The 72,089-nt window shown below is 38.2% G+C and overlaps 2 protein-coding genes across 4 annotated transcripts in view; both read left to right on the top strand.

Annotated features, from left to right (window-relative positions):
* Positions 1-41,479: 41,479 nt before the first annotated feature.
* SLC45A3 (solute carrier family 45 member 3) lies at positions 41,480-46,731 on the top strand. The gene is made up of 4 exons (XM_070939789.1): positions 41,480-41,672; positions 42,443-43,267; positions 44,335-44,600; positions 46,288-46,731. Exons 1-4 carry the CDS (start codon positions 41,480-41,482, stop codon positions 46,714-46,716), a joined length of 1,713 nt encoding a protein of 570 aa, XP_070795890.1. The 3' UTR covers positions 46,717-46,731.
* A 13,618-nt stretch (positions 46,732-60,349) lies between these two features.
* LOC139314218 (Krueppel-like factor 15) overlaps positions 60,350-72,089 on the top strand; it is an 18,073-nt gene continuing 6,333 nt past the window's right edge. Inside the window, exons 1-3 of one of the 3 annotated variants that reach the window (XM_070939787.1) lie at positions 64,422-64,511; positions 66,449-66,594; positions 70,348-71,367. In XM_070939787.1, coding sequence (XP_070795888.1) covers positions 70,439-71,367 — 929 coding nt within the window. In that variant the 5' untranslated portion in view covers positions 64,422-64,511; positions 66,449-66,594; positions 70,348-70,438. Of the gene's footprint in view, positions 60,402-64,421; positions 64,512-66,448; positions 66,595-70,347; positions 71,368-72,089 lie in introns of those variants that run through there. The other 2 variants (XM_070939786.1, XM_070939788.1) reach the window with 2 other exon arrangements.

Here is a 72,089-nt window from a genome sequence, read left to right as displayed (position 1 = left end):
GAATAGAAACAAACAAACAAATAAATAAATAAATAATTCTTCCATGTCTTCTGACTCTACAACCAGTGTTTTATTTTGTTTCTCTTTGGAAGGAATCTAGTTGGTTGCACTTCTCTGGATGATCTGATATCAGTTGCTCCTAGACCTCTCAAAATATTATTTGTTTAAAATATCTGTGTATGACCTTTGATGCAACATGTTGCAAAGCTCATCCAGATAATAAGCTTTCCAAAACACTGATGCTTTGATATGTCAATATGTTGCAAAGAGCAGGTGTTCTTTGAATGTTGTTATTTTTTGCAAGTAGATGTTAGCTTGATTCTCTCATTGAATACTGTCAGCTGTGACAGATGGGTTTGTACATGGGTCATAGCATGTGATGCTCTGTTGAAAACAAAATCCTGGAGGTTAAGAATTCAGCCCACAAAAGCACAAAAGGACAAAATGCAAAAGGTTTGCTCTCCCACAAGGCAAAAGTAAATCTTCCAAGTGGTCTTTCATTCTTCAAAAGTCTTTGCAAAAATGCTAGACATCTTTTCACAATCAATAAAAATGCTAGCCAGAGGAGCAGGTTTATTTGGTTAGTTAATAAATCTCATGCATTTCTATAGTGTTGTGCAATAATATTCTGTTCTTTGGTTTGTGAGTTGCTACACATTCAGGAACAAAAATATGTTTGTCCTGAGAAAGCTGGGCCTATAACTGATCTTTTGGGACCCCACAGAGAGGCATAGGACCAATAGACTAGAGGTGTTCCTTATTGAGGTAAGTGTTCCTTGACCATACTTAATAAGAAAAATGCCCTTTAAACAACTCCACTTAGCAGTCTTTGTCTTTGATTAAATGATTGTGTAAAAGCTCCCTATTTTATTAGTACAAAGTTCTGTTGATTTCTGATATGGTCAGATTCAGAGATCACACATCCCTCCAGTGGTGGGTTTCAACATTTTTTACTACCTGTTCTGTGGGTGTGGCTTGGTCGGCATGGCATGGCTTGGTGGGCGTGGCTTGGTATGCGTGGCAGGGGAAAGATACTGTAAAATCTCCATTCCCACCCCACTCCAGGGAAAAGATACTGCAAAATCCCCATTTCCTCCTGATCAGCTGGGACCTGGGAGGCAGAGAATAGATGGGGGCAGGGCCAGTCAGAATTTTTACTACCGGTTCTCTGAACTACTCAAATTTCCACTATCAGTTCTCCAGAACTGGTCAGAACCTGCTGAAACCCACCTCTGATCCCCTCTCCCCTAACGATATGTGGAACATGATGCATCAAGGACAGACAGTAAGCATGAGATAAAACAAAGTTTATAAACATTTTAGTATTAAATTTAATGTTAAAGGCTAGTGTGTCAAGATGATGGGTGCAACCAACCCCACCTTTTTTAACTTGGCTTGTGGCTGCCATCTTGACTTTTTGGTCCCTCCACAAACATTCGTGACTAGAGGAAACCACTTAGGGCTTGATTACATGTTGTAGTTCACAAATTGGTATTCAGTGGTTAATATGCTGAGCTTGTCAGCTGGAAAGCCAACAGCCAAATTTTAAGATCCAAGCATTGCGCAATGGGATGAGCGCTTGTTACTTGCCAATGTAGCAGTTCAAAAGCATGCAAATGTAAGTAGATAAATAGGTACTGCTTTGTCAGTAATGTTACTGCGTTCCACATTTTCATGTTGGTTGCATGATGACAGAAACGTTCCTCAAACAACCTTGACTGAGAACCAGAGATAAACATTGCTCCCTTGAGTCAATCACAACTGAACAGAGTAAACTTTTAAACCTTTTTAAAATGCCCCATTGATCTTGATGAGTAAGGAATTTATTTAAGAAAATTCAATTCTTGTTAGCTAAGATGTATTATTGCATTTTTCTCAATAGAACTGGATGGAAAACCAATTAAATATGGAGTTTGGTTATCACAACCCAAAATAAACATAATTTTATTTTTTGGATTGTTCTCCCGTAGCATATTGCAAACAATATTGCTAACTTATCTTAGAGAACTCTGATGCCCTTAAAAGTGTATTGTATTTCTGTTTAATGTAGTGCTTATATATTTTATATGTAAAAGGTCTCTGGTTAATGACTCTTCTTTTTCAATATAAATGACTAATTCATAAGGATATTGTATTACAACTTTCTTAGAATAAGAGCTAACAGCCAATCCTATGCACTTGTCTCTTTTCTATTTTAGTCTATTTCTGTGGTTTTGCGCACCTAAAGAAAGTAATCCTCCATTTTAAAGATTTTTTTTAATTGTTCTTTCAAAATTTCTATCATAATTGCTTTTGTTTTATAGAGTCCCATCAGGTATCCGTTGTTCAGGATAAAACTGTCATACAAATTTATCATCCTTTAAAAACCAATGATGATAGCAGAAGCTTTTCTTTAATCATAGTGGCTTATACTGTAACAATACCCACCCGTTGTTTTTGCTGCAACCAAGAAAATGACCCCTCTGGCAGATGACAGATGCTAAGATTCTATATGATTTCGAATAAATTCTGAGGCCTTGTGCCAATTTAGCATAAGAAGATGCACTCAAGCAATTAAGAAGATTCCTGAAGGGAACAGACTACAAAGAAAATAAAAACACCTCTGATATTAGAAAAAAAGGACATGAAATCTGAGCCCTCTCTCTTTAGGTGAGAATTGGAATCCCATTAACAAAAATCTGTTTGTTGAACATTCCAGTAAAGAATTTCCAATCTCACTTAGGTTTTGTCTCTTTTTCACAAATATAGACTTGGAGAACAAAAATCTTGGCTAATTTAAGTCCATACATTTCACATTGTATAATTGAAACAATAAATAGTAATCTTAATTCTTAAAAGAATTGTATTAGCCAAAACCTGTCAAATGTCGTTTATTCAGTTTAAAACAGAAAAGCAAGAACTTAGTGGAAGGAGATTCCTATACAGCAAGTAACAAATCAAAAGGCAACATCGTGGAAGCAGTAGATCTTTTGTGAATCTTTTACACCTGTGTTCAAAGTGAGAGACGACAAGTTTCTCACTTTAAAAACAATTAGTCTGCAAAGACAACTTTCCTGAGCTTATCATCATCTGACCCAAGGAAGAATATTTCCTATTGAAGATTACCAGGGTGGTAATGAAGAGTGACAAATATAGAAACCATGCAATACAACATTATAATTTGCTTAATGCCCACAAAAAATAAATAATAGATCCTGTTGCATTCTTCTCAACCATCCCTGCCAGGCATTTTTCAGCCTGGCTGTGGTCCAGTAGCACTTAATTTACCGCCCAGGGAAAACCCAGCTCTAGCTTTTAACTTGACAGAAAGTGCCAACATTTGCATTTCCCTGGAGTCTCAACAGTTCTGCTGGCAAAGGGCCATTCTAGGTTTGAAGGACCGGTGAATGCAGACTGAGAAATGATTTTTACTATCCCAGGAAACACCCCAGTATGAATGAAGATGTTACAGTAAAGGTGATTCTCAATTATCAAGTTAGTTGCTTGTTATGGGTCCCATCCCCTGAACCTGAGAATATACACGTTTAGAATAAGAGACTGTCTAATCATTGGCTGAAAAGAAAGAATTGCATATATAATGTGGAGCAAACTGAAATCTGTTCTTAAATCAATTGTGTTTAATGTGATCTCTCCAGTTTAAGACTCTTGGCACATTGAAAAAAGCAGTCTTCAGTCATCAAAAGATTGCCTTGTTTAAAAAAATGCTTTGTTTAGTTATAGTTTGATTAAGCCACAATATGTAGCCATAAAGTACAGTTTTGTATGATGGGTAGGATCACATAATACACTAAATTATTAAGCCATACAATCCACATTATGTCTTAGTGTGATGTATTCATGTAGTATTGCTTAGAGTTACAAATAGCTCTACCATACTTTGAATGGACTCAAACATTTTGCTGTATCAAAAAACATCAGCCTTGCAGTACAAATTAGTCTGAAGTTGTGAGCTGGCCAAAAATAATAATGCTTGTTTAATAATAATGAACGTTTAAAATGTTAAGACATGCTTTTGAACTGAAACAGCCCAAATCACACCATGTCCTGTGCTAACAGTTGTAGCAGTCTGAGATGAAAAGAGAAATGGTTAGTGTATTGAGGTTCACATGTGCATTGTTCAAGCCCTGCTAGACAACCAATTTAAATCTTGGGATCAAAAAGGTTTAAAGGGTTGTATTTTCTTTTTTTAATACAAAGTTATTCAAACTCTCTATGACCAGTCAAAGAAGTATCTGTAAGACCCTATTTTGACAGTGCAACTAAATGAGAAAGAAAGGTGCACTATTCACAGTATCTGTAGTATTTGAAGGTTCAAGACTGAACAGTTGAGGTGCTAGTACATATTTCCTTTTTTCTGAATAGTAGAGCCAGTCTTTCCTCTCTGAAATGTTACATTTCAAAGAGACTATTTGAAAGAAAATGAATCTTGATTCTTCCTTCAGAAATAGTTTTAATTGATTTCTGGAACAAGTGTGGCAGAAATGGGCATTATCTGTATCCATTACTTACAAGCAAGATTAAATCCCTTTTTCTCCTGTTCAGCTTGTTGAATCCATTCCAAGAAACATCTTTCATTTCCTGAAGCAGAGCTGTTTTTAAACTACTTAAAATGTTGTATTATTCTTTACTTTTTGTGTAATGTACTGTATAATGGCTTTGAAACGCTGTATGTCTTGGTCACTTTAAGACTTGTTTGTTAAGACAAAGCTGGCTGAGGAATTCTGGGAGTTGAAGTCCACAAGTCTTAAAGTGACCAAGGTTGGAAATCCCTGCTGTATGTTGTGCCAGTCAAAAACTTCCTGTAAGAAGGGAATCATTTATTCCCTCCCCCACCCGTGATTATTCTCTCCTTTGCCAGCATTATATGTGTGTGTGTGCATTTCTTTGCTCCATTTTGTCACCTGTAAAAATGAGTGTACATATTCCAACAATGCTCTCTCAGATTTCGCCATGTTTGTAATCATGCCAACTTGCTCAGAGGTAAATTCCACTTAAATCAATGGGATTTCTGAGTAAGCTTCTGGATTTAGCTTTTGGAAATAACTGGCTCTTTTGGATGTTCGGGAGTTTAATAAGAAAATCTCTTCTTGGTTATAACTTTTTAAAAAGAACTGCTAAAATAGATTTCTAAACAGATACTCAGGTAACAATGACCTCAGGTATTCGATGCTACTGTAGAACAAGTACCCAGCCATGTTACTGAGCTTGTGTATATTGCTACAATAGACAAGAGGAAAAAAACCAATTGGAAACACTTGGCCCAAATTGTTCTGCAATGAAGAGAAATTCTTGCACTGTATCTACATTTCCTGTTTAGAGAACGAGAGCAGATAAGCTTAAGAGTTCAGATGTTTACTCTGACTGTGTCAAGGCCCCTGCTGTCTGTATCCTGGGTGTGTGTGTGTGTGTTAAAAATAGCTTATAAAATATATGTGACTGTTGAAGGAAATCACAATAAAGAGCAGTTCTGAACATCTGTAATAAATATGCTTCACAATAGATACTGGAAACAAACTGGAGATTCAGGATGAATCTCCAGTGATATGCAATGTTTTGTCTCTTACACAAAGGCTGCTAATAGAGACATCAGCAAATGGATATCTGTTCCTGACCAGAGAAGGGAAGAAATTTTTCTGAACCAGCTCAGCTCCTCATCTAGGATAGTCATCCGTAGCAGCCCTGCCTAGAACATCCTCTCAGGAGGTAATGAGCAGTGTGTCCAAAACTCTATTTGCTTTTCTAAAGTATTTCCTGGTTTCATTAACCCTTTTTTCCCCATAGCAGGAATTACAAAAATACTTTGGATGGAAATCCAGCTATCTAAATATGGTTCTTATGCCGTTTAATCATAATAAAAATGATTTATTTTAAATTTAAAACACAAGGGAATCAATAATATTGAGGTTAAAGATGAACTCTTATGATGAAATAATTTTGAAGACATGAAGAGACAAAATGTTGAGAGTTCAGTATTCTTTTTTAAGAACATGATCAGGGTTATAGTTACTTTTCTCCCTCCTATTTTTGCAATGAAATCATCCTTCCTCTTGTCCCTACCCTATTGCTCTTTGTTTAGGTAGCTACTGTATAATGCTTTCCATAGCAGCAACCACTGGCCGAGGGATGGAGTATAATTTTAAAAAGTAGTGTAGAGAATAAAGTAAATCTCTTTCGCCCATCACAGTGCTTCAGATTTGAACTGAGTCTGCAAATGTTTGAAATAGAAATGCAGTCATGGAACATCCCCTAAATAATTTCGATCTTCTTGTTAACTCTGAGCCTGAATTGACCCTAATTGGCATTTTGCAAAGAATCAGGATTTATCCTTTTATCATGTTTTCTGACATGAAAATGAAACTTGTTCGCCTTTTCATGTTATGCTGGGAAATTAAGACTGTTGTAATTTTTATTATCAATATTTTTTTTTAATTTAATTTATATGCTGCCCTTCTCCGGAGACTCAGGGCGGCTTACAATGCGTTAAGCAATAGCCTTCATACTTTTGTATATTTATACAAAGTCAGCTTATTGCCCCCACAATCCGGGTCCTCATTTTACCTACCTTAGAAAGGATGGAAGGCTGAGTCAACCTTGAGCCTGGTGAGATTCGAACCTGCAGTAATTGCAGGCAGCTGGTGTTAATCACAATGCTTTTAGTCTGCTGACCCACCAGGCCCTGTTATTAATATTAATATTGAAGCAATATATTAAATAAATAATAGCATAGCTGGCATTATCAAAAGGAAATAACTAAAGAGAGAATTCTTGCCTAGAAATTGCTAAAGATGCAGATAAGGATTGAGAAAATTTCTGAATGAGACTCAGTTCAGAAAAACATATATTACAATATTGCTGGTAGAATAGAGCATGGCTGGAATTATGAGGAAAATATAGTACTTTTTAATTTTTGTCTGTGTACCTTCTAGTCAGTGTTTGCTGGCAACATTGCTTCCTTCCTAGGGCTGAGAGGGAGTAACTGGTTCAAGGAGATTCAGCTATCTTTGTCACTGAGGTGGGACTAGAGCTCACTGTCTCCAGTTTCTAGCCTGGTACCTTAACCACTGCACCAGACTGGCTCTATTTAATACTTTACTAAATACATTCTGGATGCAGTACTTTTAATTTAGCTTCTGCCTGATTTGTGGAAGAGCAGTATCTTATCAGCATTCAAGAATCATCCTGTAGAAGCAACCTGATTGTTTGAGAAGATTACTACATTCTGTTTGGGTTTCAATACCTTTTTTGGCAGCTTTTTTAAAAAAAGCATTAATGCTTATGCAATCCAATATTAATATGATTTGATTCTGGTTTCACAGGATTGTAACTGCATACATATTAACTTTATACAGGAAAGACATCTGTATAGTTGGCTGGGATCCATGATACACTAGTAGAGATAAATCAGCTGATTTGTTGCATAAGTAAAGCAATAATAATCTGCTTTGTGATAACTGTTTTTGATACTAGGTTCTGATCTGTGCTCTTCAATGTTTTTAATAATGATTTCAATGAAGAGGTAGAATAAATGCCTATTTTATCTGGAGATAGCACTAATATGAGTGGGATAGGGAATAACCAAAAATTGTCTTCAAAGGGTAGAAGAAATAAGTAGATAATAAGAGAATGAAATTTAATGGGGACAACTTCATGAAAAGTTGACATTAGAAAACAGACATTAAATCAGATGTTAATTTGTTGGGAGCTGCTTGACTTGATAATAATGTATATTTAAAAATCTTAAAAGAATTGTTGATTACAGACTGAATATGAAAAAGGAAGATATGAAAAGGAAGATATTTCCAAGCTTTGAGACAGATAATACCTTTTGCTATCTGTTGGCCAGGCCACATTCAGAATATTGTATTGCCAGAGTTTAAGAAAGATTCAGGCAAACAATCACACATTCTGACTGACGAATGATTAAGAAACTAGAAACTGGTAAGATTTGAAGGAGCTGGGACTATAATCATTAGAAGAGGAGAATATGACAGTAATCTTCAAATACTGGAAAGGATGTCATACAAAAGAGGTCAGCACCAGGGGTGAAATCCAACAGGTTCTGACAGAGTCTGAAGAATCGGTAGCAGAAATTTTGAGTAGTTCGGAGAACTGGCAAATACCACCTCTGGCTGGTCCCAGACTGGGGTGGGAATGGAGATTTTGCAATATCCTTCCTCTGGAGTTGGATGGGAATGAAGATTTTGCAGTATCTGTCCCTGCCACGCCCACCAAGCCACGCCCACAGAACCGGCAGAGTATAGAACATAAATCAATCAGTTTAAATTAAAGAATGGAAGATTCTGACTGACCATTAGAAAAAAACTTCCAAATATACAGCATGGTTGTTGAGATAAATACAAAGAGGTGATATGCTCCCCTTCATTGGATGTTTTCAAATGAAGGCCAGACAGCTCTCTGTCCTGAATATATTAATTTCCATTCTTATAGTGAGCAAGAACATAGACCTGATGGTCTAGCTGTGCTCTTTCAGTGTTAAGCTTCTGTGACATCATAACAACTGTCCTTAACCTGATGTTCTCCTGATCTGTTGGACTTAAACTCCAGACTCTTCAGCCGGAGTGCCCAAATGGCCAAGAGCTGGAAGGCTGGCAGAGCATATAGCTTGGACAACATTGCTTGGAGCAAGAAAACTGCTTGGAGAATATTCTGAAGGGCAGCTCAACTGCACCAGCTTTTGAACTTTTGCAGCCATAGATGGACGTTCCTCTTGCAGAACACTTTCAAAGCTAGATTATTCAGTGACTGAGACATTATCAATTTTTATCACATCCTTGCAGACGTTGTCATACCCTGATAGTTAAGTGATCTCAATCTCAGTTCAGTTTTAGATCATAGAAGGAAAATCTGTAAAAGAATCTAATCAGGCAGATGCAGCTGATGTGGCAGTTGACTTTCCTCTTCCTTGATTCCAACTGTATCATTTTTGACACGCATTCTTGTCAAAATAATTTATATGCAAGAATAAGAAAAAACAGTTCTCTTTTTCACATATCTGTTGTTAAGGTAAACAGGAAACAGAAACAGATTACCCCCGATTGGGATTCCTAATGTATTATCCCAACCGAACAGTTTCTGCAGCTTGAACTTGGAAACCTGTGGTCATAATTTAGGGTATACATGAAGAAAGATGTCAAAAGCAGATGTGCATAAATAATAGTCAATTGGACTATGACTAATAGAGGTGGCTAAAATATCTGCTGGAATTCTACAACATGTGATATTCTACAACATTCTAATAATATGTGATGTTATTATTAATTATTCAGACTTGAAACATATATTTCAGTATTATCTCACCTCTTAAGAGTTATGTTTCTTAATGCTTAGGGATGATCAGCCAACTATGGCAACCTCTAAATTAAAACATTCCAGCTAACTTCACCTCCTCAGTCATTTTCTTTTCCAGTTGATGCACAGCATTACATAATTTATACTCATATTGTATGTGCAGGGAAGAGGATATGTTTTACTTCATGGATTTATTCATTTGCATTAGGGTTATTTTGGTACTCTTGCAAACCTCAAGTTTTCAAGCACGTTGATACCTGCTCTTGTTTGGCATTGCTTTGGTTCCATTCTTGCCAACATAAACTTCTTGAACTCATGATTAGAAGGAGTCATGGACTCTCTTTGGATTTTTTTCCTCTTCCTGATGTGGCAATCATTTAAAAGCAGTAGCTAATTAACAATAGCCCTTTAGTTTTTAAATCATTACACACATTCTGATTTCTACTAGGCTGTTCTCTACATTATACTTATGAAAATAAACCTCATGTTAGTAATTTTGAACTTGACTTGGCAGAAAGACATACATTTGGTCAGGAATTTAAAAGCACAATGAAACCAGTTAACATTAACATTTAGCCAAATGTTTTCTTCAGTAAAAGATATGTCCTGGTTAGATATGTCTCCACATGGTCTTGCAGCTTTTTACACTTGCACAGTGAGTTATATACCTATGGAGTTTTGTACAGGAATGAGACTGGCTTTTTGCATCAGTCAGTGGTCCCAAAGAACCATGCCAATGGACTTGTCCCCACTTGGTAGACTCATGAGAAGAATGGGTGTTCCATATGCTTTGTCTCATGTGTAAGGGATCCAATCTGCAAACAGTTTGGATGGAACAGGTGTCTGGGGCTCCAAATAAGGCAGGCCTTGTACAACTACACCAATAGAATGAAAAGTGCAAGGCATGGGATATTAAATAAAAAATAAAGGACAATAATAATTCACATGCAAAAAGTTTTACGTGCATCACTAAAGTGTCTTGGCCTTGTCATAAACTGCTATAAATTGGATTATCAATGAATTGCATATCAACAAATGCCTATCTAATTGGAGAACAGATGCTTCCATCCCCACATCTGTGCCTCTATTTGTGAATATTTGTACAAATATCTAGTTGGTCACACAGATGTTTGGGGAATGCCTGCATTCATGTCTGGATAAAGGACTAACACAAACTCATGCTGCATGAAGATCTAAATGGACTACAGAGTGAAACTGACTTCAATGCTAGTCTAAATACAGCTGAAACAAGCTGCTCATTTATCACTGTAATTGGCACTTGGAAGACAGACTTGGATCTGTGAGGTCTCAGCCATGATTGCCTGACTCACTGAAACTTTGTCAGGCATAGAAACCCCAAATAAGCAGAGTTTTGTACAGTTTAAAAGCAGGAGACAGCTAATCAGATCAGTTTTTATATAATCCCTTCAAACTAGGATTGGTTATAGGTAATATTTAGTAATTTCCTGAAAGTTTTGTTCTGGACAAAAGAGGCTCCTGTTGTACTTCTTTCTGAAGGTGCTTTTTTACTACTTTTGCAATATTTTAAATTGACTTACTTTATTGTTGCAAAGGAGTCTGCTGTTGATTCTATTGTCCCATATCGATCCATCCTTGTGCAGCTTTTTGGCTGATCAGAGTAAGACTGAAAGGAGGATGACTTTGTTTGGGATGTCATGGGAATGCTGGAAACCCGTGAGGCTGGAAAAATGACCAAAGGATGAAAAATGGAAACACTCTCAGGAACACTCATTAAACACCCTCTCTCATGCATGTGTGCATACACACATGCACACCACCCATCCACACACTTTGGCAAGCTCTTAAGTAAGCAAAGTCCAAGAGTTTCAAATGTTACCCATGTTACCTTCACCAAATCTTTCTCCTTTGGAAACAAACAAAAAGGTTGTTATGCAGAGGTCTTGGCATCATGTTGTTCTCAACAAAAATGAGTCTGCCCAATGATCTTGTCAAAGAAATAAACAAATCATGAACTTGTAGATATGGGAATGTATAACCTGAGCTTAATCTGGAGAAATTAAAAAAAGATTGAATCATTGTTCAGTATCCTATGTTTGGAGCTCTGCCTGAAATACAGCACAGAACTCAAAAATTCAGTACGCTTTTGAACTGATCTGAAAGATGGTTTATGTTAAATCATGTCTGGGCTTCCAAATAAAAATATTTATAATAGTCTTTTTTCCCCTAAATGCAATTTTACAGCATGGCAATTGAAGTCCAAGTGTGTAAAAATTGGTAGTGTTAGAAATCCTGGAAGCACATAAAATTAAAAATGTTAAATTTAAAAATTTGGAAGATGTTTCAGCCACCTAAACTTGGTAATTTGGCACAAAAAGGAGGATTCTGTTTGGCTTCCAGGTTTTGGAGTTCCCCATTGTTAAATTATTTTAATGATACTGATTTGATCCTAACTATATTGATTTTATATTATATTTTGTACTTAATTTTTTTAAGCAGCCTCAAAAGTTTGTAAAACAAGAAAGGGAGAGTATACTTACACATGGAATAATAAATAATATTATTTATATAAATAAATATTTATATATTTATTATATATATTTTATATATGTATATGTATGTATGTATGTATTTCTCTTTAGCCAGGTACTTCCTACATAAACCAAGATTTTTATGCAGCCCTAGTTCAGTGAAATCACAATCACTAGTTTCTAGGCTTTTTTCAGGCAGTCAGCAAGCACCCTGCTGCCCATTGGGAGACTAAGGAGACTAAGATAGATCTATTTCGGACTTATTAGTCCTCATCAGCTAGCCACACCCTTATATATATATATAATAAATAAATAAATACAAAATAAACTTTTAAACTTTTAAAAAATAAAAATTTTTAGCATGTATTTCTCTGTTGGTGTTTTATTCGCAAAGAACACCGTTCATCTCAAATGTCTGAGGGAGTCAATAACACTTTGGTCATAATTTTAGAGAGTCACATACTTCTGGAGGGGGGGGGTTAGTGCTTTTTGCAACACTGAAATGAAAACGGTAATCAGGTAATTCCCGAAAGCCGGAGCTTACAGCCCGAAAGCCTTGAACTACAGCCCGCGGGAGGAGACGAGAAAGTAACTTCGCCCGGTCTCCAGACAAGGAACGCTCCCTCGGCCCCAGATTTGGGCAGGTCAACGTCACTCACAAGGCAACAAGGCGCATGCGCCTTGAGGTCTAGTAATTTAAAAGGCGGTAGAACGCGAGCCGGTTTGCGATCGAGCCCACACGTAATTCACCACTCGGGGCTTAGAAGCGGAGATGCGGCTTCTCTTTGAGAAGGAGGCGTACGAGTTGCTGCTTCTCTTTTCCAGGTACTTCAGCAACACGTGCGCTACTGTTTCCGAGCCGTCTCCTATGAAGTCAGTTCACATGTTTGCCCTTGCTCTTTTTTTAAAAAAACAAAAAACTCTGGGCATCTCCTGAAGAGCCGGGGCCGCTTTCCCTTACTGTGGAAAGAGCCTCTCCTCGGCTCCGTCCGGCTTTGCAATCGGTGGACGCCTGGGAAAGTGAATCGTGAAAGAAGCCCCAGCGCTCCGACGGCTTTCCCTGAGAGGCCGGCGCCTCTTCTCAGGTCGGGCAAGGTCCTCTGAGGCTCCCCGTGGGGGATCTGGGGAGGCCGGCGTCCCCCGTGCCTTCTCCCTCCTCCTCCTCCTCCGGCGGCTACTGCTGCGGAGGAGCGTGGGTGGTTGGATCGGGGGACAAGGGGGAAGAAGCCGGCTCAGTATTTTTAAGAGTAGGACATTGTTGGCGGCGCTCGCTCCGTTTGAGATACCGCAAGCGCACCACCAGAAAGTTATTTTGCTTGATCATCGTAATCTCGGTTCTTTTTGGAAAATCTTAGGCTTTCGTCTCCGGAAAGGGGTGGGGCTGCAAGAAGTATGAGTCATATATTAATCGCGGGGTTTATTTTGGTTGGATTCGCTGCGGAAATCTCTGATGCTTGATCTGCTCGGGGATTCCACGTTTCGCTATTTAGTTACTTTCAACCCGGAGTAGTTGGGTTTCAGAGCTGTTCATTGGATACGTGGCGTTGGGAGTAATGTTGCGGATAAATGAATGTCTGGCCCCTAGGTTACGGTTGCTACTTAATGAGCGGTAATCTATTAGATGACGAAGGAATTCCTCCAAGCCCTGGGAAAAATGATCATCGGGTTAACTTCATCTTTGAACTTCTCTCTTTTCCTCTTTTTCTTTAATTCTTTCCCGCTCTCTCCAACTGGCTGCATAGTCTGAGCTTTCTAAAGTTTGTTACTTGTTGGAAATCCATAGAGCACAGATTGAAATTTGACACAGCCCAGTTGTTGCTCTAGCTTATAAAGTACAAAAACATGTTTTTAAACCTCTTTCATCAGTCAAGGGAGAAATTTCAGATTCTTTTCTCTTTCTTCCCACTGTATTCTACGGTGCTATTAACATTTCTGAAAGCTGAAAATCCGCCTTCAGAAATGCAGAAATTTTGTTTTAAAACTTTGTCTTTACCTGGAGTAGGCCTACTTTCCAGGGCTTACGTTTTAAAGATCCAAATGGGGTGGCATTAAATTATCTAAAACATTCAGCTAGTAACTCCAAGGTTTCCTCAGAAAATCTGTATTGATTGCTGCTATCGAATAAAGCAAAACTGCTAACTTCGAGGCAAAGGTATTTTCAGTTGTGACAACTGGATTGCTCATTATAGCCTTGTGATTTGGGGTGAAGAAAATTCTCTTGCTGCCCAGAAATGTGGAGACTACATGACCATGTTGTCAAGAAATTCTGGGAGCTGATATTAGATTGATATAATAAACCGATGAAATTTGACCAGGGCTTTTTAGTAATTGGCATTTAAAGTTTGGGGACATGGGTTGTTAAAAGTTAAAATATTGGATAAAAATTTTTGTTTATTATTTTGTTGTAATACTGCACTGACATGTTAGTTGTTTTCAAGGCACCTAATATTTGTTATGCTATATAAATCCATACATACTGTGACCCAGTTACTGTGTCACAAGGACTACTGCACTATGAAAAACAAAATGGCAGCTAACCCAGATACCTGATACTCTTTGAAGCATTAGGTCTGATGTTGATAATGGTGATAAGTGCTGTTTGACAATAGTAATAAAAAGTATTACATGATTGGCTCTTCACTTAAGAACTGAATTCAACCTGTGGCCCAGGATATATATAAATTGAAGTATGATCTGTTTCACATAACACTTTTCCCACTACATGTTCCAAATTGTTTTATTGACCACTTCAGAATTGTATGAAGAATTGATTGTGAGTTGCATGGGGGAGGAATGCAAGTTGGACAAGGAAAGACTCCTTCCCCTTCCTCAAAAATTGAGTTTTCCATGGATCCTGCCAACCAAAGAATCCAGCAGAAGCTTCTCAGCTGGGCATGTAAACTGGTGTCCTTGATTAACTCTGATAGACTCATAGGGTTTGGTCTCTTTCTCAAACAGAAAACAAAACTCCAGCAATGATTTCATAATGCCCATGCCACAACGAATGTGTAAGAGGTAGATTGGTCTGTATGTCCTGTGGTTAAGAAAGGATGTTTTTCTAATAATTAACTAAGCTCTTTCCTGATCTAAAGGGAAAGCAACTGCCCCTTAACTTTCTGACAAAGGCCATAAATTGACTGAAAAACTAATAATCTATGTGAGTCTTTTTTTTTTTAAAATAGATTAATTTGTAGTACCCAAAAACAGACTGGTGTTTGTATTACTTTGTTAGCTTTACTTGTGAAACAGGTCTATGAAAATCAAGTTTGCACACTCCTATATCAGCAGAAGTTAATCCAATAAAAGCTATTGCCTAGGGTTTTTTTTTTAAAAAAAAGAAATCTTAGCTTTGGGGAAACTGAATAATGGATTTTAAGTAGTACTAAGCCTTTATGACAGATTGGGATATAACCTTAGTGTTTTACTTGGGATTATCTGAAATATTGGGCACCTGCTAAAACAAGCATATACCCATAATTTGTGGCAGCAATAATGGAAATTGCAAATATTTGAGTGACGATTAGGTTTAGCTGCTTTCAGATAGGTTCAGCTCAGAGCTAGTGAGATGATAGTGTTATCTAGGCTCACTCATAACATTCTTTGCGGTTCTTCATTAACTTCTTCCTCTTGGATATCACAGGAGGATTTCTAAGAATCACAAAATTATGTTGGAAGATAAAATTTACCATGGTTGCTATGTGTTATGCTATATGGAGATAACATTTATTTTAACAGCCTATAATGGCAATCAGTACTGTAGTTTAGAGAAGAAATGACTACTAAAAGAGGGAGTGAGTTAGCTCTTCCTTGCCAATATCAGGGGTGAAATTCAGCAGGTTTTGACAGGTTCTGGAGAACTGGTAGCGGAAATTTTGAGTAGTTTAGAGAACCTGCAAATACCACCTCTGGCTGGCCCCAGATTGGGATGGGAATAGAGATTTTGCTATATCCTACCCACAGGAGTGGGGAGGGAATGGGGATTTTACAGTATCCTTCTCCTGGAGTGGGATGGGAATGGAGATTTTGCGGTATCCTTCCCCTGTCATGCCCACCAAGTCACACCACACCATGCCCACAGAACTGGTAATAAAAAAAATTGGATTTCACCACTGGCCAGTATGCAATTTTAGATCTGACGTGACATTATTCTAGTATGCATACTAGATATGTGTGGAGGTCTAAACATAAGTGACACATGCACTTCTGTATGTTTGTATCTACTGGTATATATAAGCAGCCTACACAATGCAGCCCCACAAGTTGGTAATAAAATATAAGAAAATAAAGGAAGTTTGTTATTTATAGACATTAACTATATTATTTATTTTATATGCAGCCCAAGACATTCCTCTTCACTCAGTGCAGCCCAGGCAAGCCAAAAGGTTGGACACACCTTTTCTAAATCCTTATTCTCTGTTAATTTTGGATATATTTCAAAATTATTCTATCCAAAACTTGATGAAAACAGGCAACATTGAACCACATGAATGCATTGGGTATTTTCAAAGATGGGTTTCTCCTAAATCAGAAGGTGGATTACATGAGTCTTAGCTTTAGCTGTCTAGTTGATTTGGGCCATTCCCCCTGTCATATACATAATTGCTAGTTTATGTGGCTCATACTCTGCTCTAAGTCTTTGTTTTGCTTCCCAGTGACCAATTTTATGACAAGCACATTAACCCTTTTTCTGTAGAGCAACGTCTGAAGTGGTATAACAGATTTGTATGAAATTATGACTTATCTACTAACAATTCTGAGATGATTTTGTGTTACACTCTTGCATATTATATGAGTAAAGGATCAAAATAGTAGCATCAGTTTTGTGAATTGTTTTTTTTTTTTGTTGAGGACCAATGGATATGCAAATGATCTTTATTCAATCAGGCATAGAATAGAGTAGAAGAGAAGAGAAGAGAAAAGAGAAGAGAAAAGAGAAGAGGAGAGGAGAGGAGAAGAGAGAAGAGAAGAGAAGAGAAGAGAAGAGAAGAGAAGAGAAGAGAAGAGAAGAGAAGAGAAGAGAAGAGAAGAATACAATTTTTATTGGCCAAGTGTGATTGGACACACAAGGAATTTGTCTTGGTGCATATGCTCTCAGTGTACATAAAATAAAAGATATGTTCATCAAGAATTATAAGGTACAACACTTAATGATGATCATAGGTTACAAATAAGCAATCAGGAAACAATATCAATATAAATCGTAAGGATACCAGCAACAAGGTTTCAGTCATACAGCCATAAGTGGGAGGAGATGGGTAATGGAAACGATGAGAAGATGAGAAAAGTAGTCCTGGAAGGCAGACAGTATATTAAATAAGTATAATAATTGATGAAGGGATGCACAAAACAGCACTGAATACTTTGAACATAGCTTTTGCACATATACTGCTCAAAAAAATAAGGGAACACAAGCAGAAGACATCTGAGATCTGAATGAATGAAATAGCCATTAAATACTTTGTTCTTTACATACAGTAGTTTATACATTTTCAAACAACTAAAGGGAACACAAAACTACTGTATGTAACGAACAAAGTATTTAATAAGGCTATTTCATTCATTCAGATCTCGGATGTCTTCTGCTTATGTTCCCTTTATTTTTTTGAGCAGTGTACAACACTGTTATGATATGCTATACACTGGCAGATTCTATTTTCTTTTGAGGCATGATTCACTTGATGTTTTCTATTCTAGGGGCTCTTTCCCTCCTAACTTTGCTGCCTACAGATACATTGAACCACAACTCACATAATTCCAAGGCTGCATCAGTTATTGTGGCAGAGAATTAACAATGTTTACCGTCTTCCCATTCTTTGCGCAATTGCACATGGAGAGGACGCAGGGTTGGGAAAGACTGGTCTAAACTGTTTCTAAAGTGTTTAGTTCCTATATTTGCTAGTAAGATAGTGGTGTATCCGTCTAGACAGTGGTGTAGCAAACCTAGCTTTCTTTCCATAGCATTCATCTAGCCTTAGTTTGTGTTCTATCTCAAAAATGGAAATTTAAAGTAAAACATTGACATTTAAATGTGAGACTGGTTTTAGATCATTAGGAACTGTCATGGCTAGAATATTGTTTATTTCACCTTGAAAATTATCTTCATTTCTGTGTTTGGTAAACTGAAAAATAGTCACTGACGTATCACCGAATTATTGCCTCCTAATTCTACCTTTGCAGTGCCTTTAAAAAGTAATACAGGTATTCCTGTATAGATAGTACAGACATTTTGAGCTCAGTTGTGGTCATAAGTTGACTTACAACCATAACTGAACCCAAAATTTCTGTTGCTAAGCAAGACAGTTGTTAAGTGAATTTTGCCTCATTTTATGACTTTTCTTGCCACTGTTGTGAAATGAATTACTGCAGCTGTTAAGTTAGTAATGTGGATTGTTAAGTGAACCTGGCTTCCCCATTGACTTTGCTTGTCAAAAGGCTGTAAAAGGTAATCAAATGACCTCAGGACGCTGCAATCATCATAAATGCGAGTCAGTTGCCAAACATCTGAATTTTGATCATGTGACCATGGGGATGCTGCGATGGACATAAGTGTGAAAAATGGTCATAAGTTACTTTTTCAGTGCTGTTGTAACGTCAAATAGTTACTAAATAAATCAAGGACTTTCTGTTCCATATAACATGTTCTAAGTGCTTGAAAGACTCCTTCCAGTCTACATATTTGCAGCTGATTTCTTTGGCTAACAATTTTGCTTTTCTGGTCGATTATGCTAGCTACTGAGCTTGGCAAGCACCAAAATTCACTTCCCAAATACAGTATTGTAGTATTCCGAACTGCAACTTCAATCTCTTCTTTAATGGCAGCCAATTCTGATTTCTGTTCTGATTTCTACTGCCATACGGGGATTGTTAGTCTGTATTGCTACTTGCCAAGAGAGTTTCAGGGTCCTTTTCAATCAGGCGTTTCTGGATATGAGAAATACAACCCCCAGAGACTGTAGGTCATTTACCTTATGTTCAGGTAGGCAGTACTGCGTTATCATCTTAAGAGGATAGTTCAGTGGTGGGTTGCCCCCAGTTCGCACCGGTGGGAGGCTCCACCCACCAACCCCGATGCCATTGCGAACCAGTAGTAAAGGTAAGTAGAACCCACCCTTGCCATTCATTCCTGAACCTAAAGTTACCTAACACTCCTATTGTTGTTTCTGGGTGTTCAGAAAAACAATTTCTAATCTCTGTGGTTAAAGTCCACATTCATGTGCAAGAGACACAAAGGTTCTAAACTGCATACAGGTATGAGTGCAGACAAAGGAAAACCCAGCTTCATGTTTTGAAAGCTACTTAAGTGCAGCATAATGTATTACAAGAAAGGCAAGAAAAGTTAAACATAAAAGCATATGTGGACTTGGCTGTCCCAGGAAAAAATCATGCAATGCAGCTTTTTTCATTTCTTTTTGATTTCTGAGAATAATTTCTTTATTCCTTGTATTTGAAAACTATTCCTTATTGTCATCTATTGACAAATTTGTGAGTCAAAAGGATAGGCTTTGTTTCACTCCAAAGCAACATCGATCTATCTATCTACCTACTTACCTTTTGTCATCTATGTAATCTATCATCTAAGCTGTTTTGTTGCATTATGCAAAATGGGAACTAATCATGAATTATCTTCAGATAGAACTGTTGAATAGGGCTTAGTTTGCAAGCTGGCTTTACTAAAAGTTTTTTTGTATGAAGTGTTATTGGGAGGCCCATAGGATTTTCTGAGTCTTATTCCTCAGTTATATTTCTCAAACAGAACCAAGTCCATAGGTGGCATTATAATACTCACATTCATTTCCTGTTAAGTCTGTTTTGTTCACTGTAATTACTATTTCATCAAAGAGAGAGGTTGAGCATACATGCTTTCCTTGGTTTAGGTGTTCGTTTATCTTTACTTGTGCCTTGCAAAATTTCTGAAAAAGAAGTAAAATAAACTAAAAATCTAAGCGATTAATGGAAGAAAAAAAGTCAGGGATCCCAAAAGGAGGAAGATAAGCAAATAAGCTATCATACTTTCATAAATGTTACATAACTAAGTTGCAAAACATCCAGCTGTAATGTTCACTGCTGTAGATTTTTTTGGGATAAGTGGAGTAGCCAAATGGCAGCTTGTCCCAGATAAAAGTAGGGTGGATGAGTGGGTGGATGGGTGGAGGAAGGGAGAGTCTTAGTATTGTGCCTCTCCTTTGCTGCAGTCAGATGGATCAATAGGGAAATAAATGGCTTAGTTCCATTGGGCAAAGTTATGAATTTCATCACCTTTGCATATTGCACCAGCCAATGAGCAGGGTGATTAAACATACCATCCTGTCTATATTAACTCCAAAGTTCACAGTGACTTACAGTACACAAAGCTTTATGAGAGTTACGTTGAGCCTTGTGCAAACCACCCCTGGATACTGCATTTCCCAGGTGACAAATGTAAGATCATTTTTGTATATTATTGGCATTTTATGTAACTGCATCTTGGACTGAATTTGGGGTGGGAGGAAGAGAATCCTAGCATTACTTATTTAAAGTTTTAAGAGTTACCTGAAATTCTTGGTGACTACCTGAGTGCAATTTTATAGTTTTCTTGTATGGAAATGGTTTGCCATTGCTTTCTTCCTAGATGTTTTTTTCAATCTGTTCAAATTCTGTGTTTTTATGGGTAGCCCCATTTTTATTTCTGGGCAATATGAAAATATGAATAGCCCCAGGAAAACAATCTCAGACTTTCACAGCAATTATGACTGTCCTTACTCTATCCTTCCCTCTCTATATACTTATTTGTTTTTGGGTTTTGACCTGATTCTTATGTTGTATATTCACTACCTACAATGCACAGTAAGTACTTTTTGAAAATCAAAGTATATTAGTTATAGAAAGCATAATTTGAAGGCACCAGAAAGGTGTATGAGAGGGAGGAAGTTTTCCACTCCATGTATATTCTCCATGATCTTTGATCTGCAAAATTTGAGATTTCTGAAGAAATGAAACATAAAGGACTAACGGGAAAAGAATATGCCTGTAATTTTCAGAGACTGCCAGGAAGATGTCTCCACCCTGTCTGTACAGAGCGCCAGTAAGTGAAAGAGTTCATGTTTATAGTTAGCCTTGTTCTTCTCAACCATGCTGTGTGTACTAAGTCTTAAAATTTGCAGCAGCCAAATTCGACTCAAGAGTGCAAACTTAACCAATCTTCTATTGCCAAAACCCACTTTCCTTCTTTTCCTGTTGAGAAACTAACAGGATAAAAGGATATGATTATGTGGAAAGCATTCAATTAATTATCCCAGTTGTACAAGAGACTTAGCTGGTGCTTTATTTGAAAGGAATTATTAAAATCTGAACAATCAAGTGATTTGTCATAATTCCTGGCCATATGATATACTGCAGAATATGATGAAAGACGTATCTTAACCAGTCTTAGCTAAATGGTGAGTCTTAGGGAAAACTGAAATATAAGTAGTACCAGTTCCTAAGAGTGGTCTCAGTCATTTTAATAGACCACTGAGGAACGTGTGTCTCAACCATAATTCCCATTTCCCCTAATGAAATTAGGGCAAGTTGGAACTATGGTTAAGCAATAGCTTGAGAGCCATAGATTTCTAAAGTCTTACTTTAGAAATTGATGGTATAATAGTTATAGTTGCCAACAGCTTAAATTTCAGGCTATCAAAAGAAACGTTGATAAGCTAGGGAAATGCCTTTATTCTTAAAGAGATAATTGGGCTGATGTGATTTGCAGAAATCCCTGAGAAGAATGGGATTTATGTTACTTAGGTCACTCATGAGAGAAAAGTGAGGCGACTCTTTCAAAATCTGGCATTTTCAACCCAATTGAACACACAAGAATTGCTTCTTCCCAGTACATCCACATTTGTCTTAGTTTTTTTTTAACAGTATGCTGTAACTGAAATTAGTCCATATTCTATACTTGTCTGTTTTCTTCTATAAGGGTTCTTGGTTTCCACGCCATGCCTCTCTGCTTTGGAGATTATCAGCAGGTTCCTTCTTTGCAGTGGTCAAAAATTACAATGATGACATTAAATAGCTGGCATGATTATAAATAATCATGGAATGGCAGGCCACAAAACTGCCACAGGCAAAAATGCGTTACTTACCATGTGATTACAAAAGGGGCCATTAGTATGTCTGGAACTCAAAACCTATCCCTCACAGAAGAGCACAAGGTCATGCTTTTCAACTTCAGTCAGAAAAATGTAATAAAGCTTAAGAATTTGCTATCATAATTTCTTCAAAGCTTCTTGTGGCTGAAACTTGGAGTAATGTGCTTTTCTCCTATCACTACAGTACTGTTCTATACCAAATAAGGCCCCTCTATTGGCAACAAATTATCTTCTCATTCAAAAATTTTAACTAGTTTTTTTGTACTGGATTAGCCAGTGAATTGCTTATATTTTTGCCTGAAAAAACTTATTTGGGTTTCACACGTACGAGTCGATAAGGTGGTTTGTTTGACTTTAGCTTATTATCTTGGATCTGAATCCAATATAATGGGTTGGATTCTATGTGCAAGCGTGATTTGTTTTAAATTCACCATTTTGTTTTATGGTGTATTAGAGATATTTACATTTAAAGGTTTCATGGGATCCTTCTTTAGGTTCATTAGCTTCCCTTCCAATTGGAGACCTCAGGATTCAGTCTGCAATGTGTCTTGTATCAGCTGGTAGTTCTCCCTCTATATCTGTTCCAAAAGTCCTTGTGTCATGCTGGCTAGAAGAAAAAGGCAAAATGGAAAATGTAAATAATTGTCTTTGACAGCATGACCAGGCACTGTCACAAAAAGGGGGAGCAAAGTTAGCTGCTGCTGTTTTCAGTCTGACCTTTGCATTTTTGAGATTCTTGATGTCATGGAGTGATGTTAAACTGGCAGAGTATTTGTTTCTGTTCAGGGCTAAACTGTGAAGTGTGTGTGTGTATGTGTAGAGGGGGGGAAAGAATGAAAACTTTTCAAATCATCTGCCTTTTAATTTCTAAATGTGAAGTCTAGCAGTCCAGATTATCTCTCCACCCTTAAATTCATAACTTTGGTGGCTTTGAATTGTTTTCTACAACTTTGCAGCAAATGTAACTTTGGAGGAACTCTGAAGAAAGAAGGAGATTAAAAAAACTTAAATTCAGTATGCTGGATTCAAGAGACTAAAAGTGTCAGAGTGTGTAAGAGTTATGATATTAAAAATGAGTGCTAAAAGCAATATAATTTGGATTTTTTTAAAAAAAAAACTGCATTGCTTTCAGAATGGTAAAAGGATAGGTGTGAGACAGTGAAAATACTTGTAGTGCCAACAGGTAATGAGGTATGTTTACACATAGGTAGTAATTAGGTCAAAAGATTGATACCGGTAGTTGTTAACTCTATAACACAATGCTGTATCTTCACAGTACTCCAATACACTTCTGTATTGCCATTCTCTCAAAAAAATCAGCCATTTCAAAAGAGCGATATCTTATGAAATGGAGGTGGGGATAAAATGGATAACAAAGAAAGGAAAATACAGTTTTTGCCTATAATTACAAGGAAAGGAGAAGTAGCACCTTGTGTGAATTGATCATGCGACTGATTAAATGGCTTGAAATATTATATCCTACTTCATAGGATGGCTGTGAGGCACAGAAGTTTTCAGTTGCACATACAAGTTATACTCTGTTGGAGCTTGAAGGCAGAGTTGCATGTGAAGGGGTCCAGTTCTTGATAAAAATTACAAAACACTAAAACTCTCTGCAATTTCATCCCAGTGTGGTGCAGATCAGTGGTGTGTTGCTACCGGTTCGCCCCGGTTCTTGCGAACCGGTAGTGGAAATTTTGAGTAGTTCCCTGGCCCTGCTCCCAATCTATTTGCTGCTTCCTGAGTCCCAGCTGATTGGCTAGAAGGAAAAAATCAGGGCTCACTTGACAAAGAAGAGGGGAAAAAAACAAGACACCTTAGCTTTAAATTGAGAAACCAAGAAGCCTCCCAACTGATTGGCTAGAACCAATCCGCTCCTTGTAAACCAGTCGGTGGTAGATTGGCAATTGAGGCCAAACTGCCTGAAAGTGGTTTCCAATGCTCTCGGTGGTGGCAGAGCGGCAAAAAAACTGTTTAAACTCTTGCCGCGGAGCTTCAAAGGGCTGCCCTACAGCTGATCAGCGGTAAAAGGCAGTGTGGTGGTAGACCATCCAAAAACAAATGGGTAGACCGGTATGGCTCTGCAAGCAGTTAAAAGCCTGGTAGACCAGTACCTCTGCTAAATCCTAAAGAATTGTTTGTCACATGACCATCAAACTACGCCCACAAAATAAGCCACGTCCACAAAACCGGTAGTAAAAAAATTTAGAACCCACCCCTGGTGCAGATCATGTGTGTCTCTTGTCGCTTTGGATATGATGTGTAACTGAATTTTTCCTTTGCCAGAAAGTTGGATTAAAGGATATGAGCATTTCCCTTGATGCTTATTGGAAGAGCATCTTAAAACAAAGTTAAGTGCTTTAAACTTGAAACTGTGTCCAGATTTTAAAATGAGTTCAAACTATCTTGACCTGAAAGTGATTATTTGACAGTGGATGGTGAATAAGGATGAAGGCTTCTGCTATGGAAACAACCAGCCAAAGCCAGGGAACAGACCATGCGTGGCCTTATAGCAGTTTCACCCTCTTGATCCTTATCTTGAGATCTGGGAATATTAATGCCACTTAGAAGTTACAAATGTATTTTATCTTTATTTAATAAAAATCAAAGCTCGCTTTTTCTTATGCCACTTACCCTCCAATAAACTCCCAGATCTTGTTTGAATGAGGTACTTGTGAAACGGCATCTTCAGAAATGGCATTTCTGGACCAGGCCCACTGCTCACTTCACATTTTTCAAGAATGCAGGTCAAATGCAGCCCAGCACCAGGAGAAGCCTAGCTGAAGTCTGGATCTCTTCCATGTGTATTAAGAAGGAAAAGCGATAAAACCCAAAGCCCCCAAATGGCTTGGAAGAAAGGAAAATGCCTGGGGCACTGCTACATAATACCAAACTTAAACTCTTAGAAATAGGGACTCTTTCCCTAAATGGAGAAGGGGTGGGCTGGGAGGAGCTTGGCATGTATTGCTGGATACTTCTCCTGGCTGCTGTTGTTTCTGTTACTGGAGAGCTGGCTAAGCCACCTGTTGGGTTTTGACACATGGGAGAGGCTGCTGCCTTTTTTAACACTGGCTGCCTCTCCTCTTTTTTCTCGCAGAGTTCCCTCTCTTTTCCCTTCCAAATCGTTGTCTTCTGTTTACAACTGTCCCATTGTAGGGCTCAGCTAGAAGCAGCTGGGGACTACGACGACTGTTTCAGGCTCAAGGGTAATTTCAGTGTCTTCAAAAGCCTTTAGAGCCTTGCTCCCTCCCCAAGAGGATGGCAGCACCAACAAGGGGATAATTTGATGGATTACTCTGCAGGGCTGAGAGACTCTTGGCTAATCCCCTTTGTGTGTCTGTTGGGCGAGACATTCAGCAGAAGCCCCCACCCCCACCCCACTTTCCCTGCCTCAGGCAGAGAAAAGGCTGCTCAGCAGGGCGGGTTTTACATCCCGACATACAAATGCAATTGGCTGGATCATGTGATCAGGGTTTAATCCTTGCCCACTACCATGGCCAAGAGGTTAAAGGGAGGGGGGCACCTTTGGGATGGCTTTAGGTTTTTCTCACTTGGTTTTATTTCCATTTTTATTCTTCTGTATTAAACCAGAAAGGAGGCTGACTGGCAGAGGGGCAGTCCTTAATCCCGTCCCATTTGAAAGCAAACAGCTGAGGGAGGTCCCATCTTTATTTCTAAAAGGTAGCTTTCTCTTCCTCACTGAGGCTATTGACAGTCCAAGTTTAATATGTTTGATTAGTGACTTGAATTAAGATCTTCCAAATCATAAACTACTAATGCTGTAGTAGAGCCTTCATTTACAGTAGAAGTTACAGCTGGCACTGCTATGTTGTATATATTGGCCATGGACCATGGATTTGTAGGACTAAGTGCAAGAACTATACATGACGAGGGGAGGGGAATCTGTTGGGCTGCAGGAATAGAGTTAAATCTTGACATTTTTAGAAGGATTCCCCCGTCCCGTAGACAGAGGGAAGGGAAAATGCTTTGTCGGGGTGGGAGAAATCTCAGCTCTGGAATGGAGGAAATCTCAGCTCCACATGGAACTGAGATTCCTCCAGTGGGCAGCTCTTTCAACCACTCCCCAGAGATGACAGGGAGTCCTCTTGGCAACCGGCAGCAGCTTGCAACCTTCCCTACCAGCTTCCCCATTGACTTTCTGGAGAAGCCACCAGAGAAGATTGCAGATGGTGATCACATAGTCACAGTCATAAATCTGAACAGATTGTCAAGCACCCAGGTCGCCATCCCGTGACTGTGGGAAAGCATGATGCTTTACAATGGCTGGAAGTGCTTTACTGCTGTGAAGCACCCTTTCTGAGGCCATCATAATTTCAAACTCATTAAATGACCAGTGGTAAATTGAAGACTACACGTACTATATATTAAGACAAGCATTTGACTAACACTAAATAACTTCTGATTTACCTACAAATTCAATTCAAAGAAGACCTAGAAACAGATCTCATTCATAACCTAGGGACTGCCTGTATTGCTTTGCTTGGAAGCTGGGAAACACCGAAAGTAGTGTGAGATCAATTCATTCTTGCAATTCAACAGCTGCACAGAAATTACTTAAAAAGTTTAGCTGCCTATGTGGAGATGTCTTGTATCCCCTCTGGTAAAGCTTGACATGAAGACTTGCTCATGGTCATCTGGTGAATTTTGCAGTCATATAGCAATCACCAACTTGGTGTCCTCCAGACTTCAACATGCTGGTTGAGATTTTTGGGAACTGTAATCCAACATATCAGGAGGGTTACTAGTTTTGGAATGATTACTGAATGGTATCTGAAATCTTTATTTCAGTGTCATATACATATGCAGTCTGTGGATGTTCTGGCATGGTTCTGCTCTGTAGTGTAGCTAGAACAGATGTGGATTTGTAGACATAGTGGCCTAATGAGAAAGCCATTCTGAAACATCTGCCTCTCCTTTTCTTATTCACACTCCTTTTTATGCTAGGCAAATTGATTCTGCTGTTAAATTGTAACAGCTGTCTTTGATGGTGCACAGAGTACAGGAAAACCCTCAATAGAACATAAATGAAAGCCTTAGGGTGTTAAAATAGCTTTCCAAAAAGCAGTATTGAACTTTCTTGGGGAGAGGTATGTGTCTCTAAGTCAGTCTTGACTTCTGGCTGCTGCCCAGAGGATTCCATGCAGCCTTCTTGGCAGCATTTTTGGAAGAACAGTAGTTTATCACTGGCTTCTTCCTAGGGCGGGGAGTAACTACACCGAAGTTACCTATAGCTAAATAATGAATAAACTAAATTATGAATATATCTTAAACAGAAAACTATGTTCAAATAGATTTTTACTCCAAAAGCATTTTATTAACATGAATTTGATAAAAATAAAAAAAATAAAATTTAAATTAAAAAATCTGATTTAAATAAAAAAAATGATTTTTTGATTAAAAAAAAACCCATCGATTTTTATCCACCCTGACCCTAATTTTATTTAAAGGTCTTGTTTTGAAATAAATAGATTTCCTTTCCAAATAATTTTACTGGTATTCTCTGAGTCATTTTTTTCCTGGTTAATGTAGGTTGTTGGGAAACAAAACTGAAGCACAATTGTATAGTTAGAAATTTATTATTTTTTTATTGTAGGGACAAAACAGCTGGAATATTTTGTTAACAATGACTGACAGACAATAGATTTATGCAACAATCCTCTGAACACTTATTGAGAAGTAACCTCCTTTATATTTATTCAGAAGAACATTCTTCAGTAAAAGAGTGTGTGATTGCAGCCTTATTTAAAATTTCAATGAACTGAAATCAGCAATTGAATGTCAGTTCATGAATCTTAAAGAAACAGGGAACTTACTTCATTGTGAGTTTTCTTTTGCACTCACAAAGGCTGTTAGATCAAGGCAATATTTGTGCATTCCTCGGATAAAAAGGGGTTTTGCAACATATTATTAGCCTTGCTCTGATGAAGAGCCAGTAAGATAACATAGGCCTCAGTTTACCAAACCAGGAGCAAATTCAAGGAGCTGAAATTAAATAAATTACAGCTGTGCTTCTATCTTCCTTACTCTGAGCACATACGGTATTTAAGAACTGAGGGGGGATGGGTCAGAAGAAGAGCAAGGGAATTTTCCAGATCAGAGAGGAACTTTATAACTGTTCTGTTCCCCTTTCATTCAGTTTGGAGGGCAGCTTCCCAGTTTTTCTTCTCTCTCTTCTTGGAAGGCCAAGGTTTCTGAGTCTTTTTCTCGGAGGATAAATGCATACAGTATTTTACAATAGGTTAACTTTTTAAAAATACGTTTTAAAATTATTAATAAGCAACTTCCAGTTCCCCTCAGCTAAGTGTTTAATTTCCAGGCCAGGTCATGAGATCTAATTGTAAGCTGCCTGTCTATTCCTTAAGGTAGACAACTAGACTAGACACAATGACATCATCAAGTGAGGTTTAAAGAAAATACTGTAGTGAGAAATGTTCCTCTTTCCTATTCTAAGTTATAATTCAACATCTCCCTCAATATAATTCAACATCTCCATTAAAGCAATCAAATTTCCTTTTCAGGAGACTTTAGTTATACAATAATTGTACTATGAAACATACTCTCCTTCAATACAATCTATGCATTCAATTTTTCAAATGACCCCCAAAGAGTCATCTCCCAGTGACTAAGATATGAGTTCCATCTTGTTTGTGGGTACCTATTTGTAGTGTCTTCTAAAACAACTTTGTTTGAGAACTTTGGGCTTGACCATTCACCTCATACATCTCTTGTGTGGATGAAGTTGCTAGTTTGGTAACTTAAAAACTTTATATTTGCATCTAAAGGGAAGATAATAAATTCTGCCACTTTGTCCTACAGTATTGCTTCTAAAAGTGATTTTAAAAGTTTTAAAAGTGGAAAAGCAATACTGTATAATTAAGTGTGCCCATTTTCATTACTGTGAATTCTAGGCCTCTCTTGGGCATGAAAGCCTTCTCTCTCAGCTCAACTGACCTCACACAATTGTGGTGGCAAAAAGAGGAGGCAAGAGGGTTAGGAATGTTCGCCATTATATTTAACTTCATCTGGGCAGGATAAAATATAAGAATACCCCAGGTCCTTTGAAAGGACGCAATAGGTGGATAAAAGTGCCAAATGCAGTCTGAACATCTGACTGACTGTGTGATGAAAGATAATAATAATGTGTATCTTATTGTTCTGTACTGTTGAGTACTACAGGCACTATAATTTATTAATATTATACATTGGTGCTGAATAATTTCTTCCAGAAGATTTTTTGATTTTTATTGATTTTATTTTTGCCCAGCAGTCATTCATACATAATTTTTTAAAACATGTTTATACAATTTTTAAAAAATTCAGATTGGTGTGATTTGTTGAGTTGTTGTTACACTTTGATACAGTCCTCAAGGTTTTAGGTCCCTTGGAACATAAGCTGCAGGAATGTTAAATATATGTTGTAACATTTGCCATCCTTCTAAATTGTGCTTTAAATTTGCCTTCCCTTTGTCTGGCTTTTTTCCCTTTAAATCATGCTGAGGCCTGGCCTGCTTACCTGGTTGTCAGGTAAAGGAGTTTTGTTTCCTGGTTTCTTGGACAAATGTTGTTCTCTGTTCGTCAGGTAGGGCTTATAATGTGTTTTTAAAAAATCTTCAGACTGTCTCCCAGGGAAAGAATAAAGCAAAGCCCGAATTGATCCTATGCCAGATCAGTTTAGACTCTATTGACTGCATTTCATTCAGAGTAGGAGATGCTTAATTTTTTTGTTGAAATGTGAATCTTAAGGTTCAAAAGCAGATTTGCAGGAGACTCATAATCCATAGGTAGGGGGGAGGGCATTATTAGAATCAGAAAGATAACATCTAGTATTTTGAATGGAAATCTTAGTTTCTTTTAGATGAAAAATCAGAACAATGATAAAAGTGATTCATTCACAAAATATATCCAATAACACTTGATCTATCAGAGAACTGGAGTATTGAGGCTAGCACTGTTAGCATTAGCATTTGGTTAGTTAATATATACTGTGTTAGAAGCTGTGGACAAGATAGTGACAAAAACTATGCCCAGAAGATTTGTATATACATTAAACTACATTGTCCTTATGCACATATAAACTCTATGCATCTATTTGTTGAATCTGTGGTTGCCTCTATTATACATTACCTTAACTAAAGGTAAAGATAAAGGTTCCCCTCGCACATATGTGCTAGTTGTTCTCAACTCTAGGGGGCGGTGCTCATCTCCGTTTCAAAGCTGAAGAGCCAGCACTGTTCGAAGACGTCTCCGTGGTCATGTGACCAGCATGACTAAACGCTAAAGATGCATGGAACGCTGTTACCTTCCCACCAAAGGTGGTCCCTATTTTTCTACTTGCATTTTTTACGTGCTTTCGAACTGCTAGGTTGGCAGAAGTTGGGACAAGTAATGGGAGCTCACCCCATTATGCGGCGCTAGGGATTCGAACCACTGAACTGCCGACCTTTCTGATCGACAGGCTCAGCATCTTAGCCACTGAGCCACCGCATCCCTTTACCTTATCTAGTTGAATACAATTGTGTGAAAAACAGGAATATGCAGCTTAAATAGTAATAAGACCTAAACGTGTGGTAGGACACTACACACACAAAGTGACTGTGTGCAAGTTTGGATTTGAAGAGGTTATAGGCCAGTCAAGTGAATGCATGTAATTTGGGTAGGTAGATAAGAACTGACACTTTTCTTCTCTCCATATATGCATGCACAAGCGTGCACACACATTCATGATGTGTGAGTTCCTTAAATGCTTTGAATAATTGTAAAAGAATTGGTGACGACTGCATAAGCAGTGTGGTCTGGCCAAGAGGGAGGAAAATGTTATCACTTTGCTTTCCCAAATGTTTAGATCAGATACAGATATGAGATGAAGTTCTGCCTCTACTTGGCCTAATGCTACATTATATAAGGACACACTTGTGTGAAGTACACAGAATACATGGAAGTTGGAAAGTGTCTTGTATCATTGGTCTGCTTATTTCTGCAGGGTCTGTATAGACTGGCAGTGTCTCTTCCAATATTTTCAAACAAAACGCACAGCTTCTGCATGCAAAGTGCATGCTGTATTACTGAGCATGGCCTATTGCTAAAGGCTCCTTAATATCTAGGAATATGTCTTTTTTGCTGGCTTTCAGACACTTTATACAGCCATATACTGTGCATAATCTTCAAGTGCTAGTGTTTCTAATACTGTTCATTACTTCTCTTCCAAGATGGCTGCTGAACAGTAGGAACTTTTCTTCCTCCTGCAGAAGATCTGCTGCTTTTGCTGCCAAAGCTGGTTCTTTGACAGTGCTACTTCCTAAATTTGAATGGAAGAATGTAGAAATGCCCCAAGATAGCTTTTGTTGTCCGTGGACCCCCACCTTGAAGAGGAATCTTGAAGATTACAGTTGCATGTAGGAAGGGTCAGAAAGTCATTGAGCATCCATTTTTCTTCTGGTCAGTTCATTTTCTTAAGAATGCCTTGGTTTTAACTTCATTTTTTAAAGCTTCTGTTTTTCTTTGCTTCTTATCATTAAAAGTTGACCAACTGGTTGAATGCTGATTTATTATAATCCTCTGCTGGACTCCATCTGTTGTTTTTTGTTTTTGTCTCTCTCCTTTGATCTATTTTCTTGTTTTGAATAATTTTCATTTTTCTGTAAGGAAATTGTGGCGTATTTCTGGATAGTGAAAGTACTTTTACTTGATTTACATTTTTCTTGGACATTCACTACAAGGATTTTGTCTTTTATTAATTTGCAAAAAGTTTGAAGCTTATTTTTTTAAATCTTTCTTTTAATTTTGGATCAAAATATCTTCCCTGCTTCTCCATTTTCTCAGGGATATTATTTCTTGTTTTGTGTCTTTAAAAAATTCTCTTATCTACCTATCTGCTAGGTTACACAAAGCAACAATGTATCAGATTACAAACAAGGAAAAGTGGCTGGCATCTAAAAAAGACCATTTGGTAACATGGAGTCCCTAGTTGAAAGCTTTTTTAAAAAGTTTGGTGAAATGAGAATGGCTGTAGAAAATATTAAGATGCATGCAACTGTAGATAAATCAGGTTCACAAAAGGAATGTGATCTGAAAGTAGCAGATTCGCTGGAAAGAAATACTTTACAGACTTAGAACTAAATAAGTCAATTGCATACACCTCCTTGAAGTTCAAGCCTGCATTCTTTTATAGCAGCAGAAAACTAATTGAATGGATAAGTGATAAATTGGTTTCCTTAAGAGGATAGAAGGAGATTGGGGAATGAATTTATCACACATAGCTGGCAAACAATTTCCTCTGGACATTTTTGGGAAGATAGACCTACTTTGGAGATTAGGCTTAGTATGTTTAACTAGACAATTGATAAGAGATGGTATTAAGAAACAGATGTGGATATTTGATCCAGGACAAATCAGTGTTAACTCTTAGAATGATTTGGGATAGATAAGCCCTGGTAAATTTTCTACGAGTTGATTATAATAACAGCTTGTTGACACAGGGTTTTGAAACTTTAATCTTGTCTTTTTTAGTATCATTGTACTTCCTGTTATCTATTTTGTCATTCATGTAATATATAGATGACAGATTAATAACTTACAAATAGAATTACCGGTAGTAGTTTGAAATTTGGGTGGCCTGTTTTGCAAGGGGTGGGAGACTAATATTGTTGTAGTATATTAATCAGTATTCAGCCGGGGGAGGGGATAATATGTATATATGTGTTAGGCTAGTGTTTTGCTTGGTTTGTGGGATTTTTCTTTGTTTCTTTAAAAAATATTTTGGAGTTTTGTATTTTAACTTCTTTTGAATAAAACAAAAATAGACCTAAAAATACTCTTCATAGCAGAAATAGCCAAATCATTTTAATTTTAGTAAGATATGCATACTGGCATCTAGAATGTCAAGGTATAATAAACAAAGCAGTTCTGTTAGACTCTCATCATGACCACAGTTTTATTTTCAGCATGGTGGGCTACAACTGCAGTTATCTGTCCTGGACACTTCCACTGTAGCATCTAATTTGGCTGTATGCCTGGCAGATCTAGTCTCTTGGCAAGTGTGTTGTGGGGGAGATTAGTGGTTTATAATGCCTGCCTGCTCTCTGCTGAGACTGTTATTAGTAGCCAAACAGGCACCTGCAAAAGTGTAAGCTTTGAATTATGAGTAATAACTTCCCCCTCTTCTTTCTACTTGATCCACATTTCCTCAAGATGACTGAGACATAAACAATGTACGTACACTCCATACATCTGAATAGAATAAATGCTCTATCTAGAGTATCTATTTATGGTGCTAAATATAAAATGACATTCAGTGATTCAGGAATAAATTTTGAAGTGTAGGTGTTTGAGTGTTTGCATATGTGTGCTTATGTGTGAATCCATTGAAGAGCACAATACTTAATGCAGTGTCCTATTGATTGGGTTCAGCATGTTCCCAACCCTGTACATAAGTTGTAGGCTGTGGCTTTTTAGGTTCGGTTAGTAAACCATGTTGATCATGAATGAAAAATCTTCATCAACCTGAAGTGCAGCTTTCAAATTTTAATTAGAAATACAAACTATACTGGAAAGAAGTTTTGTCTTTTAAACTGCTAGTATACTAGAAGACCTTAACAAAAAAAAAAACAAGCTATAATCAGCTGCTGCTTGATAATGTCCCATATTTGCTGATTACCTTTGTATTACTATGTCACAAACAATAAAAATGTGAAGGCTACATTATCACACAATTCACACAATTATTGGATCAAGAATGACATTTGGTGTTTTCCTAATTTTTTCCACTATTTTGGAGAAAGACATTTGGTGCTCCCCTTATTATCTCTCTCTAATGCCCAGATTAATTGAAGCTGCGGTAACAGGAGATAGCCCAGGACAACTCAGTTGTTTTTGGTCTATATAACCTGAATTTCTCCTTCAATGATTCTTAATTTCTACTGTTGTCTTAATGGATTCAGATCACATGTCAAATGTCGCAACTGGATTTCCTAATATGGAAATGGAGGAAATACAAGTTGAGAGTTTTCTACTTATCATAGGGAATGTGCAGCTTCAAGTTGGTGAGCACTGTAGAATGACATAGTTCTGAAGAGCAACTTGCAAAGAAAATAGAGTTCCCTTCCAACAATAGCTTTTATTCCATGCCAACTTTCTGTGGACGCTACTGCATCCCTTCCAAGAGGCCCAGTACAGACTCTCCTGTTGTGGAGGCAGCACTATTCAGCTGCATAATCCCTTTTGAGAATGGTTTCAGGGCAGGGTTCCCAGCTGTTCCCAACCATCTCTTCTCTCTCCCCCCTCCCCTCTGCTTTTGTACCTTTTTAGGTTGTCCATTACTATGATGATGTCTTAGAGCAGAAGTGCTACTTTCTGCAAAAAGCAGAAATGGGAGTGTAACAGTCATCCTACTGATAACAATGCAACAGTCCTGTCATCCTAGAAATTGAGAAGCTGAGTTCTTTGGGGGTTTTCAAAAAAGGATTGTGTATTTGCTGCTTTGTGTTCTTTTTTTCCCTCTTTCTCTTTCCCCAGACAAAAGAGCAGGTTGTGCATTGTAATTGGAACTCTTAACTCACTGTAAAATATACAATAGTTTCGCAGTGCTAATACTTGGGAGGGAAGAGGGGAAAAGGAAAAGGTAAAAAGTAGCAGGGAGGGCTCCCAAACCAACAGGCTATGACAGCAGAGGGGTGGATCTTGGCCCCACCTCTCTCTGGTGCACTCCCAATGCCGGTCCAAGCTTACTCTGCTGAAAAAGCTTTGTCTTTCAGAGGGAAGGGATATGAAACTAGCATACTTGAACTTCTTAGCCTGTTGGCTTCCAGCTTTAGCAAATAATCAGGTGAGTTGATCTTAGCATTTGGAATAAGTGGAGACTCTGCAGATGTTTTGGATGGCTGGTGAAGGACAGTTTAAATTTATACTGTTTTCTCCTCTTTGCTTCCCAGAATAGTTCTTTTTTCTCTCTCACTCTTCCAGATTACTGAATGAAAGCTGCAATTATAGAAATTTACTGGAAATAACACCTTTCATCAACTACCACAGAAGAGAAGGGAAGGGAAGGGAAGGGAAGGGGAGAGGCTAGCTGGGTTAACTGTTCAGCAAAATGCTTTAGATTTTTACTGAACAGCTCCTTGCTTCGGAAATGTACTAATACAGGGCATGCATTTAGGTTTGCGCAGAAGTGAAAGAAGAATCCAAGATTTTGATTTGCTTAATGTCTAGCATGAAAGCTAAATAGGTATTATATTTGTAAACATTCTGAAATTGCAATTTCTATTGGCCAAGCAAGAAGTTAATCTAATTTTGCCCCAGAGAGTACAGAAGATTTTTAGTATTGCGGCATCTAATTCTGCTAACTGATGCTATGATAGAATCCTGTGCTACAGCTCTGTGACTACATAAATGGGTTTTATTATTATTTACAAATGCGTCAAGAGCGCTTAACTTGAGTTTTATGGCTTTAGGGCAGGTTTATATCCCAAGGAAGGTTTTACTCTAACCGGTTTTTAAATGGTCTATTAGTTTTTCATTAGCCTAGTGGCTAAATAATAATTCTTCTAGCAGTTGAATAGCAATTTTATAGGTATTATCAATGTAAAAATTAATGTGTACAGTAAATATGTTTCCAATTCACTCTTCCATATGGATAAATGTAACCAAAGTTCAAATCAGAGAGTTAAATACTTCATTAAGATAATAGATTAAAAGTAATGAAAAAGCAAACATCTAGAAGCACGACACACAGACTTCTTACTTTTGTACATACCGGTAATCTTCATAACAATTGATAATTTCATCAGTCCTATATGATTCTCCTGGAATTTAAAACCCATTGTAGTTGTTTATATTGTTCTTTGCTCTGTGAGCATCCAAGCAAAGATCTATTCAATTATTTTGGTTATACTGATTTACATGTTTTCCATTTATTCAGTTTGGAAATTGAAGAATGTGTGTTGTTCAGAAATCTAAATGTGAAAAAAGTAGCATGTAGTTGACTTTAGTTTTCTCAATGTAGCTGTTTCCTAACTTGCCAAATATGTTTCTTTCAATAACTCAGAATTATTATTTTATTAATTTAAGAAGCCTGTATTTAAAGCTAGGGAAAACTTGTTCATCTGGAGATGTTTCTTCAATATCTGCTCACATTTTCTTTTCCATTTCCCCTTTCTCCTTAGAAGACAGCCGTAAGAACATTTTTCCATTCTCGTTGATACAAAACTAACCAGTAAGATCTATGGTGTGTAATATGAAGAGCTAAAGGGCATTTTATGTGGTCTCGATCCTCAAACTGGCACAGGCTAATTTTGTTTGGTGGTACTATATATATATAGTTTGCACACCTTTCTCTTGGTGTCTTTTATGGCCTGTTTGTGTTGAAGCAATGCAGTACACATACTTGTTAAAACTGAGATGATGGGTTTGGATTGAATTGTTTGAGGGAGGAAAGGACGTAAATATCTGTATGGGTTATGTTGAAAATTAAGATGATGGCCCCGTGAACTTCTCAACTCTTGAGCAGAGTAGCTCCTCCTTAAACACCATAATTGCTTTTTTGGGAAAGACTGATCAAGCTTTCTTTTAAACTACATAAATTTCAGGCAGTTAAATGAAAGATAAATGGCCTTCCCTGAATTAGCTTTTGTTTTTATTTGGATCTCAGATATTACAGAAGTATGGAATTAGTGTGAATTACTTAAATGTAAATAATTTTCTTGATAGCTGAAGAAAATAATTTGTTAATAGTGGCAGATCTAACATAACTTACAGTCCTGATAAGCAAAATTTAAATAAGGGTGTTAAAGTTACTGATAGAAAGCATGCAATGATAGGGAAAACTCTTTACATATATAGATAAGGCAGTGTGTGCATGTGTGAAATTTTAAAATTTGAAAACTGCAAGTATGTTTTCCAGGAATGTGTCCTATTCATTGTTTCAAAGTCCTGATTTTTAAAAACAACTTTAATTATTTAGTCCTGCCTCTTTTTAAGTAATATTACCTGGAAAAATATACTGACTTTACTGTACTGTAAATTTTAGGATTGTTTAAAATAGGAAGTTCTGCATGATGCCTTGTTTGGGTTGGTCTCAGCAAAAATATGTTCTCAAGAAAGAAAAGGGGAAATTCATTGTAGAGAAAAAGACCTCTCATCTTTGTATTTATTTTAAATTAGCATGTTTAAAACATGCTTAGTAAGTACATCTAGGCTTACACCCTTACATTATTGGAATTTCTTGGCTCCAAATGGTTTCTGACTTTAAATTTCTGCCAGTATGAGCAAATTACTGTTAGACCTAATCAGCTAAAACAAAAGAGACCCAAATGTTAATAACAATTATTTATTTCAGTTGGAAAACTGATTCAGGACTTTTGAAATTGTGTAATAACAAACTGGATTTGAGACTATAATGAAGGATTGAATTTGTTTATCATGGAAAAAACTCCCTACCCTTCTTATTAAAGATAATTATCCTACAGTTTGCACAAGGTGAAGAATATTGCATATTAATCTTGTTAAGGGGACATTGGTAGAATATATTTTCAGTGCTGTGAGAAAAGTAATGCAAAGTCTTGGAGGTAACAGAGCCATCTACTGGTCTATTTTGTTAAGATGTTAAATTATGGTTTACCAAAGGGATATTGCTTGTAATTCCAACTCAAAGAAATACATTTTTCAATGTTTTATATACCTTCTTTCCTTTGCTAATAAATTATCTGAGGAAAATCTGATAATGGAGATGTTGAAGGGCAAAAGTAATCAATATAGTAACTTGGGCATGAGTTTAATCCTTCTTAATAATATGTCAGCTTTGTGGACCAGCCCAAACAAGCATATCCAAGAAAAGTCACTCAATCTTTATTGTAAGGTTACATTAACAGAAACTTGTAAGTCTGCAGGGGTCTGTCCTGGCTCACTTTTACAATCTAAGAAACCAGGGAGGATCCTTTCTGAGGCATTTTCCATGCCGCCATTCCTGCTTCCAACCTAGCCGCCTCTTATCTGATGTCAGATAAGGCTTTCCTCCTGTCTCCTAAGATAATTCCCACATACCCTTACACTATAGCTCAGGGGTCAGCAACCTGCGGCTCTGGAGCCACATGTGGCTCTTTCACCCCTCTCCTGTGGCTCCCTTTCACTCAAAATATGCATCACAACTGCCAATGTGTGACATCTGCCAGCACGCGATTTATTTGAGCTTTTCAACCCCCGGTAGGCCAACCATGGATAAATCCAAGAAAAGAAAAATGTCCGAAGAAAACAGAATGTTTAATTCAACTACATATGCTAGTTTTGTGGCTGCTCAAGAAATAATCAGGCATGGGAAGGGTTTTGTGGTTCCTGGTGTTTTCTGTGGGAAAGGGGTCCAAATGGCTCATTGAGTGTTTAAGGTTGCAGACCCCTGCTATAGCTGCTTAGAATTTATTCCTTCTTTTCTGAATGAAATATTAGTAGAAAAAAAATTCCTCCTTCATACAGTGTACTTGTTAATATCTTTAATTCTTCTTAATAATCTGTATTTTTCCCTCAGTTTCTAGCCCAGATTTTCTATTTAGCAAATGTAAATGGTAAGTAAGTAAGCTTTTATTGCGGTCAGAGACCAAATTAAAATAGACAAAGAAAGGGAGCATATTTTACAAATATGGATAGATCATGGGACATGTCTCATTCCTGTTGTTTCTATGTGTGCAAATTCCATGTGCCTTTTACTCTGATCCACATCCAGTGAATATAATTGTCAGGTGAGTTTAGAGTGTAAGTGTTCTACTGAATCTGATGAAACATTTAACCAGGCTGCCATCCTAAAATAGCTAGTTAGAAGCTTCTGAGAAGCCCTGAGTGGGATGTGCGGTTACTAGTGAAAATATTGAAAATATTTTCAGCTTGGAGGTGGTTTGTAGTCATTATGCACTTTGATATGGCCCAAAGGGCTAATCAATAAAATAAACTATGTAGTCATTATGCCCAAAAGACTATGTTAGACTATGTTTCCTCCAAGAATTCATTTTCTCCCCTTCTTAAATCATTTATCCTATTGGTTATCTCCTATTGTTACAAGTTATGTAGGTTCACTATGCAAAGCTTTTCCTCTGCTTTCCCATCTGCCTTGAATCTCCTGTTTGACTTCATTATACTGTGTTTCTCCATGATCAGAAGATCCACTTTCTTTATACGTTGTACATTTCAGGGGTGAAACCCAGCAGGTTCTGACAGGTTCTGGAGAACCGATAGCGGAAATTTTGAGTAGTTCGGAGAACCGGCCAATACCACCTCTGGCTGGCCCCAGAGTGGGGTGGGAATGGACATTTTGCAATATGCTTTCCCCAGGAGTGGGGTGGGAATGGGGATTTTGCAGTATCCTTCCCCTGGAGCGGGGTGGGAATGGGGATTTTGCAGTATCCTTCCTCGGAGTGGGGTGGGAATGGAGATTTTGCAATATCCTTCCCCTGCCACGCCCACCAAGTCACACCATGCCCACCAGGCCACGCCCATAGAACCAGCAGTAAAAAAATGTGGATTTCACCACTGGTACATTTCACACTCTATTATCTCTTCCACTTTCTTTGTTCCAAACCCAGAGAGCTAAACACTATAACATTTCTTCATTGGAGTCATTCTGATTGGCCTTTCTGGCAGGGTTCTACATTATTCTTTTTGAGCTGTGACAAGAGTTGCATTTAACTATACATTTATAACCATACCATCTATTGTCTAAATGCATTAGAATATTACAGTCATGTTTCATCCATTTTGGGGGGGGGGGGCTTGGTTGTGGCTATTTTCATAATCTGAACATTAACCCTAATCTAACCCTGATTACTTACAATTGGTTCAGATCTTTCCTTCACTGAGAGAGTTTCATTTCAGTACTTATTTCCATTGAATCCCATTTGACATTTTGTTTCCTGTTCGTTTACTGAAATAGTCCTTTAATGTACCATATAAAATTTGCAGCTATTGGAGCAGTAGTGGGTTTCAATTTTGTTTGCTACCGATTTGCTCGTGCTACTGCACATATGCAGATGTCTGGGCAGGTGGGCGGAGCCTCCTGCCACCACCGCTACCAGTTCGCCTGATCCAATAGCAACCCACCACTGTGTTGGAGTATATAGGTAGCCCTCAACTTACGACCACAATTGAGTCCAAAATTTACGTTGCTAAGTGAAAAAGTTATCAAGTGTGTTTTGCCCCATTTTATGACTTCTCTTGCTATGTTTGTTATGTGAATCACTGTAGTCGGTAACACTGGCTTCCACATTGACTTTGTTTATCAGAAAGTCGCACAAGGGGATCACATGACATAAATATGAACTACTTGTCATAAATATGAACCACTTGTCAAGCATCCGAGTGTAAACCATGTGACCATGGGGATGCTGCAATGATCATAAGTGTGAAAAATGGTCATAAGCCCCCTTTTCAGTGCCGTTGTAACTTCGAACAGTCACTAAATGAACTGTTGTAAGTCTAGGACTACTTGTGTTTATAATAGATAAATAGGCAAGTTAAGAAAGGACTTCTAAGCATAATTACTGCAAATTCAGGGTTCTATTTTAGTTCAATGAAGTTGTCAGAACTTAAGTGTTTGTTTGAATCACAATTCTTAACATCCTCCCAAAGTACAGCTCTGAAACGTGTTTGGAGAAACCATGGAACTGAGCTAGTTTAAACTGCTTTATTTGCATAGCTAAACAAGTAAAAAAGAACCAGCATTTAAAAAGTCCAGAGCTGAGAAATCATTTGGTGATCATGGACTGCATTTCACGATTGTTTTAGCAAGAGTTATGCAAATTCTGGGTTATGTATCATTTATATGGATGTTTTTACTACACTTTTTATTATTAATTAGATTTCTGTCCTACTTGTTCTGCAGGAACTCAAGGTGGCATACATAACACCACTTATTTTCCCCCCACAACAACAATCCTGTGGGGAAAGTAGGATTGAGGGAGTGTGACTGTCATCCACAGAATCACCAATTGAGTTTATATTTCCTGTTGCCAAGTGGTGGGTGGTAGTGTGGTATTTGGGGCAATTGTGGGCAGAGAAAAACAGAAGCAAGGGCAGTTTGGAATCATGGGACCTTGATTTCTTCAGTCCTAAACTAGACACAATACGATTGTTATTCAGTTATGAATGATAAAGCTGCCGTTTTAAGTTACATCATGGGAAGGGTTGGTGTTTAAGGAGTAACTGTCCTCTGTGTTCCTTGCAAAACGTGGGGAACAATTCATTTGCAGGGCGTTGGGGAGCTGCTATGTGGATTACATTGCTATTAGAAACTGCCTCAATTTAAGGAAATTAGATGCTGATATGTATTATTTTTAATTTTCACCATTCTCATAGGAAAAGTGAATCATGATAAACAGTTAAGACTACTCATCTTGCCATCCTCAGCTTGGACCCAAGTGGACAACAAACAGATCTTCACTGCTGGCTATAACATGGCTACCAATCTTTTGCCATTCAGCTATAAAAGAAAACTCAGGACTCTGAACTCCTGTTCTCAGTCCCCCTAAGGAGCATGCTGTGGGCTGAGGCAACTCTGGGATGATGAGGTGCATGGCTGGCTTGGCTCAGAGGGCCTGGCTCAGCATGGTGTTCCAGAATTGCAGAGTCCAGCTTTTGCTGATCAACTCCTTGACTTTTGGCCTGGAGGTCTGTCTTGCTGCAGGTGTCACATATGTGCCACCCCTCTTGTTGGAAGTAGGAGTGGAAGAGAAGTTTATGACAATGGTTCTGGGTAGGTGGCTTCTTTTCTTCTTTGCAGGGAGACTGTCCATGCTAGATTTGATAGACTTTGAGTTCAGTGTGTGGATATGTGCATGTTTATCTGTCCACCAATCAAGGCCTTAAGGCTGCAGGTTGCCAAATGAACAATATTCAGGCTGCAATAATAGTGTCGTGCATGTGGATTAGGATATAAGAAGAAAATATAAAGTTATTGCTATTCTATATTAAACAATATGATACTAGCTATAATCTAATCCAGGTATGGGCAACCTAAAGCCTGCAAACCATATATGTCCCTACATTGTCCTTATGTTTGCATTACCAAATATTGCCAGCATAGTTTCTCACTGGATTTGGCTGCAAATCAAACCTTGTATTTTTTAAAAAATGGTCTAGGGGATGGGAAGTTCTGCATTTTAAAAAATGTTTCAAGATTATTCTCCCTGTCACACAGGATGACTCTCCTATTTTTGTATCATGGCTTTCCTTACCTTTGAATGCGACTTCTGTTGATAACTTGTTTAATCTTGTCTTAATCTGTTGAAGTCACATGGGCACACACATGCTCCATTTTGGAAAATGGGTGAGGGGATGCTCAAAGAGCCCCTAGCAGTTGTTCATTTCTCCTTAGAAAGTCTGATTTTCCTCTTAGATTTTCGAAATCTTGGGATAGATTATCTGACGTTGTAATTTTTGTTTTGTGAGCATTTGTTTCTAGCTACTGCCCTATATAATCCCCTCACCTCAAATAATAATTTCTCTCCCATTCTTATTTTCCAGGAATTGGACCAGTTCTGGGTCTAGTGTTTGTACCACTGCTTGGCTCTGCCAGTGACCATTGGCATAGTAGTTATGGTCGACGAAGGCCTTTCATCTGGGTCCTATGCCTAGGTGTTTTCCTGAGCCTTCTCATCATTCCACATGCTCACCATCTGGCCAGACTTGTTGCCTTAGATGCCCGTGCACTGGAGCTGGCTTTCCTTATCCTGGGGGTTGGCCTTCTTGACTTCTGCGGCCAGGTCTGCTTTACCCCCTTAGAAGCTCTTCTCTCTGACCTGTTCCAAGAGCCTGACAGCTGCCGACGGGCCTTCTCTGTTTATTCTTTCATGGTTAGCCTGGGAGGCTGTGTTGGCTACTTGCTCCCAGCTATTGACTGGGACAGTAGCTTCCTTGCTCCTTATTTAGGGGGTCAGGAGGAATGCCTCTTCAGCCTCCTCACCATCATCTTCCTTGGCTGTGTTTTAGCAACTGTCTTTGTGACAGAGGAGGTGTCAGCTCAAGTAGAGCTCAGCTCAGGCCCTACAGGAAAGTCGTCTTCCAAGTCCCCATCATTTGCCTGCTGTTCCTTCTGGCTTCCAAAGAACTTTTTGAGGACCAGGCATCTGGTTCAGGCCTTTAGGAATCTTTGTGCCTTGGCCCCACGCCTGCACGGAGTGTGCTGTCGTATTCCCAAGGTAATCCAAAAGCTTTTTGTGGCGGAATTCTGCAGCTGGATGGCCCTCATGACATTCATGTTGTTCTACACAGACTTTGTTGGGGAAGGATTGTACCAAGGCATTCCCAGGGCTAAACCTGGGACAGAGGCCAGGAGAAACTATGATGAAGGTATGAAGTGTGCGATAGTCCTTTTGCTTCTGCCCTTAAAGCAGATTACAGAACTGAAAGTTTTTAAAATTATGTAATTAGTAAATCCATTTTTATTAAAAATGTTTGATAATTGATGTAATTAAAGCAGACTTATATAAACCTGCCTTTGCCATTTGTTATACATTTTTCCTTCTCCTTGAACCTGGAGTTTTTGAGGAGAAGTTTTTATTCATGCACATAACATTAACCTATACTTTATTCTTTTATGGAAATATATCCCCTCATTGGTAAAGTAGTTAATATTTGACTTTTCTGATTCATTGATTAATGTATGATGGCCTGTAAGCAAAGTACTTTTTGTTAATTAAATTTGTAAAATATTATTTTATATATTTGTCCTGCACGAAATCAAATGTGCAGATCCCCCTCTTGTTGCAAAAGGATAAAATATGTATTTGACATGTTCTCTCACCTCTTTCTTAACATGAAAAACTACCCAGATGGTAGCTTTTTTTGAATGTCTCCTCTTAAAGCCTTTTGATCTCTGGTTTGCCTTTTGTTCCAATATAGCATATTGTTCCAAGGTCTGAGTGACCCAGTTTCAGTTTAACTAATATTTAACATTTATTAATGAAGTATACACAATACTGTTCAGTAATTGCCTCATCTTGGATCTGTGACCCATGTATAATTATCTTTTAGAGATGCATGAAGAAAAGTTCACAAGGAATTGAAATGTGGCACTGATTTAAACATCTTTTTCAATATAAATGAAATGTGAGCAGTTTGTCATTTGCAGGTACAAGTTAACATCTTGGCCTCAGTTCAAATTAACTGGGCAAAGTTCTGAAAATGTTTAAGGCTGAGCTATATTTGAGGGTTATGTTACTCTCTGGACGGATTTGACTTCTGACATATTGAATATTAAAACATTTAATACTTTCCTCTTATTCATTTTTTAACTTCATAAACAGATAGATCATTGTTGTCCAGATGACTAACAATAGTTGGCTTTATAAAATTTGACTTTTTTCTAGCTAACCTGTCCATCTTCTTTATTTCACGATATATATCTTTCTTCTCAGGAATTCGGATGGGTAGCCTGGGCCTCTTTCTTCAGTGTATCATCTCCATTTTCTTCTCAACAATCATGGATCGAATGGTGAAACACTTTGGGACACGAATGGTCTACTTAGCCAGTGTGGCTTTATTTCCATTGACAGCCTTCATCATGTGCTTCTCTCAAAGTGTTGTCATTGTCACTGTTTCTGCTGCCTTGACTGGCTTCCCTTTCTCAGTGCTTCAGATCATTCCATACACACTTGCATCACTTTATCATCATGAAAAACAGGTAGGAGAAACATCCTGAAATGATTCAGAGCATGGAACAAATGGATATAATTTTAATATGAAGTTTGGCACATGTACACTTTTCCCCATAGCTATCTTGTATGAAAGCAGAAATTAGCACATAAGAATGGTTCAAGAGAAGGCTCTTAGGTAATTTTTCTGATGAATTCATATGTCATCTTCCAGATGTGATTCTCCTATCATTCTGTTGAGGAAAAGGCGGAATGGTTGCATAATAATTTGATTGCTAATATTCCCAGACATCCAGCTGAAGGCAGCCAAAAACTAAATTTGCTTAGTGCATTAAAGATTCAATCAGCAGTACACTTGATTGCTGCTTTATTGATTCTTGCCCATTGTCATATCAAGCTATTGACTATATAAAGTACTGTAGTATCTTGACTTGATCTCCTGTTTTTCCCATTTATAGACATTTTAATAAGCAATCGATTTTTGTAGACTTGGTATCCTAGCCATGAATCTTAAAACCTACGTTGCAGACCAAAACAACTAGGAAAGAGTGGATAATTTCAACTAATCTAAGAGAAAATTATCATTGGAAATTCTGATAGTACAAACTCCTGGATTTTCTAGAGGTTACATAGTTAAAATTCCAGTACTGGATTTTTTTTTTTGGATATGTAATTAGCAGTACCATAATCAATAAGTCTGGGACACCTGATACAAACTCCCAAGTCGTAATGGCTTCACCACCACTAGCCTTGACAGTAGTCATGCAGGATATGCTAGCCAGTGCATTTATTTATTGGGTAGGATTCCTGGATTTCTTTGACCAGGGTTTGTATGGCCTAGAGATCTACAAGTGGTTTTTAAAGCAATAAGACAATTATATAGAAGTAACAAAGAGGCATGTTCAGTTGATCCTTATTCAGAGAACTGGCAGAATGGCTGCCCTGATCAAACCATTAAACAAATACATAACTTCGATTGTTAAAACTGTCACTATGTTACTTTGCCAGTTTTGCACACCAATCAGGATATGTCCAAAGCAGCTGTTCCCCATTATCTAACTGCACGACTACCGAGTGACTACTGTATCTTCTTTGCAGACCTTTGTAGGGTGATATAGTTCTACCTAAGCCTCCTCTTTTTTTCTTTGCCTATTGTCAGTCCTTTATGTCTGCTTCCTCTATCTTTTTGCTTCTTTCTTCTGAAGTGATTTCATAACAGCTGCCATTCCAGTGTTGTGAGAGCCAGCAAGACTAACTCTGTCTGAAGCTTCCAGTGCACAAGCCGTGTAAGTCGGTTGCATTTCATGCATGCCCTTGAATCGTACCGTCCTTACAGGACTATCATCTTTCTGGAATCAATTCCTGACTGTTCTGTTTTGGATAAAGCTTTTTGACCAGGTTGACATTACATAAACTTAAATGGTAAATAAACTTAAACTTATAAACGTAAGCGGTAACTAAATAGTACATAATACCAAGCTGCTTTGAGCTCTTTCTTTTTTAATGAATCCTCAATTCATGTGAAAGAGTTTGAACAACATTTTTAATTTCTAAAAAACAGCTTTGTTTCTTCTGTTGATCTCTATTTAAAAGCTTTCATCCTCACTTTTCTCTGCTCCAGCTAATCATATATTCCATATCGTATTCTGTGGTTTCTATGTCTTTGCTGAATTGTGTTCCAGCATTTTATTATCTTTTATTTTCTTGTGCTTTCAGATATATTTGCCTAAGTATAAAAATAAGGAGAATGCAGCTCAATCAGAAAAGAAACTGGGTTTCCTCAAAAACCACCTTTCTACTCAGAAGCTGACCTACCAGAATGGACACGGTGGTAGCCTGTACTCTCCCCCTGTTGCCGGGTCTTCTCTCTGTGTCAGCTCACCATGTGAAGTTTCGCTCATGATGATGGTGGGAGATTCAGACACTGCAGCGACAAGCCGAGGCATCTGTTCAGATCTGGCCATCTTGGACAGTGCTTTTCTTCTTTCCCAGGTTATCCCGTCCCTTCTTATGGGTTCGCTGGTTCAGTTCACACAGTCAGTCACCACTTATATGGCATCTGCCACCGGCTTTGGGTTGGTAGCCATTTACTTTGCAACCAAAGTTATTTTTGACAAAAGTGATATGGCCAAGTATTCAGTGTAGAAGGAGAAAAGTAGAGGGAAAATTAACGTGTATTAAAGACATACTAGAGAAGAGTCAGGAGTGCAAATATAGCCTCTTTCTGCTTCTCTGTTCAATGAGATGTACAAAATATTTGACTGAAGGAAAATAACTGGGTTGATCTCAGGGTGTCTTAACAAAAAGATTAAGTATCTTTTGGTATTGGGCTGCCTCTTTTTACCCAATGCCTTCAGTAAAAATCTGTGTCCAATCCTTTGGCTCAGGCTCACAAGAGCCATTCAAACAGGGGTGCTACTATGATCACTTCCTTAAGTTGTGCGGGTAGAAGATGACATAGTGCAGAAGGGACCAAAGATAACTCAGAAATGCAATGAACCTCGCTTCTTAGTTACTTTCTGTATTGAAATGTTGTTGGTCAGCTTTTGTATTGAGTTACAAATCCTCACAATTTGTCGTGAGCCAGAAATCGTATAGAAGAATGTGATATGGTATGTTAATGTTTTTGAAAATATGTCAGAATAATACACTCCCTTCATTTTTCTGGATATGTTGCAGGTCAAAGTCTAGGTGGTATAAATAATCTGAGCAGAGCTACATAGAAGGGAGCTTGTTTAAGAGAAGATGCTGTGGTTACACTGGCAGCAACTCTACCACTGCATGAAACCTTAGTTGTCAGCTGATCCTTTTCCCCACATCTGCCCAAAACAGAGCTTGCAGTTAGTGTAAATAGAAAGTCTTGCATAAACGGAGACTGAAGAACATGCCTCTCTGGGGAATTGCCTTTAAGTGACTGACTGGCCCATACAAACTACAGTACCTTCTACTGTATGCAATCCTAAAAAGAAGGCTTAGATTAAAAACATTTGGGTGTAGGCTGCTATTTCGGCTAAGGAGATGTGTGGTCATCTAAATTTCTGGGGAAGGATTGCATAGAAAAGGAACTATGTTCCTATGTACCGCAAGGCAGGCACCAAACTGAGTTTTCCACTGTGTAATCAATTCTTTCTGCCACCCAGATAGAGCGTAGGCATTTCTTGGGTTAGAAAAGTATTGTAAGCCAAACTGCTCTTTTTTAAGTGCACATGCACAAACTCACACACCACACCCCAACTATTTTTAATAAGCCATTTAGCTGGCATTGATTCAGTCAGCAGCAGGCAGGACAGCTTTTCCTGGCCAGGACTAACACATATTGAGTACAAGAATTCAGGATGTATAGAACAATGTGACCAGAAGGTCAAGATCAACTCTCTTTCTCCAAGGTAGGATCCTGTTTCCATGGGTTGCATCAATTAACATTGAAAAGATTGTAATTAGAACAATTGGTAGATTAGATCTGACAATAGTATTAAGTAAATAGGGATTGTTGGAAGCTTTAGGATTCTAGAATCTGGGATGGGAAAGAGGACTGTCCTCTATATTCTCCAAAATAAATAAATAAATAAATAGTGTCACTAAAGCTGCAATTTGTATTTCAAGAGAAGCTTCCATTGATGGTCTTTTCTTGGAATGTAGATAACCACTATGATGAGATGATCTTTTGGGGTTGAGAGAATGCAAGAAAGATGGATGTTTATATTGTATCTATTTGATATAAACTTCAGTTAGTCGTTTCTAATCTGACCCATTTTGCATTTTGAACTATGAGATAATTGTTGAGACAATCATGTGGTCCTTTAAGCCTATGCCCATGGGTTAGCTTTAGTGTGCTGCAGTCTTGCAAATATCACAATGTTAACCAGACTCAAAAAAACCCATTAAGAAACTGCTAGATGAATTTGAGCTGAAGACCCCTGTAGGAAAAATATTTTTGTTCAAATGGATGAATCATGCTATTGTTAAATGCCTTAGGCAATTTTAACTAGTCCAAATTCTTAGCTTAAAGAAACCAGTTCGTTAAATCCTGTGAAAGTTGACATTTATCCACAAAGTCTCCTGCTACAGACTCATGTAATTTAATCTTCTGAGTGAAAGGAGTAAAGTTTTAAAACAAAAATAAGAGCAAAACGTCAGAACTGGAATAGAGGAAGATGTAAATTGAAGTGGAAAAAGCAAAAACCAAAATTGAATACATTGCGATTACTTTCCCCAGTCTGATGTTCTTCACATGTGTTGGATTATGATTCGGCATTCCCATCCAGCAAGATTACATGTGATGGTAGCTACAGTCCTAACATGTGTTTTCTTCTGATGTCACAGATACAGGGCTGTTCAAAAAACACATTTGATATTAGATCCTAACATGGTTTCATGCTTTAAATGGCACATATTGTATTAATCATGAGTCCCACCTGTGTGATCAAACAATAAGTATTCATATATTATACAATGGTCCTTCCATAATGTTTACTCACAGATTAGTAAATAGATGTGTGCTTCAGACACAGTTTATGATTCCATGAAGCTTATGAAGCTTATTTCATGAAGGGATTATTTTCCAGCAAGAACATGCAAGCTAGAGCCTTCTAAAAGAAGATACTTCAGACTTTCTTAACCTGACATCTTTCAAATGTTTTGCAATGGCAAAAATTCTAAGCAATTTCATCCTATCTTGTCTAAATAATAATGAAAAACTCATTCATAGATAGAAAGAGTCAGTATCCTGCCTCTAATTTGAGTAGACTCAGATAGATGTGTTTTTTTTCAGAGCAGTGAATCTAGTGATTGGTATTAAAAATTATGCCCATTTTCACTGAAACTTTTTTCTCCTTGTAAAGTCACTCAGGTGCCCACATTCCTCTCTTGGTAGGAATGACATTAGTTTATTAGTTTCCTTACATGGGGTTCTTTAATTCTTCATAACCTAAGAACGCTACTGGACCAATTGAGAGAAACTATAAAAGGGAGTAATAAATTTCCATTAGAGAAAGCAATAATTTTGGTAGGTCTTTTCCTCTGGGAAATTTTAATTAAAAGACTATAAGTAGCATTTTGCTTGTTCACTAGTCAGGGACATTTGATAACTACAATTTCATTTTATTGCTGCAAAAAAGGTCTGTAATAAAAAACGAAAAGAGTCACCTTAGAAAAACATCTAACAAATCATCTGAATTCAGGAGAAAAAAAGAAAGAGAAAAGGGCCTATGTGGAAATAGCTCAGGTTCTGTTTTTTCCAAGGAATTGTAGTCACCTTCAAATCAGTTATACCAGTCTTTATAGTACGGTATGAGAGCCTTCACTGTCATCCTAGGTCCTCTATGCCAAAAGTGAGGGGCATTCATTGTTTCTAGGATCCTTCTTGGGTCATAGATCTAGAAAGTCAGAAATCTGGCTATTCCCCAATGTTTTATTTCTTCTTCTCTTCTTCTTCTTCTTCTTCTTCTTCTTCTTCTTCTTCTTCTTCTTCTTCTTCTTCTTCTTCTTCTTCTTCTTCTTCTTCTTCTTCTTCTTCTTCTTCTTCTTCTTCTTCTTCTTCTTCTTCTTCTTCTTCCTCCTCCTCCTCCTCCTCCTCCTCCTCCTCCTCCTCCTCCTCATACTATGTTGCAAAAGATCACAACGGTCTTTTATCAGCAAAATATATCATAGTACTCACTAGATGCTGCAGTGGTAAGCAGTTTCTTGTACAAATTATGTATAATCAGTTTTAGAGTCGAATCGTGCTGTTGTTGGGGATGATGGTGTCTTTTTTTAATATGGGTCTCTGAAAGTGTTATGTCAATTGAGTTTTTGTCTCTGCTATACACTCTTCACAGTCTTTTCCACTCAGGCTATATTCACATGCTTGGCTTAGCTTGATATGTCAAGATTGGGAGGGAGAGATAATATAGAAGTACAACACAATTAGAGGGGTCTAGCTTGAGGTAAATTGACATATGAACTAGCTGAGTTGAAAAGGTATTGGCAGAGATGCTAACACAAAAAGCTTGACAAATCATCCAATTCATTTTTTCATACCAATCCCTAAAAATATAAATTAGGTTCATTTATTCCATTAACTCATTGGTGGTTTGACCATAATTTCTTGGATAAGCCAAAAGTAGCTGTGTTCATAGAAACAATAGCCATAAACTCTGAGTTAACAATTTCCATTGCTAAGTTAATAAAACATACCAAAACAAAATCTGAGTAACCACATTATAGTTTAGGCTTCAGTATTTTTGTTTTTGCATTTTGAACAAATTATTCAGGAATATGAAGTATTCCTGGACTGGACAAACACTTGTGGGATTTGTAACAAATTGTGACCATCTTGGCTTTCTTATGATTAAATGTGTTCCATTGCATTATGTGGCACAATGCTGTCCAGTTGGAATTATGAAACATAAATCTGATAAGATTGGTCTTGCTAATGTGTGGAGGGTTAATACAGAATGAAAAAATAAATTCATGAGCCATATCCAAAATTCATATATATCAGTAACCTGGTTTAAATCCGTATGATTGTTAGAAACATTATTTTTATACTCGAGATGTGCTAACAAAGAATCCACTGGGTAATGGATTCACACACTTCCTTTATTGCTATGTGCCCATCATTGTTTGGTTTCTAATGCATATCATTCACCAACTTTCTTTTGGTTGTGCTGAAACTTTGTTAGGGCGGTGACTGTGGGGGTGGCAAAATGGACAAATAATGACACAGGCATGATGATGGAATCACACAAAACCTGCAACTTACACATTTGTGTCATTGTATGTATGTATCCATAATGTTTGCATGATTGCATCTTCACATTTTGTCATTGTCATTTTGGCATCACATCAGCTTTGGGTGTTAATTATTCCTCCTTAGTTAATAGTATTCATCTTTATCTTTCCCACACAGCTTTATTTAAAGGGAATTTTCTGAATCAAGTTTTGGCCAGTGATTAAATAATACCCTATGCTATGTCCTCCCAGCATTAAAAAAAACTGTATGGAATTTGTATGTTTATTTATTTATGGAAATAAATATTTTGTACAGTTTGTGCAGGAGATATTAAAGTCTATTAAGGAATGGAAATGTTTAAATGGACTTAATTTAAAACAATAAGAACTTTTGGATTTAGAACCAAATACCAAGTTATTTACATTTTTCTATGTTGAATTGGAAGAAAGAATAACATCTGAAATGGTAAAGGAAGTCAGGGCCATTCACAGCCAGACTGTAAGGCACGGGTGTCAAACTTGATTGCGTCACGTGACATATCACAACTATTTTTTGCCTTTGCAGAGCCGGGGTGGGGGTGGCTTGCATTTGACGCATCTGGCCCGCGGGATAATATATACTTCTGGGGCTATATCATTGTGATTTTTTTCTGAAAATGGGTAATTTCATCAGAAAAATTAAAGCTGAAGAGCTGAAGCTGGTCACAAAGTTTGAATAGCTTCCTTTTCAAGACATGGAATTTTCCATATTACAATAAGTTTATGGTGAGGTTACACTAAATAATACATCTAAACAAAATACAAGTTAATTGTTTGGAGGCACTACAATATTAAGTTCACAAAATATTTTTATTTTCAAATTTTACACTTTTTAAAAAAAAATTAATTTATTTGCAGCCCTTCTCTGGAGACTCAGGGCGGCTTACAGTGCGTTAAGCAATAGCCTTCATACTTTTGTATATTTTTATACAAAGTCAGTTTATTGCCCCCACAAACTGGGTCCTCAATTTATCTACCTTAGAAAGCATGGAAGGCTGAGTGAACCTTGAGGCTGGCAAGATTCGAACTTACTTTTATTGCAGACAGCTGGTGTTAAATTACAGTGCTTTTGTCTGCAGAGCTATCCAGGCTCTACACTTGGTTTATGAAGCAAATATATTTGTGTTTCATACCAAATCCCATTTGGTGTTGATTGATTATAGAATTGTATTGAAAATGTGTCTGTTTTTCACCCAGTCACCTCTTTTTAGACTTGGCATGGATAACCTTTAGCTCTATGATTCTGCCATGGCACGCTAGGAAATTCTCAGCAGGCTTGTCAATTCCTTTTGCAGAACAGTGTGTATAGTAAACATATTGGCAGATTTTAGTTATAAATCTGTTGCAGTTATTTTACTTTCATCATTACTAATTAAAACTTTGTGCTTTTTGATCACTAATAGTTTTGCAGCCACTAAATAGACAAAAATATTCGGAATGAGCACAAGAAACAAGGAGAAGTTTCAGAAAAGATAGACGATATCACCATTTGCTTGCATCACACAAATACCAAAATTCTTAGATTAATCCAAACTTCTCTGAGACAGTCATCCCTGCTTTATGTTCTATTTATTTTATTATGACTATTGAAAGGAACAGTGTGGGTGGTTGTAACTTAGACCAATCTTTTTCAATTTGCAGCTCTAAAGAAACATTGTACTGGGACTTTGACCCCCAACATTTCAAACCAATATACCCAAAGGCTGGAAATTCTGGGAGTTTCCAAACTTTTCGGCTGCCAAACTATTTGGAGAACCAAACCCAGAATGCAGTGGTTTGAATTCTGAACAAAACCTGAACGTTTCCATTTCATGCATATCCATGATATTAACCCAGCTAGTGTATAGTGAATAATAGCTACTGAATGCTGAAGTATTCAGATTATAGCTGCCATTATGTACGCTAGCAGTGTGGCATAATTTATGCAGTGTGGCCTAATCAATTTAAATAGGAGTCCATGGTGGTTCTGGAAGGCTAATAATACTATTCTTACAAAACGTTAGGCAGAGGCACTCAAGAAATTGGCAGTGAATAAAGAGAAATTGTTCTATGAAGAATCGCTTGAGGTATGGAATGCTACGGTTTTGACAAATTGTGAATTATAATTGAAGGGAAGTCAGAGAGGAATAAACGATAATTTGAAGGATCATGTCTGGATGTGCACAGTGGGAATAATTAAAGGAGTAAAAAAAGAAAAAAATAACCCTCCTAGAAAAATTTGGCAACTTTACATTAATTTATGCCTTCATTTTAAACTGTAAAATAAATCTGCCAGTTCCGTTTCTTGGTTTGTCATGCATTCCTTTCTGAATTAGTACAGTATCTGCTAGGGAGAAAGTAACAGCTTTGTTTTCTAGCCCCACACCCCTAAAATGATTGTAGAACTAATAGTTGTTCATAGAACAGCCTTGATTTTTATTTTTTTTACTATTCAGCAGAATTTTGGATAGAAATTATGTAAAGGCATTCAGGACTGTCTGTCAGCAAAATAGCTCTTTAGCGCAAGAGGATCATATTTGGTATGGGGGAGAAGCTGGCAAAGATGTTTGCAAATGGGCTGAATCAGCCCAGGTGCTACAGAGAAAGATTTGTGGGAAGAAGCAATTGGCCAGGAGCTCCGATTGCTGGCAGCTGTTCCAATTCTGAGCACTCCCCATTTATCACATGACCCCAAAACAGAGAGTACTCACACAGACACAACAACACGACGCCTCATGCTCACAGATGATACTTAGCTACACAAACCAAAGTGCAATTATCACCAATAGTCAGGGGTTTGGAAAAAATATTCAGCTGTGCTGTTTGCTTTCCTTACCTTATTTAGGTATGGATACACCATATTTTGTGCAGGATCTCCAGCAGGTGGTGCTATAATATTCTAGGCAAATACTGTAGCAAGTAGTTTGCATTAGTGTACAAATTATTTTTTTATATACAGTTGACTTGTATTAATAATGCTACATCCATTCCTTCTGAATGTGAATCCTAAACTGGATTAATTTTTTGGACATATCTGTTTCCAGGCTAATTGATTTGGCACCATATTCTGGCAGTTCTGGATAATTATGCTTGCACTTGGAAGATTTACATATTGGTTATTTGATTCTAAGAGGTATTAATTGCTTTTAAATAATAGCTTTCAAATTCAAAAAAATAAAACCTCTACAAAGCAGAGCAAAGGCAGCATGACAATTCAATTAAAGGCATCAAAGGTTAAATGGATAACAGAACAAAGAAAAAAATAGAATAAAAGATCTAAAACTACTAAGCTGAATAAAATAGGAAGAATATGTAAAAGAATAAAAGCAGTCCTTTAGAATGCATTCCAGTATAGCCAGCCTAACTCATTAAGATAATAGCTAGATAAAATATGCTATTAAGAGAAATATTAAAATATATTGAAAACCCTAATAGAATATGTTAATGAACTGAAAATGTTGATTGTGAGCCTTTCTGGAGAATGAAGTCATGAATATACGGAATTGAACTCCTTTAAGGAACTGAATTTATTGTCCAAGACTAAAAGAACACAAATATAAAAGATAAAGTAAAAAGTCAACACATTAGAGAATGGAAATGGTGGCAAACATTAACAAAGTATTCATTTAGTCCCAATATTTAACCAGATCATTTGAGCCTATGGGTAATTCAAACCAGTAACTTCACAGCAGTTGCATTTGAGCAGAATTTGGCAGCTTTTATAGAAATTTCAATAACCTGATATGTTAGTAGAAGTGCATTCCTACTATTTTGGCCAACCTGGAAGATATTAATTCAGAGTGCTAAGCATGCAAGATGAGTGGGGCTTCCTTGATGGCTTCATCCAAGCATAGATGAGAACCAACTGAATAAAGGATGTACCTGAACCTTCCCTCCAATATCTTTGAGGGTAAGGTATTAAATTTCACTAGTGTAAATACCCTCTGAAGTGAGATAAAAAGCATAATAGAACAGTTGGGGATGGCAAAAGCTGTGGTACAGAGGCCCCTGCACTATTAGTCAAAATAGTGCAAGTCAATGATCTTTGACATTTTTAAAACGGCTTTTTCTGATTAACAAGAATTGGGATGTGAAGTCCAAAAGCACAAATAACAAGTTATACCTTTTTCTACCAGAAAATAAAGCATCAGCAAGAATAGACGGGGTCAAAGATCAACCCTGAAATTTAATTTGGGAGCTATTGTGAATTATCATTTGATTTCCCTCAGATGGTAAGGATATATGGAAAAATAAAAATGAGTTCATTGGACAAATAACAGACCATGTACTCTTTCAAGAACCACCTAAGATTTCTGTAGCATTTTAGACACTTAGAAAAATGCTTCCGAGTGTGTTGCACCTGTTTACTGTTTCTTAAATGAATGCATCTTTTCTGAGGATCAGATTGCAGCTATAGACGGTAACTGCACAATCCCAGGAAATGATGCAGTTTCTGGCAGGTAGCACTTGAGCCCCCTATGCTCTTCAAATCATGAATTGTGCCATGGCATAGACCCAAAAATTTGCTAGTTTCCTTATAAATACCAACAAGAGCAATAAATAAGCTCTGTACTAAAGTTTTTCAACTATTCCTACACATCACAACGCTATCATAATCCATAATCCACAAAGCCATAATCATCAAAATTATGACAAATCAAGGCTTGAACTATCTCACTTTGCATGTAATGAGTCTATCTCATATATTAGTTTCACCTTTTAAGGTGCATTACTGAAATAAATGAACTTTTGCACGATATTCTAATTTTTCGAGTTTCACCTGTATTTATACATATAAACACACACAGTATAAATAACATAAACACAACTGTTATCATCCAGAAAAATATCCTAATCCATCTCTAGTTTCAATAGGCCATTCAGTATGGTGAGCAGTGAAGGCATCGGGCTAGAAACTGGGATACCATGATTTAGGCATAAAAGTTGGTTGGATGACTTTGGGCAGCCACTCTCAGTCCAAAACACTTTACAAGATTGATGTGGGGAAACTAGGAGGAGGAGGAGGAAAGATTATTATGCATGTTCGCCACCTTAAGTTACTTATAAAGTAATAAAGGTGGGATAAAAATCTAATCCTTACAAAAGGAGAAAGCCACTGACAGATTAAACATCCACAGGCAGTGATCAAGCCATGGCTCATGAATAGAGATCCATACCTGCAGATCGCTAGTGACCTGTCCAACTGAGAAAACAATTCAAAATAGTTCAGATTTAGTTTGGGCTAATTACAAGTCAAGATAACTGTCTGCCATGGCAGCTATGAAACAAAACTGCCCTTGTTGAGGCAATGCTACTACAGGTGCCTCAGGATAATCAGCTTGTGAGTCCCAATACTGAAAACGCCATTGCCTATTCACAGAGACTGCTGAAAGAACACTGGTGATATCCCAGCCAAATCTGAGTGCTCAACACATGATACAAAGACTCCAGAAGAGCCCTGCTGGTGCATGGTTAGAATTCAGTATTTCAGGCTAACTCTGCCCATAGCCTGGAGTTCGATCCTGATGGTTGGTTCAGCCTTCCATCCTTCTGAGATTGGTAAAATGAGGACCCAGATTGTTGGGGGGAGGTGGAAGTAGGCTGACATTATATACCACTCAGAGAGTGCTATAAAAGCACTATGGAGTGTTATATAAGTCTCAGTGCTATTGCTAATCAAGCCCAAACCAGATAAGAGGAATCTTATATGAACAAACATGAATAGACTAACTTATTCCTACACATTTGCAGTGCAGTATGTTATGTATAGTTCGTTGTATGTTAATTCTAGAATATACATCCCATTATATTATTATTTATTATTCTTAGAGCGGATGTTATCGTTACTGTTAAACTGACATCAACAGAGCAACTACTTGAAATGGTGTGCAAATTTTACCATTAAAAACTACAGGTGCTATTCAAACAATGTTCTGTAAACACTGTCTGCTAAAACATGCATTTTAAATGTAGCAGGAATTGGTTCTGATTCCTGAATAAATTAAAGATCAAGAGTGTTGGCAACCTGCATTTGGAAATTAAGGGTGGTACCTTCTTACTACCATTCTAATAGATCAATTAAACTGGTTACAAGTTGATGCAAGTCTCTGAGCCTCTGGGAAGAAAGGGCTAATCATGCTTTAAGAAAGAGACAGTGTTGAAATAATACAAGAATCAGATCCTCTTGTGATTAGTATAGAACTGAGTAGATGCCAGCCACAAACCAAACTTTGAATGCCAAGAAGTTATTAGAGTTTCCGTATCTCTTTTGAGTGTTCAGAACATTATGTTCTCATTTTCTCAACAGTCCTTATGACGACAGTATAAAATGACTAGGTACTGTAATCCCTGCTTTCCCTTAAAATAAATGCTAATTGAACTCTATACCATACATACAAACATGCACATATCTTGTCCCAAAGGGTGCTTTTACAAGAGGTACCTGGACTTTTGTTTTTCTTTGAAGATGTTTCACTTCTCATCCAAGAAGTTTCTTCAGCTCTGACTGAAGAAGCTTCTTCCCCACCATCCAGTCAGAATTGAAGAAGCTTCTTGGAGAGAAGCAAAATGTCTTCAAAGAAAAAGAAGAAAGTCCAGTTGCCTCTTGAAAATGCACCTTTCAGGCAACTATGACCTGGATGACTGAGAATCTCCATAGACATACGCATATCTTGTCTCTTTGTAGAGACAATCTTGGCTTCTCCATAACCAGTTGAAGCTATGATTAAGTCTGTCCATATATTGTGAAATTAATTAACTGTGAGCATCCTACACAAAGCCAAGTCCAAAAACACCAGAGAATTCCTGGAAGCTTGGCATTCAGACAAATTGGCAATCAACAGGCATGCAGAGATAAACAACATCTACATACCATTCAAAAGAGACAATCAACAAGTCAAAAAGGAAACAAAAAGGCCCAAACATCTCCTCACCAGCAATCAACAACCACAAGAGCAAATTAACACCAAGATTAACACTAGACCAACAAACAAGAAACAAACAATACCCTAATCAGACAAAGAAGTTAACAGTTAACAGCCCAATCAAGGAACCACCAAGACCTTCCACCAATACTGACAGAACAAGCCACTAAATAAAATGACAGTAAATCCCCACTCCCTACTAGCACTGATGATGTTACCTAATTTGGAAATGAAACATCAGTAAATAACCAAACAACCAGAGTACCAAGGACTCCACAGTTCAACCCTGAGATACAAATATTCTCTTCTATCAGTACAATTGTTTTAATCAGCAATGACGCCAATTGAAGATCTCACTGGTCTCCCGAGACCTCCCGAGACCCTCAGGCCTGATGACAAAGCAAGTTCTTGAAGAACTTTCAAAAAATAAGGAATGCTGATCTCATTTGGTCCCTCAAAAAACTTAGCTTTAAAGGTCAAAACCAGCCCTTGAATTGAACCCTGAAGCAAACTAGCAACCAATGCAGCTTATGGAGGTGTAATGAATGTTGTTCTAGCAGAACACACAACTGCTTGCATGACTGTATTTTGCACCAGCTGAAACTTCTGGATACTGTTCAAGCGCAGAGTCTTCCAATCCAGGTACAGGTATGACTGGTGTACTCCTAGCCATGACTGAGGACTCCCAGATTGTACAATGGCCCTGTCTGCAGTAGTACCATCTCAGTCAGCACCAAAAATGGCACAGTCCTAGGACCAGTAAGCCCCCAAATTCAAAGCTACTAAGTCTTGTCAGGGTTCAACTGAAGCCTCTTCCTCATCTAGAACTTCACAGCCTCCAGACACCAGAATAACATCACTTAATGTGCCAGGGGCAGAGATGTTGCAGGTAATCTCACAAAATCATTGCTGGAACAGGGAGAAATGAGTCTGTCTACTCACAAAATAGCTTTTGTAATAGATATAATAATCACAGTCCATTCATTAACTGGAATGTAAACTAAAAGTTGTTCCTCATCATCCATTTTCATTCCTGAAGATGGTCCTTACCAAATTTCAGCTTTCTGATCAGAACAATTTTGAACAATGACTAGATTGCAGCTATGCATGATTTTTATTTTTTGAGAATGCCTATACGTCTCATATCCCAGTGGTATTCATGGAAATACAGGTAATGCTGGAGGGTTGAATTTTGGAGAATACTAGTTTATTATTATTATTTTTATAAAAAAAAGTATAGAGCCTGATGGGTGTGAAGGGAGCTGTCTGGGCATACAATCATTCCTATAGGCAGCTCCACTCCAACCCAGAATATTAAGCCCATCACCTGGAAGTCTATCCCCAGTATTTGAAATATGTGAGCGTATGTGAATGTAAATGCTGTTATAGTACTGAGGGGATGTTTGCTGCTATCTTTTCCAATGGTTTACAGTTACATTTCAGAAACATCATTTTAAATCTGTCACACTGCCCTGGAGCAAATCTGCCTTAGAGGCACTGGAAAATTTAATAAATCAATTTCTATGGTAGCTATGAGCTAATGTGCTAATTAAACATATGCTCAGGAGCTCATTGCCACAAGCAAAGCGCGTGGGCGAAGAGAACCGGTGGTAACTGAAATGTGGCAAGAAATATTGTAAAACGGGGCAAAACTCACTTAGCATATTTCTCACTTAGCAGCAGAGTGTTTGGGCTTCCGCTGCGGTCGTAAATCGAGGACTACTCGCCTATCGACCTGCGCAAACCAACCGATAGAAAAATCTCCCGTAGTAACTTCCCATGTTTCCTAATCAAGACCATATCTTTTAATCCCGTTAGTTTCAAGGCGTATAAAACCGAAACGTCGGGACCTCTGATCTTCCAAGCCAGCGGCGAGAGCAGAATGAAAATGTAAACACGAAAACCTATTTTGCGCGTGCGGGGAAGTTCCCGGCGATGGGTCCGGCTGCTCCTGCCGGGTTTCTCGCCCAGCCCAACGGCACGTGGCTCCGCGGCTCCCGGGGCCAGGCGAGCCCCCGAGACGAGCCGGCCAATGAGGAGACCGGGATGGAACCAAGCCTTCGAAGGGGCGGGGCCCCCGTTTCGGAGGGCACTTACCTTCGGATCATGTGAGCAGAGAGCGCGAGCGCGAGGAGGAGAGGGGCAACACACACGGGAGCGTCGTGGCGGCCGGCGAGGGTAAGGGGGTTAACAAGCGGGGGTGTCGGCGTGGAGGCGCGCGGGCTGGCCACGAGAGGGAAGGAAAGGGGGACGGGGGTTGCAGGGAGCGGCCGCGTTTTCAACCGCGAAGGTTGCACAGCGCCTTGTGGCTGTAAAAAGGGCCACTTCGGCAGCTAGTGGATTGGGGAAGGCGCGCGAGGAATGCGCGTGAATTAACCTCTTCCAAGAAACAGTTTTGCTGCTTCTCTGCACCAAAGCTAGCTGGGTTTGGAGACGGATTCACCAGCAAGAGCCGGTTTTTTTATTGTTATTATTATTATTTTGCTTGCAAAAAGCTCCTGAAAAGCTTTAGGCTTTGCCTCGTTATATTGGAAACTGCGGGAGAAATAAACCGCGTGGGTTGTTTACTGCAAATGGCAGGCAAAGTTCCCGACCCGCTTCTATAGTAGAAAATCTGGGGTTTCTTGCCGCCAAAGGACGGATACGTTTTTTTCCCCTCCCTCCCTTCCCCAATCCGATCGTCTGAATTCAGAAACGCGGCCGATTCTCGTCACGCTGACAAACGTTAATGGGGCTTCAGGAATCCGGCTAAGCAGGCTAAACTTCTAGAGCGGAGGGTGGTGGTGTTTTTTTTTTTTTTTTTTTTGCAAGGCGCGTGAAGCAACAACGCGCCCTCTGAACGCGAGTAACCCGAGCCGGCTTGGCCGTCGGGAAGTCGATCTTCGCCCGGCCTATCGGAAAACGCCGAGCTCTTGTTGATTGATGGGCGAGAGACCTGCCCCCGGGGCTTCGGCTTGCAGGGCGGGACTTTTGCTCCTTCGGTTCTAGCGCGAGGCGGGGGTGGGGGCAAGCTTTGTGTAGCGCAGGGGTCTCCAAACTTGGCAACTTTTAAGACTTGTGGACTTCAACTCCCAGAGTTCCTCAGCCAGCTGGCTGAGGAACTCTGGGAGTTGAAGTCCACAAGTCTTAAAAGTTGCCAAGTTTGGAGACCCCTGGTGTAGCGAGTGGAACCCGAGAGGTGAGGCCGAAGGAGCGCGTGAGGCAAGCTTTGTCCTGTCTTGTCCAGCGGACGCCTCGTTCCTTTCCATCTGAGCCGCTCCGCGCCCGGATACACGGACAAGCAAGGAGCGTTGTGGGAGGCTCGGGCTCCTCGAGCTCTTGACAGCTGGAAGTAGAAACTCTTCACCCCGTTCCAGTTTTGGCCACGCCCGTAATGGATGCTTTACCCTCTTCCTCAAAAAGTGCACCCGCTCTTCTTTAGAATCTCCAGTCGCGGTGCGCTTTCGCTTGTTTGCTCTCCCTCCTTAAGTAGGCTCCCCTCTTGTCCTCCCCTCCCTCCTCCCCCCCCCCGTCTCCCCCCACTGGCTGTGTCCACTCCAGTGATGGGTTTCAAATTTTTTTTACTACCGGTTCTGTGGGTGTGGCTTGGTGGGCGTGGCAGGGGAAGGATACAGTAAAATCTCCATTCCCTCCAATCCAGGGGAAGGTTACTACAAAATCCCCATTTCCTACCAATCAGCTGGGACTTGGGAGGCAGAGAATAGATGGGGGCTGGGCCAGTCAGAGTTTTTACTCCAAACTACTCAAAATTTCCACTACTGGTTCTCCAGAACTGGTCAGAACCGCCTAAAACCCACCTCTGGTCCACTCCTTTTGTAGCAGAAAGCACCAATCCCGATCTGGCTAAGAGCGATCCTCAAATATTAGCCTGAGATCGGACCTTTTTAATACTTTCCCAGCCATTTTAAAATTAATGCACCAACACTTGTTGACTTCAGAGCTGAAGGAGCTTCTTGGATGAGAAGAGAAAGGTCTTCAAAGGAAAACCAGAAAGTCCAGTCGTCTCTTGGAGGAAAAAGCACCTTTGGGACCATAACTCGTCTGTCATTGATCCTACTGGCTCAATCTTGAAGGAGTCTCTTCCACATCAAGTTAAGGTTCCGGGTGACAGGTCCCTGTAACTTGCAACAATGCAAAAGCAGCTTGAAGATGCTTTTCTCCCAGATACTTTTTTTCTAATTCCTTATAAGATACAACTACCAACTAGGTACAACTTTAGGATTTTGAGAAGGTCTTCATCCAAGAAGTAACCAGGTCTGATCATGCCTTAATTTGTCAAGATGAAATCAAACCTAGTTGGGGCCTCATTAAATCTCTCCCCATAATGTTTTTGCCTCTTATTTTATATACTGTATCTCCAACAACGTTCTCTTCTTTCTGATTGATCCCTGGCATTCATCTAATCTGAATTTGTCTAAATCTACATGCAGGTAGTCCTCGATTTACAACCATTCATTTAGTGACTGTTCTAAGTTACAACGGTGCTGAAACAAATGACTTATGACTATTTTTCACATTTATAACTGTTAAAACATCCCCATGGTCACATGTTCAAAATTCAGGTTCATATTAATGACGGTTGCAGTGTCCCAGGGTCACATTATCACTTTTTGCAACCTTTTGACAAGCAAAGTCAATGGGGGAGCCAGATTCACTTAGCAACTGTATTTCTAGTTTTAAGTGCAGCAATTAACTTAACAACTGTGGCAAGAAAGGTCATAAAATGGTGCAAAACTCACTGAACAACAATCTGTCTTAGTATAATCCTAGTACGATTTGATAGGTTTATTATTTATTTATTTATTAGTTCAATTTATATGCCGCCTTTCTCCGGAGACTCAGGACAGCTATTACTATTATTAGGTTATTAGTAACTTTGACTATCACTAAGTGTAGTACCTTTTTATTCTTGATGAATGTATTTTATCCTCCGTATGTACACTGAGAGCATATACACCTAAGACAAATTCCTTGTGTGTCCAATCACACTTGGCCAATAAAGAATTCTATTATATTCTTTTTCTTTCTTTACAGAAATTTTGGGCTCAAGTGTGGTGGTAAGTCAAGGACTACCGTGCTTGTAGTCCCACCTTCTCTCCTCCAAATATTCTGCAACCCATTTATCTGTCTCTTTTTGCTCAGTCTTCTCTGTTTACTCTACTGTGTAACCACACGCCCCAGTCTCCAGTTGTTGTTAGTCGCGAAGTTGTGTCTGACCGATCAAGATCCCATGGACAATGTTCCTCCAGGCCTTCCTGTCCTCTACCATCCCCCAGAGTCCATTTAAGCTCACGCCAACTGCTTCAGTGACTCCATCCAGCAACATTCTCATTCTCTGTTGTCCCTTTCTTCTTTTGCCCTCAATCGTTCCCAGCATTAGGCTTTTTCTTTATTAGCACACTGCTAGTTATGCAGTTGTTTTGTTCTTTCAGTCTCTTATTTGTTTTGTTTGCTTTAAAAACATTCTCTTTCCCCTCTTGAATTCAATTCTACAAAATTTCCATTGGTTAATATGTCCATTATTAATGTTATTAATCGAGATTCAGAGGAAATTGGATGGCTCAGCTACTGTTTGTATATGATATTAAAATCTATGCAAATAGTAGAATTCAGGTAGTTAATTTCTTAGTTTAACAGGTTCTATTTGCTACTGGCAAAACTGGTTTTTAATAAAATTAACACAGTATCCAAGATAGAGCAATTCTTCTTGTGCCAGATTTTCAGTTAAAAGTTTTACAAACCTTTAATTAGGCTATGGAACATAAAAAACATCAATGTTTTTTATATTTACAGTTCCTTGGTGCAGTAGGTAAGATGTTTTTCCTGTTTAAAACAGGTCAAAATTTAAGTGCAAAAAATGAGAATATTTTTATATGAACTTAGTCTCTGAAATCTTTCCACATGTGTAAATTTTTTGCTTAATTTTTCTTTAATACTTGTCTTGTAGTTACATATGTAAATTGATGGTGTCACTTTAGATATTTCTCATATGGAATAATAAATTGCTCATAGTGCCAATACCTGCTATTTGATTTTAGTAGTGATTTATATTATTAAATCATTATTTGATGCTGATACATATGTGAACCAGCTTTCTGACTTTATAGTTAAAGTCTATATATAAATCAAGAGGCAATTCAGTTCAAAGGTGCTTAATAGCATGTTTTCTTCTATTGCCTTGAAGGGTAGAAGATGCATTGCATCAAGTGATAATCAACTTCCCTATTCTGGCATTTTATTACTGAAACTGTTTTCCTAGTAAATGATGTGGAAGAGACTCCTTCAAAAGTGAGTAGGATCAATTGCAGCTGAGTTATGCTCCCAAAGGTGCTTTTTCAAGAGGCAACTGGAGTTTCTGGTTTTTCTTTTAAGACGTTTTGCTTCTCATCTAAGAAGCTTCTTCAGTTCTTCAGATGTTTCTCTGTTTTCCTAGCAATTGAATTATAGTTTAATATGTATGCTTGGAGTCTTTACTTCTGAAATTTAAAATTTAATTACAATTTTATATGATAGCATTACATTCACATTTTAATGACTGCCTTGAATGACCTTATCCAAATAGGGGGCCTATTGAAATAAATAGAAAGGCCATGGGTAGACATTCTGTAAGCAAAGTGACATTCTGCTATTTATTAGTCTGTTTCTGTGGTGAAGATAGGAAGCATGGAATTTGAGTCTTTCACTTGTCTTGATTTTAGATCTCTGTTAATAAAATATTTTAAATAGGTAATCATTTTGCCACATAGAACAGGATGGAATTTGAAGACATTTAAATAACATAACATATTAACTCAGTCATTTTGTTTTATCCATAGGCTAAGTCAAAATGTCTTTCTTTCTCTTTCTTTCTTCCCTCCCTCCCTCCCTCTTTTAAAGTCAATAAACTTTAGTTAAACAAACCACATCAGTGCAATATGAAAATCCAGTTATTATCGGCATCCAGTTAGAGCCAGTTCTCACTTGACTCATTGTTTACACTGAGGATGACTTGCTGAAGACAAATCATCGTTGTTATTGACAGAGCCTCTTTTGCAGTTGTTGAATGCCTCTGTTCAGACAACAAGTCAAGTTGTCCCAATTGTTTTATTTTTCAGATATAAATGTGCCATCAAATATGAAGGAAGGAAACCCTTCCCTGCACACACAGTTCTTTGGTTTTAAATTGCACATGAGATTTTTAAGTGCTTCCTGACAACACACACATTGACATACGTGCCTTTCATGCCTTCTAAAAATAATTTCAGATTTAGCTTCAACAACAGCCACAGTGATTTCAACACCTGCTGAAGCTGCTATTCTTTGAAGATGTGAAACAGTGCTGAACCTTTAAGAAGTCACTTTCTGAAGGAAAAAATTGGGGAATAAGAAGGGGAAAGAGATTTATACTATAATTAAAAACATTAGCAATGAAAATAAACACTATTAACCAAAAACAAAATGGGAAAAATGTGGTGAAATGTGGCCATCTTGTTTTGAGTTTCTGGACCATGTTTAGTTTCTGTTCTAACCCACAAAATGAAGCCCTTCCAAGTATTGGCTTATTTGTTAGTCTAATATCCTGCCTTTAGTTTAGAGTGCAAAGTACCAAACGTACCACTACCTCTTCTCATTTTTCCCAGTACAACAACCCTGTGAGGTAGTTTGGGCTGAGACAGAATAATTGGACTGAAGTCATCTAGCTACTACCTCTAGCTACTACGGCTACTACAGGCCTGTTCCAGTTTTCAAAGCCCTAGCCATAATAAAATGGAAGAAATGTAAAGAAAATACCCTTCCTCCATACAGAGACTGTTAATTGGAATAGTTTACATTTTAAAAATTCTAAGCCTGTAGGGTATATTCTCTTTGAATGTGAATCCTAATTGTCTCTTTAATTAATCTTAAGACATCATACATATATTTGGGATTTGGCTTAGTATATTGTATAACCCAGGCTGGTTTAGCATTGTGTCTAAGCCAATCCAATGGCTGTTTTCAGTAAACCAAAGCTAAAATCACAAAGTGTTCTTTAAAGGTAAAGACTGCTAGCCAAGCTTCACTTCCTGCGATAGTGGGTGCGTGGCCATATTAATTCTTGGCAACAGAACAGAAATATTTGTATTTGCCTTTCCTGGGATGTTTCTTAACTAAATCTGATCTCCATTTTGATTGGAACCAAATGTTCCAGAGGAGAAGGAGAAGCCAGGGTGATCTAATTCCTTGCAATTTCTGGATTTACATTGCAGGCACTTGCAGTGGGTGTGAGATCAGAAAACATTCCAACTGTTATGAATGGTGTGTTACAAAATGCATCGAGTAATGCCAGGTCTTGACCTGAACGTTGCCTTGGGCTAGAAGTGAAATCCTTTGAATGCTGTGCTCTCAAAAATGGGTATGTTTATTCAGGAATGTACCTGTAATTAGGTTTTCTTGCAGGAAGGTGCACAAGAAGATAAGCTGTGATTGAGTGCCATTAAAAGAAAAGTGCTCTGTCGGTTAAGCCCTCAGAACACATCCACTGTTGAATTGCAGCAGTTAGTGAGCTGTACTCAGTGGGACAGGAGCAAACATTCTTGATTTTTTTTTTTGTCATCCAGATCTTTTTGGATTTATGTTTTCTTTTTTTAAAAAAATATTTCCAGTTATGGGTACTATTGTATAAAATAGAAGGAAAAAGTGGATTGAAAAGGTTTTGAATGGATTGATAAAACTTATGTATTTTACAAAATTGTATCTTCACAAAAGGAACAAATGCATGTATGCAATGAAATGGAAGTCATACATGGATAAATCTCTGAATTGATATTTCTGAAGTGCTGCTGGTTTTTAACTCCATCCCCTCAATAGCTCAGTGCTTAAAGACACTGAGCTTGTCAGCTGGAAGGTTGACAGCCCAGGTTTGTGACTCAAGTGACGGGTGAGCAATGGATGAGCTTCTGTTCTTACCCAGTTTCTGCCCACCTAGCAGTTCAAAAGCATGCAAATGCTAGTAGATTAATAGGTACCACTTTGATGAGAAGGTAATAGCTGGCCACATGGCCATGGAAATTGTCTTCAGACAACACTGGCTTCCTTGTCCAAGAAACACAGATGAGCACCACGCCTTAGAGTCGGACACAACTGGACAGGGAAACCTTTTTACCACCTCACCACCACCAAAACCTCTCCCCTCACCCCCGCTGTAAGAGTATCCTTGTTCTTAAATTAAAATAATATGACAACTACCTGTGCTGTTGCCAAGGAAGTTGCATGGACATCTCCATGGAGACTTCGGGAGCAGAGTTCAGCTTGAAGGAGATTCATTTCATCACAGGGATCTTTGATAGGATCATAAGATTTGATGAATGACATAATATAGGAACAATTCCTTTGGATGTAGGGGAGGGGAGCGTAATCGTTGATTAACAAAGTACATCAGAGTTAAGGCAGTTTCATTTCACCAGCTATCCGGGGGTAGGTTAGCTTCAAAAATTTTAGCAAGGGGTTCTCTGCCTGGCTCTGGAAGCTTTTCTTGAGCCTCCAGGAAGACAAAAACAGCTGTTTCCGCCCTTCCTGAACTTCCAGTAGGCCTGTTTTTTGCCCTCCCTGTGCCTCCATGCGTGCTCTGCACTTACCTGCATCCAAAACGGGCTGCATGGGAACTCCTGTGAGGGGCAGGGTGGGATGAGTGGGGCCAGCCAGGAGTGGGATTTGGGGGTTCTCCGAACTGCACAGAATCTTAGCTAGAGTTTCTCCCAAACCCCTGTGAACCCCCAGCAGCCCATCCCTGCAGCTATCTCTGCAAAGAGAATTTACAACTGACTAATTGCATTCCAGTGCCCACTTCATCTTCGCTCTTGGCTACTGATGACACTGTCCCTTGACTTTTTAAATTATCTCTCTTCCTTGCAAGGAGACTCCCCTCCCCTTTCTATTACTGAATACGATAACTTAAGATTTTTCTTAATTTCATACAGTATATGTTTTCAAGCAATAAAATTGCTCTAACATATATGCCCTAAAGGTACTTCTATTGATGTTTTACTTCAAAAATAGGGAAAGAACTGAATATGTATTGGCTGGCTGCCTTTCTCTCCTGGATAGGCCAAAGTTTCCTACCTCAACTCTGGCTGGTAGAACGCCTTATATTCTGCCATCTTCATTCTCTGAGATTGAGTAGATAGGGTCTTGCAACAGGAGTCTCCTCTTCAATGAGCTTTTTTCCAGATCTCAGTCAGTGGCTCTTCAGCGACTTCTTCCAGATTTACCCTTAAGCTTTCTACACCAGGGGTCTCCAACCTTGGCAACTTTAAGACTTGTGGACTTCAACTCCCAGAAAGCTTTGCTGGCTGAGGAATTCTGGGAGTTGAAGTCCACAAGTCTTAAAGTTGCCAAGGTTGGAGACCCCTGTTCTACACTATAACATTGCCCAGGTTAGTTTTGGTCCATCAGGCATCCTTGCTCTATCCTGAAACCCAAACCAAATTTTTAACAGTGTAGCACTGTCTACAGTCATCTTGACAGCCATTACAGGTAGTCCTTGACTTATAACAGTTCATTTAGTGACTGTTCAAAGTTACAACAGCACTGACAAAAGTGACCTATAACTATTTTTCACACTTACAACCGTTGCAGCATCCCCATGGTGACATGATCAAAATTCAGGTGCGGTTCAACTGGTTCATATTTATGACGGTTGCATGTCCTGGAGTCATGTGATCAGCTTCTGACAAGCAAACTCAATGGGGAATCCAGTTTCATTTAACAACATTTAAATGCAATGATTCACTTGGCAAGGAAAGTCATAAAATGGGGCAAACTCACATAACAAATATTTCACTTAGCAACACAAATTTTGGGCTCAGTTGTGGTCCTAGCTCGAGGACTACCTGTATATCACTTCCAGTTTCTCTCCTCAGCTCTTCAGAATCCTGTCTATTCTTTTTTGGGCCCCATTTCTGATTTCATCTCAGCAGTCCGTCCTTCTCCTATGGGAACACTTTCCTAAATGAAGCTAATCTACTATCAGTTTATTTGCTCACAAAGCAAAGTGTTTGGATGTTTGCAAAGATACATGAACAGCTAGAAGGAAGTCATGGCTGAATGTACCTTTTATTCTTACTGACTGAAATTCTGAACAAATTCTACATATTACCAAATTCAGTGCTGAATTTCACTTTTGTGGAAAATGGCTATATGAGGAGGGATTGATACAATAGTTGTGAACACTGCTTGCTCTGACTTTGCTAATGGTTGAAACAAGGTTTCCTTTAGTTTCCCATCAGGCTGAAAAACTGATAAATACCAATTTAGATTTGTTGTGCCATGTAATATGTAGAATCCGGTTTCTACTTTATGCCATGTGTTTGCCAGAAACAGTGTAATCTTGCTGTGAGCTATTTTCTGTTCTACTGAGCAGAGAGCATAGGCAAGTCTACAAGATTAACTTCTGGTTAAAGAATAATTTGTCCCATTCTAGCATAGGGACAGCTGGGTCTGCAGGTGCAACAGGACAGATATATGGTGATGCCGATTTTATTTGTACTGCAATGCTTATTTGTTCCATTGAGTTGTTTCACTGAATCTTTTGATGTAGAGCATAATATATTGTAGAGTGTTGTATATAACTGTAGTATAATAAGAGAGTGGACTTTCCGTTTATCTTTTTTTTTTTTTGCAGAAATATATTTTTATTTTAAAATTGATTTTTGTGCATATCTATCATAATGCATATATAACATATCAAAATCCAAACCCTAAACTTGCACACTGGAATTGAAAATCAAAAGGATAATGTATGTTGAGTTATTATATTTTTATCCTGCCTTTTCTTTATACATAACAGGAATAATACTAAGAAGAATGAAATAAAATTCAGAGCCAAAAGAAAATGCCAATATATCACTCACCAAATAATTAAAAGATAAGGATAAATTTTATGTCAAATCAATGGCTTTATTAACATAACATTATCAGATACTAGGAGTTTGTTGCTAACTAGAAAATCATTGGATATTTGGATACTAGTGCAGTATGTTTCAGGGATATTTTTTTGAATTGGAATGTGTGCTCCTACAAAATTAATTTCCAAAAATCTTCTATATCTTGATTATGTTTCAGCTAGATGTGGATACCTTTAGACAAGTTTGTGGTTATTTTCTTGCAGGTGGAGCTATAGATTTCCCAAGGCCTTCATTTTCATCTGATTTGATTACACACCGTGCAGTTCATCTTTTTATGAGGGAATAGATCAACCCATGGTCTCAGTAAGTCACAGCAAACTGCTATCTGTTTCTGGTCCATTGCTTGCCCCAGCTTTTGATCAGCAAGATATCATATTAGATGTTTTCAAGCCTGACATGCCACCATTAAATTTACTGCATGACTGCAGCAATGAACAAGTATCTTTTCCAGCTGTTACCTCAAACACAGTTTCTACACCAGAGATGAGTGTCTCGTTGTCAATGGTAAAGAAGGAAGTGGAGAAACCACAGAATACCATCTATGAGGCTTACCTCAAACTGCCAGATTTTTGTTCTGATATCTCTAGAGATTTCATCCCCACACTGGAAGAGATTGAGGAGTTCCTCAATGAAAAGAAAGAACTTGTCAAGGATGAGCTGAATGACAAACAACCAGGGGGACAACTTGAGATAAAATCTGAAATCAACTTAAGCAGTGCAGGGGAAGAATCTGCTACTGGGACTGATCTAGATGAAGGCGTTTCTAATTCTGTTCAGGCTGGAGTAGTATCTGGAGATATAAGCATGCCTGGAACCATGAGGACAATCCCTGTTCTCCTTCAGATCCAGCCTGGCCAAGCAGAAGATAGCTCATCCATCCAGAATTCTGTGAGTGGTATCCGGATGGCCCATTTGATCATCAGAATGCAAGGCCAAAACTTGACTGTTTATCCCCAGGTCATTCCAAGTCCTGTGAAAGGCACAGACCAGAAGTATGTACGAATAGCTCCATTGCCTGTGGCATTGAGGCCAGAAGTTCTTGGAAGTCCAAAGAGTATAGAGACCAAAGTTCCCAAAGTTTCCCCTTCAGTTATTCGAGTCCACAAGTGTACACATCCTGGCTGCACCAAGATGTATACCAAGAGTTCCCATCTTAAGGCACACTTCCGACGTCATACTGGAGAAAAGCCTTATACTTGTACATGGCCTGACTGTGGTTGGAGGTAAGTGTGTGACAGTGAAAACCGCTTTCTTAACTAAGTTCTCCAGCTACATCTTTCACTGCTTTTATAACTATAGGCTTACTGTTCAAGCCTGTTTTTAGCATAGTTCAATGAAACATTTCAAATAGGTGTAATGGTCTTAGAATTCTGTCATTATTTTTACTATTTCTCTGAACCTACACTCTAATTCCACATATGTTTTCACAAAAGACATTCCAAATAGTGAGGCTCATAAACCTCTTCAGTGAGGCTTATAAAACTCTTTAGGATTGCAGTCCAAATACAGATCATACTTTGCTTGAAAAATAATTTGAAATGTATTAACCTGATCTAAGAAACATACACATGATCTCAACACAGTTGACAGAAACAACTATGTAATCATTTGTTAATACTTGGATAATTATTCTTGATGTGCTCAACAGTATCTTCTTGTATAATTATATGAAGCAATTTTTAAATAAACAATAGTGTGAGACTATGCTGTTGTATATTTAATACGGAGTTGGGAAAGATACACAATATGGCAATTGAAATATTCAAATTGCCCACAAGGGAAGATTATAATAATGTGAACTGTTTAGTGTACAAAAAAGGCACACGTGTTTGTCTCTTTCTTTTGGGAGATATCTTCCAAAACTCGATGGTATAAAATGAAGATAGAAAAAGAGAAGTACTTTTTCACACAGCACCATAAATAAACTACGAAATTCATTACCACA

This window comes from Pituophis catenifer, unplaced genomic scaffold, assembly GCF_029215685.1.
Source record: "Pituophis catenifer annectens isolate HBS135680 unplaced genomic scaffold, rPitCat1.0.hap2 SCAF_3, whole genome shotgun sequence".
NCBI lineage: Eukaryota > Metazoa > Chordata > Lepidosauria > Squamata > Colubridae > Pituophis > Pituophis catenifer.
Note: the sequence above shows the minus strand (reverse complement) of the source record. Positions and strands in the feature narration are given on the sequence as shown.

What these genes read in the sequence shown, in the direction of transcription:
- SLC45A3 (XM_070939789.1), top strand. Translation starts at nt 41,480, where the DNA reads ATGATGAGGTGCATGGCTGGCTTGGCTCAGAGGGCCTGGCTCAGCATG. An exon ending in CAGGAGAAACTATGATGAAG is followed by an intron (nt 43,268 to 44,334) that starts GTATGAAGTGTG and finishes CTTTCTTCTCAG; the next exon opens with GAATTCGGATGGGTAGCCTG. An exon ending in TTTATCATCATGAAAAACAG is followed by an intron (nt 44,601 to 46,287) that starts GTAGGAGAAACA and finishes TTGTGCTTTCAG; the next exon opens with ATATATTTGCCTAAGTATAA.